Source organism: Hydra viridissima, unplaced genomic scaffold (assembly GCF_058129835.1).
Source record: "Hydra viridissima isolate aposymbiotic clone 2 unplaced genomic scaffold, HvirCarnegie_v1 scaffold_1, whole genome shotgun sequence".
NCBI lineage: Eukaryota > Metazoa > Cnidaria > Hydrozoa > Anthoathecata > Hydridae > Hydra > Hydra viridissima.
Genome location: NW_028324300.1, coordinates 4,603,491 through 4,675,579, shown reverse-complemented (window position 1 = coordinate 4,675,579; position 72,089 = coordinate 4,603,491). Strand labels below are relative to the sequence as shown.

The window sequence follows — 72,089 nt, the reverse complement described above, 5'->3', positions numbered from 1 at the left end:
AAAACATAAAATATTACATAAAAATAAGAAAAACATAAAATATTACATAAAATGTCTGAAGAAAGAAAAAGATCTTCAAAACATGGAAAATGTCAAATAGTAAAACATCATAAAAAAATATCATCTTATGGGATATTCTCTTGTCGATCTTAAACAAAACTTGAGATGAGACAATGAAAGGGGTTTCATTTTCTTATTAATGAGCTTAGGAAATTTTTTTTAGTTAAGGTTTTAGTAAAAAATATTTAATCAGCTCTATGAATTTAAAATTTAATGTTTTGTTAACGGTAGCTATCTACATTTAATTTTAACGGTAGCTCTCTACATTAGATTTTAACGGTAGCTATCTACATTTAATTTTACTGATAACTTTAGTACAACAAAGACTAACGAAGCAAAAGATGACTAAGTGAAATTGAGTTAAATCAGACCTAGCAAGAGGAAAAATTCTTGGCGATGAAGTTTTTTTTATTGCAGACGTTTTTTTTATTTCTTTTTTAAACTTGTAATGGAGTTTAAAAAATATTTAAACAAATCATGAGGTTAACTGGTTCAGATATATGATTGAAACCAAGTCTACGTCTTGAAGTAAATTTGAATATATTTGTGAAAGCTTGTTAGCAATTTCCGGTTTTTGTAACTCCCAAGTTCATTTCAATAAAAATTAGAAGATGCTAGTTCAAAAAAAGGATTGAGTAACACCCTTTTTGTTGTTTTTTTTTATTAATTCATTGTTAAAAAAAAAAAGTATTTCGCTAAAAAAATTTTATATACATGGTACCACTCAATTCCCCAGTTGTTCAACCTTTTTAGCTGGAAAAAACTTGATCTTAGATCATGATCTAAACCTTCGTTGATCTAAAGATCGAAATCGTTATCAGCCACAGCTCACTTCAGGCCTACTTTTTTGTGCAAAGCTCAGCACTTTCCAAAATTTTCCAAATCATGCTTGGTCTTTTGATACGAAATTAATGAGCGTTGGACGTATTTAACCAAGTGAAAACAACTCTACCCAAATAAACAATAAATCAACAAAACCTTAACCCGCCCATAACAAACCAGCTCAAGCGTTCATCGATTATTATTTACGCGCAAGAAATCAATGCGCATGCGTAAACTGAAACATTTTTAAGTACTGATTTTCAAGCATGCGCAGTTTTGTATTTTACTCTTAAATTAAAACGATCTTCTGATCTCATGCAACAAGAACGAACAGAGCTTCTAAACCCCCTGTCAATTCGTAACGGTATTTAAACCACGATCAAGATAAATATTTGGCAAAAAAAAAAAAAAACTTCGCGTAAAATTTTTTAAAAAAAGCAACACAAGCTACATTTCTCCATTTTAGACTATTTTTACAGTAGCAATCTTTTTGTGCTGACATTTTTCATCTAAATGTAAACGAATGGATTAGTATGCTCGAATGATACACGAGAGTGTATTTTAAGGAAAGGATCTTCTCCTTTCTTTAATCATTAGAAGAGAATAATGTACCATGGAGATGAAGATGAGATTCATAAACTTGGTAAGAATAAAGAAACCACTCAAAGTATACTACGCCTTCTTTTACTAATTGAATTTCGAATTTTTGTTACTTGAAGTGGTTTAAACTTTTAAAGCAAGAGTTTGTCTTCGGACGAAAGTCTTGTTTTCTTCTATTCGTTTGCAAAAATATTTTCTTGTTTTTATTTTGACTCACGCAATTTTTATTACTATAATGGCGACTAGAAGCAAATGCGACACTCCAAAGTTGTTTATTGCCTTGTTGAACCTAAACAAATTAGGAAAAAAAAGCAGTTTTAAATACGTGTAAACAAGTTTGCTTTTTTTTTTTTTTTTTTTTTTTTGTCCATTTGTCGATATTTCAAAGTACCAAATGTGATTGTAACGTGGTGCGTAATTCCTTTTGACGTCTTATTTTTTTACATTAAATGAAGAATTATTTTTCATATTGAATGAAGGTGAGAAGTTCTTTGCCGCGTTTGTTAGAATTTAAGACCGAGCCACCCATATATAAGCAAGTTTTTTCAAACCTGGTATATATAAGAATAAATATACATCTTTCGTAGCACTTTATTGAGACGTTCAGTGTACAAATCGATTAACTCTATTTTTGGGGAATCTAAGATTTAGATGTCATAATACTTGGTAAGGTCATGACTTTTTATTTTTATAGTAAATTTCCTGAATAATAAAGATTAACACCTTTAAAGGACAAATTTTTTTTACATGCACATTATTTCATCAAATTTCTCAACTTTTTGTTTTAAGGAGTTTATCGGTTTGTGCACTGAACGGCTTAATTGTCATGTACTTTTGATTATTGATATATAATTCACCATCAAAGTTATTATTAAAAACTAAAAAGACACAAGTAACAGTATAACAAAGTAATGTTAATATCAGGCTTGGTACCCAAAAACCCAAAGAGCAAAAAGCCACCAAAACTCAACTTATTGGATTTTTGCTCTCAAATTTCTTACAACTTTTTCATTTATAAATAAGTTTTCATTGATACTAAAGTTTAGATGCTGCTCAACAATTTTTTTCTAATGATGATAAAATAAGGAGTTAAGCGTTATATCTTTCATAATTGAGACATTTATTTTTACTTAAACCAGTAATAATCAAGCTTAAAAATTTAAAACAAAGTTATCAAACAATTTAGTCATTGTAGCAAGATCATTTTTCATCAAATTGATCTTTATCTACCTTAACCAAGAGTTCTAAGGACCCAAAAACAAAAACTAACAGCAAAATCCCAGTTAGGTTTTTGCAAACCCTGGTTAACACACATTGTTAATTGCTAATTAGCAAGTGCACTATTTACATTAAACTTTAAAGATATTTTTATCATACTAATGGTGGTTATTTAAACTTTAATATCAATAATGGTTAGCATAGTAATAGAAGTCAATCTTTGAGTTGTAATCTTTATGTTGGAAATTCTCTCCTTTTTCCTAGCAGTTCAGAAGGGACGGCTACCTAAGTCACCACTTGAAGGTTCAATGGTTGATCAATTTATTGCCATGAACAATAATGTCAACCATTACAATGGTGGATTGCATCATCAAATAACAAGCTATTCCAATCTTTTATCTGCAAGGTAAATTTTGTATCAATATTTATTTGTTGATATAGTTTTAAAATATTTGTTAACAGTTTTGAAGTTGCATTACTATTTTTACTTTTCACCATATGCCTAAGAAATCTTCTTTTTCCAATGCAAAGATTTATGAGAAGTCAAATTATTCATCCAAATTATCAATATCCATTTAGATTGCAGCAACAGCAGCAGCAAAATCAATATAGTTTAAATCAAAATAATGTTTTTGGAGGGGACAGTGTGTATGAAATGGCAACAAGGCTGCTCTTCAATGCTGTTGAATGGGCAAGAAATGTGCCTTTTTTTTCAGGTCTGTTCGTAGTTCTTCAGGTCCTTTTAAAAAATTTCCATCACTGTCTGGAGAATTGTTTTTTGGTACCTGTACTTTTTTTTAAATATTCTAGAATTTGAGATAAAAGTTTCTAACATTTTTAGCTCTTCCAACATCGGATCAAATTGCTCTACTGAAGTCATCATGGAGTGAACTTTATATTCTTAATACATCTCAACATTGCATTACATTCCAAATTAATGCCAGAGCTTTAACTACAGATCAAAATGTTAATGAGATAAAAAAACGAAGTGAGGCAGCAAATGAAACTTCAGTCAAAATGTTTGAAGAACTTGTAGAAAGATTTAAAAATCTGCAAACTGATGCTGCAGAATTTTCTTGCCTTAAAGCACTTGTATTGTTTAACCCAGGTAACTTTTAAATATGTTATTCTATAATTTTTCTATAATTTTAGAATTATTCTATAATAATTCTATATAATTAGAATTATTCTATAATAATTCTATAATTAAACATGTTATTCTATAATTTAAGCACTAGAAATATTTATTATTTTTATATATTCACAAAGCAATTATTAATTTTTTAACTAAGCAAATATTAGTTTTTAAACTAAATCTAAATGCATAGCTCACACTTCAGATAAATGTAATGGTTTTTCTCAACATTATAGTTTTTCTTGTTCCCACTCAAAGGCTAGAGTTTCTATCAAAATTGCTAATTTCTAATTATCTTTTTTAAAAAATTTTTAAAATTTAATTTTTGTTGCTTCTAATTTTTGTTGGGTTTTTAATGTAAAATATGCTCTTTTTTTGATTAAATATATTTTAAGTTTTATTTTTTATACTCTAGACTCTCCTGGGCTTGGTAATCCATCTCTCATAGAAAATCTTCAGGAAAAAGCTCAAGCAGCGCTTGAGGATTACTTACGTCAACAGAATGCTACACACAGTTATCATAACAGATTTGGAAAACTTTTATTGCGTTTACCAGCTTTAAGTTTAATTAGGCCCACAACAATTGAAGCATTATTTTTTCCTCGACTCCAAGGCAATCAAAATGTTGACAATTTAGTTGGCTCAATGTTATTATATGGTTTAGGCTCTAATAACAATGCATCTTTTGTTAACAGTGGAATCAATATTTCTGGGGTTGGTTTAAATGGAAGCTCAAATGGATCAATGCTAAATATGACAGGTTTAGCAGGACATATGGGAAATCCTTCTGCAATGGGGTTTATGAATAATGCCAATCTAACCTTTTCAAATAGTAATAATTTAGGTAATCTACAAATACCAATACAAGGTAGTTTACAAAATCTGTGTAATTCTAATCACTTATTTTCCACAACTGGTATTAATAGCATTAATGGTTTAAACGGGCCTAATGGGTTTAGTCAGCAGGGCATGAACAACCTTGTGATGAATCAACATTCTGTTGCAAATCGAAATCCACAAAATAGTTCTTCTTGTATGCAAAACATTCAACACCAAAATCTCCAAACCCACTCAAGCCCAACAAGAAACCACATCAAGATTGAACCTCCAGTTAGGTGATTGCCAAAAGAATCTGTAGTTTTTTTAAAAGATACTTTTCCAAAATATTTAATTTTATATATATATATATATATATATATATATATATATATATATATATATATATATATATATATATATATAAAAGATAACTAAATATATATTAAGTATTTAAGACTTTATGGATGTAGTTATGATTTGAATTGAATGTACTGTTTTTTAGATAAACAAAAGTTTGTAATGTTTCAAAGTTTGTACTGTAAGTTTTGTCTATATATATATATAATTAACAACTAATTTTTCTCTAAAAAGTTTTAACAAAAAAGCGTGCAAGATTTTTAAATATATTTTATTTAAATATATATTTTAGCTAAATATATTTTATTTAAATATATTTTAGGTACTATTTTAACTTTACTGCATAGATTCTATTTTTCTATTATAATTATATTTTGTTTATCAATTATTTATTATGTATTTTGTAAATCATGTTGTCTATGAGATCTTATAACTTTTTTTTTGATTTTCATTTAACTAAAAGAACGTGTTAGAATCTTTAAGTAGCATCACTGATTAAATTAATAAAAATCATTTGTTCAAACTTCTTTACCTATGTATAAAATGTTTTTTTGTTTTTTTTTAACAGCTCATATAAAGATTTGGGGGATATTGGTTAAAATACTATTTTACATGTTTGCTAAATATTTTAGCAAACATAAATTCGTTTGAAAAGATAAGTCGCTTTCTTTTGAGTGTTTATTATTATTAGTATCATTTTTCGTTGTAAGTCTCTCTGTAGTTTACAGCTACAACAGGTTTAGGATTAAATTAGTATGTAAGTCTGGGCGCAATTTGAAACCACACCGTATAGCATACAGCTAACTCTTCAGAAAATTCTTTATCGAAATCCTTCCCTTTTTTTAGAGAAAATGAACCTCTTTAAAATAATCGCATCAAGACTGATATCTAGTCGTCTTTAAAACGTAGTTAGCATCTGGTATAAATTTGTTTCACCAAAAACTATGTAACCTCCGGCGTACTTAGGTCCTAACAAGTACCTAATTCTTCTTCAATGATTAATGATCTTTCTTAAAAAATAAGATTAACTTATGATAGTTTTCAATTAGAATAAAAGCGAGTATGGCCATTATCATGGTAATGGTCAAACAACCAAACCAGGAGGTTATTTCGAAAGAAACAGCATAAACCTGTTTTGATTTCCAAATTCATCAGCAACATCTCTGGGTTCTTCAACACTTGTTGCCTTGAATCTTCAAAGAAGTATCGAGGTAGCATTCCAGAAGGACTACAGAGTTTTCCAGCTACACTTTTCAGTAACTTCTACTTGGGTTTAATGAGATTCGTTCATTTAATTTAAAATAAAAATAGTCAGTTACAGTGAGTATGCTAAAAACATAATCCTGGGTGCTAACAAAAATTTTCAAAGCTGGTAAAACATTTTCAGGCAGATAGTGACAAATCATCAGCTGCACTGAAGTATTGTCAAAGCAGTTTGTTGTTAAGTTTAAATATCAATTGTTTTTGCAACAAATGTTTAACAGAAAGAATAGATTTTCACAGGACCATCATGCCTTCCTACTTTTTTACTATCACGTCTCTATCGAAAGGATAGTCTAAAAAGTAACCAGGATTATCAGACTGATCATTTGAGTAGCCAAATACAAATTCACACCATGTGATTTTAGGCTGCGTATTTACTCCACGTAAGTAGTAGTTGTCATATTATTTGGGTTGTCCGTATACCTAGATTTAAATTTCTCAACGCAGAGTTCTTTAGAATATAGCTGCGTGCTGACAGTGCTTCCAGTGACAATGCTGCGTGCTGACAGTGCTTTTAGTGACAGTGCTGCGTGCTGCGTGCTGAGTGCTGCGTGCTTCCAGTTATTGCAATTTTTTGTTATTGTACTTTTCTGCTATCACGTCGATAGGATAGTATAAAAAAGAATTTTAATAAAATGGATTCTTAGTCCAAAAAATATTTAATGCTAAATCCCCAGGCAGAACGATAAATCAGACCAGTCATAGTGGTCAGTATTAGGTCAACCGGCCAGTCAAAACATCGTATCAATTTAATGCAGAAAATGGGTTTCTTGACCCAAAAAAACTTCTGCTTCGATATGTACTTTGTCTTATACGACTATGAGGACTTTATGCTAAGTTTTTAAAATGACATCCAGATTTGTTACTGAGAAAAACTGAAGCATTAATGGTTTTTGAGTTGAATGAAGCGTGAAAGGTTTTTCAAAAGTTTACATCAAACTTTACAGATCATCATTACAGTAAACTGCATGAAAATTTGATTGAGTCTAGGTTACCATTGTCCTAAAAAAGATAAAAATGATCTCTACTTCAGGCAAACCTATGATTTATCAATCAACAGGGGAGAAAAAAAGAGTAAGACCTAGTTCACGCATGTGCGATGCTGTTGGTCATTACATTCCACCTAAAATGATTTTTAAACAGAAGTCAATGTTATTCATATGTTAAGTAACATTTTGAATTTTTTTGTTATGCATTGAATTCTTAAGACATTTTATTCAATATGTAAAGTGTTTCTTGATGTATAAATTTTTAAGCTTCGGCGTCCCGGTTCAAAAAAAATAACGTTACGTGACGTTACGTAACAGCAACTTTAGTCCCGATTGAACGAAGACGTTACCACACTTTTAAAAAAAATCCCGATTGAAACGTTACGTTCTGGGAATAACCTGACGTCCCGATTGAATAACTGCACTCGAAAATTTAGTGCGGTTATGAACCAAGACGAACCAAGAATAACGTGACAAACTGAACAATAAATATATATATATATATACTATACAGACGGAATAATATCTATATATACTAAAGACGGAACAATATATATATATTGTTCCGTCTTTAGTTCTCCAAATGAAACAAAACCTTGTCCCGATTTAACCATGACGTTACCGCACTTTAAAAATTTTTGTCCCGATTCATTTTTATAGTTAGATTTCTACCGGGATAACTTAATTCCCGGTTCATTTCGGGAATAACGTTCCGGGATGCCGAAGCTTATAAATTTTTACCAATATTTGCTCATTATACTCATAAAAAAAACATAAACCTAATAGAAAATGCATTAGAAATATGACAAGTTTTAAAACCCTATCCCCATGTTATTTTACATGGAGTTTTTATGCAAAAATCAAAAAATACGAATTACAAGTGTCAACCCTTGATAAACCTTTATGTAAAAATAGGCTTTTTTAATAGAATATACTAGCATACAGGTGTTCATTTTTCAAAAGAAACTTATAGTTAATATTTTCCTGAATGGCTTTGAGACAATTTCTATTAAGCGACTTTGAGACAGCTTCTGTTAAGCTTTCTACACATGTCTCACCAACCTATGACTGTCTAATCTGTTGTATTTCCGAGCAAAAAAATTTACACAAAAGCATCCACTAATGATGCTTGAAACTTCAACACCAAAACTACAGCAACAGGCGTTTATGAATAATGCCAATCTAACCTTTTCAAATAGTAATAATTTAGGTAATTTAGTTTTCACATAGTTTAATTTAGGCGTTACATTTTACTGAAAAGTGCTGCTTAAAGTGGTTGTCAATTTTCGACGTCAAGGTCTTTCTCAACACTGCACTCCAAGAAATAGGCATGAAGGTTGTTGGCTGAAGCAGACATAGTTTGTGCTGAGGAATTATTTGCAATTTAATCAGTCACTAAAAATCAGTTTTAGCTTGCATCTTTTAGGACCTTTAGTTGCTCAAAAGCTTTTTAAAGAACCTCAATTTAAAGCACGGTTCAACGAAAAACTTTCCTGATATGAGAAAACAAAGATATGCTCTGAACCAAATCAGTCCTATTCGAGTGGTAGAACAAAACTTTCACCCAGACTATTCAAAGCAGCTTCTTCAAATAGTGTTGATTACAACAGCAAAAAATTTCTGTTTTTCAAGACAAAAATTTTTTTGTTTAATAAACTTTTTTTCAAAAAATCTTTTTTAAAAAAGCCAAAAAACAATATTTCTTAAGTGGTGAAAATAATGAAAAAAAATTAAAAAATACAGTTTAAGCCAGGATTTCAAAGTTACTTGCAATGAACTCCTATTGGAATGCAGTATGACCCCTAAAAGAGATTTTTTAAAAAGGTTTTGTTGATATTGGTTCGCATCCTTTCTAACTATGGACCACAACCATTTGACCATAAATTTTTTGCATGGAACGGATGCCAAATCATAACAGAAACATTTCATTAGAGCATATCTCAGAGCAGCCCTCATGAAAAACGCTACCTCAAGCTTTCAAACAATATGAGTTTTAAAGCAACAGGATTTTACCGCCTTTAGATCTGGATGTTCTAGAGAATGATGATCCATGTACACTTTTCAGTAATTTAATTGTACTGAGCAGAAGTAATCATGTAAAGCAGTAGAAAAAATTGGCATTACGTAGTTTTCTTATATAAATGGCTTTTAAGTAAAAGCCTTTTAAAATATAGTTTGAGGGTTTTTATTTACAAAGGTAATTAAGAGATTTATATATATATATTATGAGCGAGTATAAATTGAACTAAATTCTGTTAAAGGAGAGTTTTTATTGAAGAGAAGGTTTGTAATTGCAACTTTGTGTTTGCTGCGAGAAAGAAACAAGTAATGTCAGTTGTACTATCATAAAACTTCAAGCCACAAGAAGTTTAAAGTCTTTGAAGTCTTGGATAATAAAGGAAACAAAGTATTAAAGCACATGAATTTGGCTGCATCTAGTTCACAGCAACATGATGAATTAATACATAGTAAAATTTCATCTAACGCCACTGTTGCTGCATTAAATTCATATAAAAATGTATATATACTTCAAGTTGTAAATTACATAAATTATATTTATATAAATTGTATAAATATATTACAATTATATAAATATATTATAATTATATAAATATATTATAATTATACAAACTATATAAATTATATAAATTATATAAATATACTTCAAGTTGTAAATTTTAATCCTCCAAATAAGAAACATGATAAAAAATCATAAGTTGTTCTCAATAAGCAAGGATTATTTGAAAAAAATGAATAAGTAAAAAAGAAAAAAATAATCACAAAGAGAAGACATAAGATAAAAGTTTTAAGGTTTCAAAGAGAAGATTACAAATGATAACGAAGAGCATTTTTATCCTGTATGGTCAGTGAAATAGTACAATACGCAAACTGAATGGATAGTTTGTAGTGTTTTTAGTTTAAGGGTACATTAGGATTGCATGAATGGAATACTTTTGCATTTGTTACTTTAAATCTATTTCAGTCAACTTTGATTATAACATGATTTTATTTTAACCGTGCTAATATTTCTCCAAACGAAGTCTTCAATACTTTGTCTCAGATTCTCAGGAAAGTGAGACAGAATACTATTTGTTATTTTGAAAGACTTTCCAAAATACTGAAAAAAGCTGATGCCTCAAATCTTTGAGTCATTTTAGGTAATATAATGAGCCAGTTATGAGAAATATTTGGTTTTTGTATAAAAAACTTCCATCAAAGCCACTTTTTCCAAAAAGTAGATAGCAGAAGTAAGTAATTATAAGTACTTAATTCTACAATGATCTTTTTTTAAACAAAAACCTTTTTTGTTATCACAAACTTAGTGATAACATAAAAGTTGTAACACTGGTAGTTACACTAAGCTGCAACGTTTTAAATGCATTTTTAGGAACAAAAAATGCATTTAAAGCGTTGCAGCAATTAATTTACACAATTAAGTAGCAATTACACAATTAAGTATTAATAAAAAATTAACTTAATTTTGTAAGTACTTTCATCTTGGGAAACTTATGGTAAAAATCAATAAAAAAATCAAGTGTTTTAAAAGTTAAAAATTAAGGAGAGAAATTAAGGAGAGAATTTAGTTGCAAAAAATGTCAGTTGTCGGTTACTATCAGTTGAAAAGTAATCGTAGTTTTAGAGTCGAAAATTTGTATCAATTTTTTGTATCTTTTTGTATCAGTTTTTAATGCTTTATTTTCAAGTATTTGACATCTAATTATGTAATAATTATAATATAAGAGCAAGAAATTTCGGCACTATAAGTTTAAATGTAAATATTATTATTATACAACCCTTACGCATATAATATAAAAAGTTTACACCGGTCATTGCTATATATATTTGTCCGTAATATAATGAGCCTTATGCTTTAGAAGCTTTCGTTACTAGTAATTGTACAAACTACCTATAAAATTCAAAATTAGAACCTTACTTTTACTTAAGCATTGCTAGCTTAAAGCATTAAATTATTCTTATACAAGCTAAAAAATAAATATATCGTTATTCAGTTCTTTGAGCTGTTGAACGATTTTTCAAAAAAAAAAAAGAAAAAGAACTAAACGCTTAAAAAAATATCAGATTTACTATAAAAACAGATAAATAGCCGAAGTGAAAAAGAAGCACAGGTGTTTCAAGAATTTCACATATTTCATCAAATGTCAAAAATGATAATTATTCAATTAGTTTGGAGTAAAAACTGAATCCATCGAAGCTTTACTTGAGAGCTGTAGCGAGCTCCACTACTAGAAAATACGGGTTCTGGGACAAAATCATTTCCGCGGGCAGTGTTCTGGGACAAAATCATTTCCGCGGGCAGTGTTCTGGGACAAAATGATTTCCGCGGGCAGGGTTCTGGGACAAAATGATTTTTTCATGATAATCGCTGGGACAAAATGATTTTTTCATGACGTGATAACGCGTAATGAAAAAAGGTTTAATGGTTGCAAAGGTGTTTGAATCTTGTGCTAAGTTAGATCCTTTGGATCCGTGGAAAATTTCTTTTTAAGCGTAATAATAGGCTTGACCGAGGAGAAATTAAGATAAGATGGGTACATATTTTCTGTCTCTTTTGAAGTATAATCCATCTTTGAGTGAGCTTCCAGTGACCCAGGGTGTTAAAAACAGCCCATCTCCTTTGTATGTGGCAATTTTCATTCCTTTTCCATTGCTTTTGAGGTAGGCAATACCATTTCCAATAATTTTTTCAATCAAAGTGGGCGCAAGAGCTCCCAATAAAGGTAAAAGAAAAGGAAGAAACCCTCCTTCTGATTTTATTCCATTTCCTAAAATTTTGTCGATCATATTGGAACCAAGAGAAGAGGCGACACCGCCCAAAGCGGCCTTGCCAAAAGCTGGAATGGCTTTGGCTGCAACCCTTCCTAATAAAGGCAAAAGAGCACCGATGAATCCTCCTTCAACTTTTGCGTTGTGTTCCAATTGAGTTTTGCTCATTTTTATGGTGAATCCAACTCCTCGATGGAGTGCGTTTACAAATTTTCGGTGTTGGCTTTCTGTTAAAAGCAAAACGTCGTTTCCATGCAGATTTTCTTTTGAAATCCGGATGCTGACGGGTTTTCCTTCCATGATTGATTTTTCTATTTTATCGATCTGTCCCTGAGAGACATTTAATTTGACACGAATGTAATTGCTCATTTTTTAAATGCTGGAAAAAAATATTTATTTCACTTCTCGAATGTGATAACGGATCGTGATGTCCTCGCCGCGAAAGTCGATTAGATTTCCGTTTTGATCGACGATGCGTGTGATCATAGTGGAAATTTCTGGTACTTTGACAGGGAGGTAAACCAAATGGGCTGGTCTTTCGATGATTTTAAAGCCAGGACCGACCGAGGGATAAAAGGAGTAAATACAATTTACTTGTACTCCGTTGATGTATGATGACCCTGTGACGTTGTTGATGATTCTGATTGTGTTGACGTCCGTGATTCTGACAATGTCGTCGGACTCGTATTCGGAATTGGAGTCTAATTGTCTTTTTGTGAATCCTAAAATGGGGGCGATGCTGTTTTCCACGTTCAAATCCATCAAATAATTTATACCAAGTTTGATGGACGATTTTAAAGTGTTTAAATTTGATCCGATTTTGATGTTTTCGGGAGAGTAGCTAATTTTATTTGTGGTAACGTAGCTTGCGCTTTGGGACGCGTAATTTTTGATTGTGTTTGAGACGGTTTTTTGCAAATAATTGTTGATGTCTTTGATGTCGTAGCTTCCTTTTGGAATGGCGACGTTTTCCCAATTAGCACCGTTGTTCATGCTGTATCGGAAAGAATTGTTTTTTTCGGTGATGTTTGGAAAGCTGTTGTACGTCTCAAGATCGAAAAAAGCCATCTCATATTTTTTTTCTTTTTCAAAAACGATTTTGTCTAAAAATTCTGTTATTATTATGTTGGATGTTCCATCCACATCGATCATTATTCCTGACATTTTTTAATAGATGAAAAAAATTTTAGATCATCTCATGATCCGTGGAAAATTCTATGAATTTTTTAGATCCTTTTTGGATCAATGGAAATCACAAGTGATTTTTAGATCCTTCGGATCCATGGAAAATTCTCTGAATTTTTTAGATCCTTTGGATCAATGGAAATCATAAATGATTTTTAAATGGATTCTTTTGGAAAATAAAAATCGTCAAATCCGCTTCGATATTTTCCATTGTATTTTTTTGACGACAAATCGATAACAGCAAATCCGTGAGGTTCAGACCAGCAATGCCTGCAAAACTTTTTAAACTCTTCTTTTTTCATATCGCTCGAAACGTGGTCTCGATAGATGTGATCCATATTTTTTGAGTCTTGAGGAAACAGACAAATAAAATTGGTGTTTTCTCGGATGGTTTGTCTGGGAAGCATGAAATAATTTTGAGCGAGGTAAAAGCAGTCGACGTTGGAGTGTCTTCCTCGGATATAATATTTTTCGCACTTGTTTTGTTTGGTGAGTTGCAAATCGTCAAAGATCATTAAATTGTTTTTTGTTGAATCGAGATCTTCGGGTTCAGGCACATCGTCAGCCGTTTCAAAAAATTGACACTCCATGTCATCGGTTTCGGAAAAATTTTTTGAAAGGTCGTTGATAACGCATTCTGGGTTTAAATTCAATTTTTCCATTTCGTTTTGTACCTTGAACAAATCGAGAATGATCTTTTTTGGCAAATTTTTCTCGAACGAGCTTTTCAGTATTTTGTACTCGGGTTGAAAAAGGGATTTTCCAAAGACTTGCAAATGGTTATAATCCAACCATCCAGGCTTGAGCAGTAAATTGAGAAGCAAGGTTGTTTTTCCGCAGCCGGACTTTCCAACGATAATACCTCGAATGCTTCTTGGTAAAAGCTCGTTATTGTTCCTTTTGTTTTTTCCAATATTCCATGACAAATTGGTTACTTCCATTTTTTTAATTAAAAAAATATTTTAAATAAAAAAATGTACTGTGTTAAATGCAAAAGAGAAACCGAAACCATTAATTTGAGAAACGAGGTCTCAAAAAACAATAGAAACATGATCAAAGGGACTTGTGACTCTTGTGGAAGGACCAAATGCAAGTTTGTTTCTTCGCATGCGCTCGATGGATCTTCTTTTTCGCATGCGCTCGATGGATCTTCTTCGACAGCAAAAGGAGGTGATTTGGTAGAATCGATTAACAATTTTTCAAAAAAAATCAAGCTTCCGTGGGCAAGATTTCCAGGAGAAATGCACATTCCAGGAATGAATTTTGCAGGACCTGGCACAAACCTGGACAAAAGGCTCACATCCACCGACATGTATCAGGAGTGGAGCAAACCGGTGGACCGAGTGGACAATGCTGCATATCACCATGATCTGGCATATAAATATTTAAACGACGTTCAAAGCAGAAATTTGGCGGATCAAATGATGCTTGAAGAAATGAACTCCATTCCAAACCCCACTCAAAAAGAAATAAACGAAAGAAAACTTATCGCTCCCATCATCAAAGCCAAAGCCAAATTCGGATTAGGTGTCTCAAAAAATTTCAACAGATCTAAAGAAATCGTAGATTTCCAGGGATCCAAAGGATCTAAAGAAATCGTAGATTTCCAGGGATCCAAAGGATCTAAAAAAAAGCACCGGAGAACCTGAAATGGACAGACCAGCTTGCAGAGGAGCTTCACAAACCGGTGATTCACCAATATAAAAGAAGAAGGGTGATTGTGAACGACATGGATGAAATATGGGCTGCAGATTTGGTTGACATGCAATCGTTTTCAAAATTCAACAACGGTGTAAAATATTTGCTAATGGTGATCGACGTGTTTTCAAAGTATGGATGGATTGTACCGTTAAAGAGTAAAACGGGTATTGAAGTGGCTGAGGCGTTGAAAAAGATATTCCAAGAAAGAAAATGCATCAAAATGTGGGTAGATAAAGGAAAAGAGTTTTACAACAAGCACGTGAAAGCGTTGGGTGTTCAATTGTACTCCACTGAAAACGAGGAAAAAAGTTGCGTCGTTGAGCGATGGAACAGAACGATGAAAGAGAGAATGTTTAAATATTTTTCAGTTAACAACACCAATAAATACATTGACGTTTTAGACAAAATGGTTGATAACTACAACCACACCAAACACTCGTCCATTAAAATGACTCCAGTGGAAGCCAGCGAGGAAAAGAATAAAGGTAGGGTATGGTGGAATCTGTATGGAAAGGATCAAGAATTACCAGCAAAACCGAAATTTTCCATGGGAGATAAAGTGAGGATTACTAAAAAGAAATCACATTTTGAAAAGGGGTATACGCCGAGATGGACGGAGGAGGTTTTTACTGTATCAAAAATTCAGTATACAGACCCACCAACATACAAAATCGTTGACGCTAACAATGAAGAAATACAAGGTACATTTTATGAACAAGAAATGCAAAAAACCAATCAAGACATATTTAGAATTGAAAAAGTCATTCGTAAGCAAAACAGATCACTAGTCAAATGGCAAGGATATCTAGACTCTTTTAACTCTTGGGTGGACAATAGAGAAGTGATTTCTATGAAAAAATGATCTTTTAAATTAAAAGAATTTAATTATTCCGAAAAACGAGTTAAATAATTTTCTTTTCTATATAAAAGAAATGAGTTTTATTACAATTGAAAATTTTGATGAGAGCAAATTATCAGTTGGGGAAATTTACGCAGCAACCAAACCAGTCGTGTATCAAAAAGTACCAGTAAAATATTCTTATTCAACTGGAGATGGTTCTCTTGTATTACGATCACCTATATTATTTTCGTATGGTGTGTGTGAGAATAAAGATCCATCAACACAAAAATTGACTGGTTATTCCATGCCTTTTGTTTGCTTTGATGCTAAAAAGGGAAAGACAGAAGAAGAAGAAAAGTTTATTAGCATGATGGAAAAGATTACTTTGTTCATTAGAGGTGAAGTGGATAAATTGTCACCCAAACTAAAAAAGGGAGGGAGAAAAAAGCAAATTAATTCAAGTGAATTGAGTATTTTAAAATATAAAGAAGGTCATTCTGAATTAGCTCCTGTGTTTTATGCAAAGACGTTTACTAAAAATAATGAAGATGAAATACTCATTACTTCTGTATTTCATAGAAAGAAAACAAATCTTGATATACAAAATGGTATCAAAGGAGAACGTAGTAATAGAAATTTAGTCAAATCTTCTGGACATGATTTTATCAACCAAAGATGCTATGCTATTGGAGGACTTAGAATTGAGGGGGTGTATATTGGTCCTTCGATTGTGTCTATTCAAGTTAAACTGGTTGAGGCTGTCATTGTAAAAAATGCACCTTTGTCTCATAGCATCATGATGTGTGAAGACATGAATTTAGAGGTAAAAGAATCAGATGAGATAGAACAGGATGAAATCTAATTTTTGGATTGGAATTTTTTTAGATCATTTGGATCAATGGAATTTCACTTGTGAAATTTTTTAGATTCGCTTACGAATCCATGGAAATTCTTCGAATTTTTAAGTTTCTTTGAAACAATGGAAATCATAAATGATTTTTAAAATTTTTCTGAATTTTAAAAAATGATCAACGTTGAAGGAATTGTACTACCGAACAAACCTCTCACCAACTTTCAATTAATAGATGCTGCGAAAAAGCTCAAAATTAAAAACTTTAGAGGTGTTTTTGTGAGGGATGAATTGCCAGAAAAGACAAGAAAAAAAGAATGTGGTATTGTTAACACGGGAGATTCTAGCACAGATGGATTTCATTGGGTCTGTTGGTATAAAGACGGAGACGCAAAGTTCAGCTTTGACTCTTACGCTCAGCCACCTCTTGTAGAGCTAGTCCAATATTTGAAAAGTCCAGTCTTTTACAACAGCGAGAGAGTACAGTTTGGTAACACTTCTTATTGTGGACACTTGTGTCTTTATGTTTTAAAAAAATTGCAGGAAGGGGAAGACTTTCAAAGCGTTATTAACACACTTTGGTGATCACTTGTGAATTTTTTTTAAAAAAAAGTCGTGCTTATATAAAATGATTGACAAATTTGGAAGAACTGAATTGGGAAGGTACTTTTATGATCCTTCCTCATCAACAACCATAATAGGTGATCTGTATGTCAGAACAGATGGAAACAGCACCATCACTGCAGACATGGATTTCAATTCAAACAAAATCATCAACTTGGGTGAACCGACTAACGCACACGATGCTGCCACCAAAAATTACGTCGACACGCATTCGACAGGCGGAGGAGGAATAGGAACAGCAGACTTGGATTTGAATTTTCACAAAGCGATCAACTTGAACGAACCGACCAATCTTCACGACGCCGCCACAAAAAACTACGTCGATGTGAGTTCGAGTCAGTGTGTTAAAACAGATGGATCAAGCACCCTCACTGGATCCTTGGATTTAAACAACCACAAGTTGCTAAACGTCTCTGATCCAACTACTTCTCACGACGCAGCAACAAAAGGGTACGTCGACACCAAAGTAGCATACAACAATATTTTGTACACAGACGTCAACATGACTCAACACAAATTAACCAATCTGTCGGAACCAGTTTCTGCTTCGGATTCAGCCACCAAAAATTACGTGGACACACACGCCGGTGGAACATCAGTGGGAACCGCAGACTTGGATTTGAATTCTCACAAACTGATCAATGTGCTCGATCCTTCAAACACGCAAGACGCTGCGACAAAAAGTTATGTGGACTTGTTATTGCAAAAATCGAGCTTGACTAGTGTCGTTCCAGGATCCGGATTCACCAGTTTGGGTTTTAAGTCTCAGACGTTGGCAGCGTTAACCACTGCTCCTGTGTTTTCGTTTTCTGGAAAATCTGGAGTTCTGAGAAGATTGTGGCTGGCTTTATACAGCATCTCTGGAACCAATGTTCCTGGTCAAGTTTTTATTCGAATCTTCACAGACGGAGAAATAAATGTGGGAAATTATGCAGAAGTGACTGACGGAATTGGAGTGGATCAAACAGGACTTGCTACCGATTTGCTTTTTTCCCCTCTCGGAGGATCGTTTTACGTCAACTCTTTGCAAGGATGCAACGCTTTCAACACCACTTCCTTGGGAGGATACTTGACGTTGGACATGCCTTTCAGAAACGACGTCTCCATTCAACTGGTCAACAAAAATTCCACAGCCATCACGTATTGGATTCAACCGTTCATTTCCACTCTTGCTTCCATTCCTGCTTCCATCCCTCTTTACAAGCTGTACAGCAAGACGTTCCGATATTTAAACACGACTTACGGTAGCGAATACGTTTTGTTGAACACCAACGGGAAAGGAAATGGAGTCTTTCTGAAATACATCAGGATGCATGTCATTGGAGCTTCTGGAAACTGGTGGGAATCCAGAGTCAGAATGTATGATGGGAATTTGCCTCCTGGAAACGGAACCGTTCTCACTCCTTGGACTCCTTACAACACCAACAATTACACCTACTTTCCTGGCTACGACGCTGACAGCACATGCTTCTTTTCCTCGTCTGGATTGGAAGATTTTTACTTGTCTTCGTGGAACGGATCAAACATCACCTCCTTCAACAACACATCGACGGGACTTCTTTACCAATCCAATGCTTCCATCGTGTCCACTACCACCATTTCCTTTTACAGAAATTTCGGAGAAGCAGATTCCATGCCCAGCGTCGCATCCGGAAGAAGGCTTGTGGTCACTCTCAACTCTGGAGACGCTCAAGTCGGGCAATCCGGAAGCTTTTACCTTCTTCTAGGTCAAGCCTATTATTACGCTTAAAAATTATTTATGATTTTCATGGATCTAAAGGATCTAAAAATTTCACAAGTGAAATTCCACGGATCCAAAGGATTAAATGTACAGATGAAAAAAAATTTTTGATTTTGAGTTAAATAAATTTCTTATTATAATAAAAATGATGAGAATGAGTTATACTGAAGATATTGATAATGAAGATATTATAGTTACTGAACTTATTTATCCTGAAGATATAGATCCTGAAGATATAGATCCTGAAGATATAGATCCTGAAGATTATGATAATGAAGATATTTTTGATCCTGAAGATATTATAGTTACTGAACTTATTTATCCTGAAGATATAGATCCTGAAGATATAGATCCTGAAGATATAGATCCTGAAGATTATGATAATGAAGATATAGATCCTGAAGATATAGATCCTGAAGATATAGATCCTGAAGATATAGATCCTGAAGATATAGATCCTGAAGATTATGATAATGAAGATATAGATCCTGAAGATATAGATCCTGAAGATATAGATCCTGAAGATATAGATCCTGAAGATTATGATAATGAAGATATTTTTGATCCTGAAGATTATGATAATGAAGATATTTTTGATCCTGAAGATATTATAGTTACTGAACTTATTCATCTAGATCCTGAAGATATTGATAATGATGATATAGATCCTGAAGATATTGATAATGAATATGACTATGAATTAACGAGGTACGAGCGACGAGATTTATTAAATAGTTATTTACAAGTAGAATACATAGCACCCACTGTTAAAGAAATGTCGGAAAACGAGATCATTGCAGAAGAGTGGGAAAAATTCTCTTCGTCTTCTTGGAGAGCGGGAAGATTTTGTGCTCCTGCTGCTTAAACATTTTTAATTCTACAGAAAGAATTAAAAAAAATTGAAAATGAGTTAAATAAATTTCTTTTCTATATAAAAGAGATGAGTGATTCTGAATATGAAGAAGGATATGAAGAAGGATATGAAGATTTCCTAGATGACGAGCTGCAGTAATACTTAATGGACGTAGACAATAGTCATTTTATTCTTTACATGTGAGGAATAAAATGATGTATAAAAAATATTTTTTTTTTGTAATAAAAAATGGAAAATCATGTGAATAAAAAATTATTTCATAATAACCGAAATACTCGTAGTAAATCATATCTTTTTTTCGATAAGTATTTGGAGCATCCTCCCTCAAAAGTAGGAATTAAATATGAAATATTTGCTCAAGAAGACATAACACTAAATCTGAAATCCCATAAGAAAATAGATTTTGTGTTTGGAATAAAACTTAAAAGCGGATTAGCTTTAGTGAATTTAAGAGAAAGCCTTAAATCAAAACTGAATTATTACAGTCACAGCACCATACTAACAGAGTCTGTGAATAATGTGATCATGGAAATTTACAATAACAGCGAGTCAGATGTTATTATTAAAAAAGGAGAAAGTTTAGCATTTGTCAATTTCATTAATGAGTGAAAAAAATATTTTTTTTCGCTTAATATAAAAATGGAATACAATCACGATGCTAAATCTAAACTTTATCCAGTTCTTGCAACAGCTCCTTTTAGTCCTGTTAGTCCTTCAGATGATGGAGGGCATAATTACCGTCTCCAGAAAATAAGCGAAATCCAAAAAGAGATGGACAACGAGAGGAAAAAGAGAGTGCATCTAAGCAAAAAGTATCATCGCGCTTTCAGAATCATTTCTTTTGTAGACACTACGTTACAAGCAGGTGGTGTCGCTCTTGGAGTTGTTGGAATTGGAACTTTGAGCACCATCGCTGCAGCTCCTATTGCGATTGCGTGTGAAGGTGTGGCTATTGGAATGGGTTTTTTATCCATTGTAGGAGGACAAGTCAACAAAAAACTGGCATTAAAAGCGGAGAAGCATGAAAAGATTAAAGTGTTGGCAGAGTCGAAATTAAACACCATCAACAGCCACATTTCAAAAGCTTTAGTAGACAACATTGTGAGCGATTCAGAGTATGAATTGATTTTAGACGAGCTTCAAAAGTTTAAGAGCTTGATGAAAGAAATAAGAACTAAAACAAAAATCAACATTGACGAAATAACTAAAGAGTCGTTAATCCAAAAAGGAAGAGAAGACGCGATAAAAGCGTTCAACAATATGTTTCGTAAAAACTAATTTAAAAAACACAGATACGTTTACGTTTACGTTAAAGTTTTTTCTTGCGTTTTAAAAAATGTCCTTTTTTAAAATACTAGACCCGAACAAGAGAGATGAAATGGTGAGAGAATATGTTGAAAGAAGAAAAAGAATCTATCAAGATAGTTTGAATGAAAATATTTTTGATGCTAATCTTCAGACTGATTTGAGCAAGCTTTACAAGCCTTTGATTGAAAGCAATGAAAAGATGATCAAAAGCATCGAAGAAAGTCGCAATGAAAAAGAGCCTCCCAGTTTGGATGAGACAAATCATTTAGGAGACATTTCATCCTTCTATTTAAATAGGTATAATAAGCGTTTCGTAAACAATGTTAAAAGAAATTTCGAAATTAGTAAAATTAGTAATAAATTATACTTTGGAAAAATGGAGGTGGAGGTGGATGGAAATGATATCGTTGTTGGAGGAGAAAAGTATGAAGGAACAAAAGGTCTTTGGGAGCTTATGACAGAATCTAAAGCTCCAAACGAATTATTAAGCGAGGTTACCGATGAAGATTTGGAAAACTATTCAAAAATTATTTTCAACAGTGGTGCTATTTTTTTGGATTCAAATCCAAACAAGCCAAAAGCCTCCAGAAGCGAAAAATACCTAAAAGTTATAAAACCATTTTGGGATAAATTTAAAAGCGAATCTAAAGTCAAAAAAGGTCATGGTGTGATTATACTTCCGAGCGATCCGAATGCTCTTGTGGAAAAGCTAAACTTGAGTATCGCTGCATGGCATGCTGGAAATAAAGAGTCTAGAAATGTGGCTGTTTCCATTTGTGATGAGCTGTTGAGACAGAATAGGATTAATAAAGACGAGTACAAGGCTATGATGGCGTATATCGACATGAAATAAAAAAATCTTTGTAAATAAAAAAATGATCGTTTATAGAAATAGATATGTTAAGAAGCATATTGTGGGTGGGAGTGGGATCATGGACACGCTTAAGAATTTCTTGAGAAGAGCAGCAGCTTCAAACGCCTCAAGAGCGGCATCTACTTTAGCTAATAAAATTGCAAAAACTGAACTAGGAAGAGAAGCAATCATGGCTACTAAATCTGCAGGAAAAGAGCTAGCTTCTACAGCCATTTCCACTGCTAAAGATGTGGCTATTGACAAAGGTAAAAGAACCATTGAGAAATTGTATGCCAAGACTGGAACTCCAAAACCGCGTGAAGCTGCAAAGAATGATCTCAGTCTTAAAAGCAAAGAAATTATTTCAAGCATCGTTAACAAAGCAGCAGCAGCACCTGTTATAGATGAATATTCTATGCTTGGAGGAGCGATTAGAATACAAGACCTGGTAAAACTTTCAAAGTTCCATGATCCAAAGGATCTAAAAAAAGGAAATGGGCTTTTGATTGCATGAGGATCTTGAAAATTTCACTTGTGAAATTCCATTGATCTGAAGGATCTTTAAAAATTTTTTTTCTTAGATGTATAAAAATGGCAAATTCCGATGTTTTAAATTTTACAGAAGAGATTATTGTTGATGAAGAAATTGAGAGATTCGAGTTTCACGAATACGAGCCCGTGAATAAGAATCTAAACGTGGATGGAGAAATAAGAATCAATATTGAGCAACAAGATTTGTTCACGCTTCCATCTGAAGCATACCTTTTGGTTGAAGGAAGACTTTTAAAAACGGATGGAACTTCTTACGCTGATGCAGACCTCGTTTCTATTGCAAATAACGGTATCATGCACATGTTCAGCCAGATTTCTTATCAGTTATCGAATCAAGAGGTGGAAACCATTTACGAACCTGGACAAGCTACTACCATGATTGGTTACCTCAAATACCCAGTAGAGTTTCAATTATCCGAAGGAATGAATCAGCTGTGGCAAAGAGACATATCAGCTGTAGCAAATGATGCTAACACTGGATTTATCAACAGACGAGATTGCATCATCAAGCAAAGTGAAGAAAAAGGATCGTTTTCGTTTTGCATCCCTTTAAAACACATTTTTGGATTTTGCGACGATTACGATAAAGTGCTCTATGGGTTTAAGCATACACTTACTCTTGTGAGAAAGAGCGATAGTGATGCTATTTTTAGAGCAGAAACAGCAGCTGCAGGAAAAATAGATCTTAGCAAATTATCCTTGTTTATACCTCATGTCACACCATCTATCGCAACTAGTAACAATCTTTACAAAATCATTGAATCAAAAGTAGATGTTCCATTTTCGTTCAGATCTAGACAATGTGATACCATCGCTGTTCCTACAACCAATAACTTTAGTTGGAGGCTGAGCGCAAGATCTTCTAGTGAAAGGCCTAGGTATATCATTGTTGGATTCCAAACCAATAAATCTGGAAGCCAATTAGAGAATCCTTCAATCTTTAATCACTGCGACTTAAAAAACATGTATGTCACTTTAAACAGTGAAAGGTATCCTGCTGTTGATTACAATTTAGACTTTAATAACAACAGATACTCAAGAGCTTATAGAGATGCCTCTAAGTTTGACAATAGACTTTATGGAACAAACGAGCTTATAGCTCAACCCAATTTGTCTGCCCTAAATTATAGATTCATTTGTCCTCTGTTTGTTTTTGATGTAAGCAAGCAGGCTGAGAGGTTAAAAACTTCAGTAATAGATGTGCAAATAAAAGCTACATTTAATGCAAACGTTCCTGCAAACACGCAAGCTTTTGCTGTTCTCATTTCTGATAAATTGCTTAGGCTTAAATCAGACGGAAGCAGAATGAATGTTGTTTATTAAATTCGCTTACGAATCCATGGAAATCATAAATGATTTTTAAAAATAATATTTTTTTTATTTAAAAATGAGATACACGAAAAAGGATTTGAAAAAGTTGTTGAAAGAAAACGGAATTTCTAAAACGTCAAACAATAAAATGTCTTTACTATTGCTTGCGATTGAAAACAACTTGATTGATAAAAACATATTGATTAAAGACGTGAAGGAAGATCGACCAGTGGGTAGACCGAAAAAGGATTTAAATCATTTGCAATAAGAATAAAAAATAATGACATTTAAGTTTTTTCCGTTTTTTCTTGAATGCAGTATCAAAGAGACTGACGCTTCTCGCCGCAAACACTTAGAACTTATTGCTTTTGGCAAGGGAGGAGTTATTATTACCGATGGAAATGGAAACCCCGTGTATGTCACTGAACATGGACATTTTCAAATTCCAAAAGAGTACAGTGAGGAAGATAGAGACAAGCTTTACCAACTCGTATGGAACGATGACACTGACTTTGCTCGAATGGAAAAAGATATCAAAGAGCATCTCAGTACTTGGAAAGACTTGCCTAAAAAAGAAAAGCTAAGAATGATTGACAAGTATGTGCTCGGTTTGGATTGTGATTTCGAGGAGAAGAAAAAGATTTCTGGAAATCTAAAAAGCGCAATTTTAAATCATTCACTCGGTTTCAAAGACATTGTGTATGAAAACTTTAGAATACTTCGCATCCATGAAAAATTCTTCAGATGTTAGAAATGAAAAAATTGAAAAATGATTTAAATAAAATCTTTGCAAAATAAAAATGGTATATACAAGAAAACTTTTGAAAAATTTGTTAAAAGAAAACGGTGTTTCCAAAACGTCTGACAATAAAATGTCTTTACTATTTCTTGCGGTTGAAAACAATCTGATTGATAAAGATTCATTTTTGGAAAACTCGAAAGAGGTGAGACCTGTTGGAAGACCTAGAAAATATGAGAAAAAAGAAAAGAAACCTCTTGATCCTAAATATGCGAGACTTGGTTTAATTAGAAATAATCCTTTAGGTTTGAGAATAACTAATGTTGATACTGGCGAGGTGGTGGAATACAAGTCTGCTTATGAATCGCATAAAAAGACGGGGCATTGCTGGCAGTACTTTACTTACCGAAATGGAAAAGTAGTGGATGGATGCAGATATGAGATTTTTTAAGATCCAAAGGATTCACATGAAAATTCTTCGAATTTTTAAAGATCCTTCAGATCCATGGAAATCACAAGTGATTTTTAAATTCTTTTATATTGAATTTAAAAATTGAAAAATGATATAAATAAAAATCTTGCGTTATTAAAATGGAAAACAAAACGGTGAGAGAATTAAAAGAAATTGCTAAAGGGCAAAAAATAAAAGGGTACTCTAAAATGAGAAAGGGGGAACTTATAATAGCTTTGCGACCTTCTGTTCCCACTAGAGTTGACTCTGCTCCTGCTACTCTTCTTCGTAGACAAACGACTGAGGCAAGACCGTTGCCTGATAATGCTACCGTGGTGAGGTTTGTTCCTTCCGCAGTGATAAAACCAGTCATCGCCCCAAAACCAGCGGTCATCCCACCAAGACCTGTTGTAAAACCTCCTATTGCTCCGAAACCAATTCATTTACAAATTCAAAGAATTTCCATGGATTCGAAGAATCTACAAAAACAGATTCTTGATGAGCCTGTTTCAGATTCATCGCCTGTCATGACACCTATGCCGGTTCCTGCTCCGCGTCCTGCGATTGCACCCAAACCTGGATGGCTTTCAACCTTGAATGCAGTTTCAAAAAGTGTGACGTCATATGTTGCAACTAAGTTTAATGATATTAAAGAATGGATAGAACCCTACGTTCCAAAAGTAGTTAAGAATCAAGTAAACAAATCAGCGAAACAAATCGATAAAAAGATAAAGTCTATCAAATCACTTGTATTAAAAACAGTGTATAAGCAGCCTGTGCTAAAACCTTTTACAGTAAAGTTTAATATGACTGAACATTCAATGGGACGTGCTGTTAGACAATTTTCTTACTCTCCGGCTTCTCAATACCAAGACCTTGCAACTTTTTTTAATTTGGTAAGAGAGTCAGCCATTCAAACCATGGAAGGAGAAAGAAACACAAAGGTAAGAATTATTTTAACGTGTGAAATGAAATCTGTAAGCATCATGACTGGTGAAGAACTAACTCGGGAAGCAAGCTTTTCATCCAACTGGGAAATTATTCTAGCGGCTACGGATTTAAGAACGTTAATAAGGCAAATGGAAGAAAAAATCTTGGAAAATAGTGTCAAATACAACAAGTTGGGATCCAATAGCGTCTTGTCCAAGATTTTAAAAATGGATATCAACTTTATCGACTATAGACCTCTCAGCGGTTCTTCCTACATGGAGTTACCTCTCAAGTTGAAAAACAAAAAGGCCATCATCAACATGAAAAACAATGACAATGAATGCTTCAAGTGGTGCGTCACCAGAGCTCTGAATCTTAAAAATAAAGACAATGAAAGAATTGATGATGACTTGATTCTAAAATTAGAAGAGCTCGATTGGGATGGAATAAAATTTCCTGTTGATTACCATAAAATCGACAAGTTTGAGAAAAATAATCCTGAAATTAGCGTGAACGTTTATGAGTATGAAGAAAAAGCACCTCAACCTTTACGAGTATCTGATTTTATGAACCGAAAGCACTGTGTTGATTTGTTGTATATTTCAAACGAAGAAAACAGCCATTATTGTCTCATTAAAAATTTCAGTCGGTTTGCCGGTTCTTCAGCATCGAAAAAGCAACATAAAAGATATTTTTGCAGAAGGTGCATGCAAGATTTTGACCGAGAAGAAAAGCTCCAAATTCATCGAGAAGACTGTTATGATAACGCTCCAATGAGAATCGATCTTCCTAAAGAAGGGTCAACCCTTGAGTTTAAAAACTACAAAATGAGCATGAGACATCCGTTTGTGGTCTATGCTGACTTTGAAAGTTTTATCAAGACCATCAACACTTGTACCCCTGACTCAAAACAGTCATACACCAAACAATATCAAAAACACGTTCCAAGTTCCATCGTCTATTATATCAAATGCTACGACGAAACTATTTACAAGGGAAAACTTGAAACGTACACAGCTGAAAGCGATGGCGATGACGTGGCTAAAGAATTTATCACCAGGCTTGAAGCAGACCTTATAAAGATTTGGAACGACAGCGATTTACTACAACAACAATGGGAAAAAAATAGAATAGAAACTGATGAGGATAAGAAGAAGTTTGAAGATGCAACTCAATGTCACATTTGTAATAAAGATCTTAACGGTGATAAAGTATGGGATCACTGTCATTTGACTGGAAAATACCGTGGTGCTGCTCACAAACAATGCAACTTGGATTATAAAATTCCAAAATTTATTCCAGTTGCCTTTCATAACTTGTCTGGCTACGACTGTCATTTATTCATCAAGAAATTAGGTGGAAAGCTAACTTGCATACCAAACAATGAAGAAAATTACATCAGCTTCTCGAAAAAAATCAAAGTGAGAGACTTTATCAATAAAAAAGGTAAACTTAAAGAAGTTAAGAAAGAAATTAGGTTTATTGACACCACCAGATTCATGCCTGACAAATTAGAAAAACTAGCTAAAAATCTAACCGACGATCAATGCATAAACGTTAAAAAATATTTTTCTGAAGATAAACAGTTCAACTTGATAAGAAAAAAAGGCATTTACCCTTACGAATGGGTAAACACCATTGAAAAGTTTTCCGAAACGCAATTGCCGTCAAAAGAAGCCTTTGATTCCAAACTGGAAGATGAACCAGCAAAAGAGGAAGACTACGCGCATGCACAAAACGTTTGGAAAGAATTTGGATGCAAAACGTTTAAAGATTACCACGAGCTATACAACAAGTCTGACGTGCTGATTCTTGCAGATGCCTTTGAAAATTTTAGAGACGTATGCATAAAATGTTACGGACTTGATCCCGCCTGGTATTACACCTCTCCTGGATTAGCCTGGGACGCCATGTTAAAGAAAACTAAAATTAAATTGGAATTGTTAACCGATATTAACATGCTCAACATGATCCGAAAAGGAATACGCGGTGGAATCAGCATGATCTCCAACCGACTTGGAAATGCTAACAACAAATACATGCAAGACTATGATTCTTCAAAACCATCAAAATTCCTTCAGTATTTAGACGCCAACAATTTATACGGATGGGCTATGAGCAAACCTCTTCCAGTTGGAGGATTCAAATGGATGAATGATGAAGAGCTTGAAAATTGGCGCAGCATGCCATGCATTCTTGAAGTCGATTTGAGCTATACTGATGAGCTTCACGATTTACACAACGACTACCCTTTGGCTCCTGAAAGATTAACCATTGGAAAAGTAGACAAACTCGTTCCCAATTTAAACAACAAAGAAAAATACGTCGTTCATCACGAAAACCTAAAACTCTATGAACACTTGGTCTTGTCATCACCAAAATTCATCGTGGGATAACCTTTAGAGAAGAGCCCTTCATGAAAGAATACATTGACCTCAACACCAAGGAGAGAACAAAAGCTACCAACGAATCTGATAAGGAGTTTTTCAAACTCATGAACAACTCTGTCTTTGGAAAAACAATGGAAAATATTCTAAAGCGCGTTGATGTCAGACTCATCACCACTAAAAAAGAAGCCTTAAAATTATCCAAAGTCCCTCGTTATAAACGAAACACCATTTTTGATGAAAACTTAATCGCAGTTCACATGGAAAAAACAAAATGCTTTTACGATAAACCTGTTTACTTGGGAATGAGCATCCTCGATTTGAGCAAAACTTTGATGTTTGATTTCCACTACGGATACATCAAACCTAAATACGGTGATAAAGCTAAGTTACTCATGACTGACACTGACTCACTTTTTTACGAAATCGAAACGGATGATTTTTTCAAAGACATTTCAAACGATCTTAAAAACATGTTTGACACGAGCAACTTTTCTAATAACCATCCTGCCATTGAAAACGTTGGCTTTGAAGTAGGATTAAATAATAAGACCATCGGCATGTTCAAAGACGAAGCCGGAGGAAAAATAATTAAAGAGTTTGTTGGACTTAGACCTAAGCTCTACTCTTACAAGATCGCTAAAGATGAACACAAAAAATGCAAAGGGATGAAAAAGAACGTGGTCAAAAATAAGATTACTCACCAACATTTTAAAGACTGCTTATTGAATGGAAAAGAAAAGCATGCCACTATGAACGTTTTCAGATCTCATCTTCACGACATCTACACTGAAGAAATTAACAAAGTTGCACTCAGCGCAAAAGATGACAAAAGAATCCTATTGAATGATCACACCACATTGGCTATTGGACACTACAAAACAAGATCCACTCCTGAGACTTGCTTTAAATTCATGGACTACGATCAAGTCTTTAGTCCGGAAGATACACAAGAACAAACCCAAGAAGCAGAGCATGAGGCAGAGCAAACCTCAGAGTTCAAAAGGATAATCACAGAGTGCAGAAAAATTATCGCAGAGAACAAAGAAATCTCAAATAGGTCAAAAATGTTGATCGCAGAGTGCAGAGGGATAATCGAGGAGACCAAAGGATTTTAAAGAAAAGGAACAAAAGGTAAGTGACAAAAACACTCTTCTCTATACAAATAACATGATTATTTTTAGATCTTTCAGATCCATTAAAAATCTACGATTTTTTAGATCCTTTGGATCCGTGGTAGTCTATGACTTCTTTAGATCTTTCAGATCCCTGGAAATCTACGATTTTTAAATTCTAAAGAATCCTGGAAAAAAAACATTCACCCTATTACGCTTTCCAGGCGATAGAAAACATTTTGATTTAAAAAGACAACAATTTTTAATCACACCCTATCCAGGCGCCAGAACCCCGCTTATGTCTATAATTATGTCAATGCGCCAGAACCCCGCTTATGTCTATAATTATGCCAATGCGCCAGAACCCCGCTTATGTCTATAATTATGCCAATGCGCCAGAACCGGCCTTTTATAGTAGTAGCTCCTTGAACTGAAGTTGGATACATTTTGTTGTCGCATTGGTACGACCACCAATTATTGCATGAAAGAAACTTAGCTCCTTGCGCATCAAATCTATCGAATTCATAGGCTAAAAGGATAAAGAAGAAAATGAGGAAATATTCTAATTTGATTGTGTTTTGAATGCTTTGTTGCACAATATAAAACCCAACTTGTTTGATACAAGAAAAGACTTTTAAAATACTTTAAAAAAGTAACCATTTTATTTCCACGATGCTCCAGCAGTAGTTTACCATCATATATATATATATATATATATATATATATATATATATATATATATATATATATATATATATATATATATATATATATATATATATATATATATATATATATATATATATATATATGTATATATATATATATATGTATATATATATATATATATATATATATATATATATATATATATATATATATATAAATATATATATATATACTATCATTGTGAAGTATCAGAATTTTAAATGCTTGAAGGTTTATACTCATATTACATACAAAATTCTCGCAAATAAACAAAACGACCATTTGATACAGGACCAAAAATATTGCTATAATAGAATTGTTACAAAGAAAAAGTCATAAAAATTCTTGAAAAATCGAATCAAACATTTTATGAAAAATAGTCTGCCGAAAAAGACTGAGCTCTTATTTGAATCAAGATTAAAAAACGTGTAAAAAGAATTTTTTTTTTGTTGTACTGCGTCGCTGATGATTAGTTTTCAAATGAAGTACTTTTTTGAAATGTTAAAGCTAAAACTTTGACTTTAATATCAACAGAGAAGTTTCATTTAATATTTTTTGTTGCCCTGTGTTGATAATAGCAAGTTTTTAAATAAAGTACATTTTTGAAAACTAAAACTTCTTGATGATATCATCCGTGCAACTTGATTTTCTATTGTCAATACAAACATCGAATAAATTCAATATTACGAAGTCTTCAAAATTACTTTAAAAAATTAAGAGGTTATTCTCAATTCACAACCCACCAATTGAGTCTAAAGGTTGAAAGTTTTCAGTTGATTTATTGATTTAGAACAAAGTATCATAGAAGATAATGGTTAATAATATAGTTGACTTTGTAGTGATATAAGCAGACAGTGAGCTAGCTCACTCAGCTGTTCAGCTACTATTTTCAAAGCGAGAAGCTCTCCTTATTATAAATTGTTTCCACAAAATTTAAAGATGGTAGTAAAATGACTTCCAGCATTAAATTCAACTTGTTTATTTTATGTCCTAATAAAAAACATCAAGCAAATGAATCAAGTTAAAATGGAAAAAAAAAGTTTTAAAATGAAAGTTTATACAAAAATGTAGCAACAATCTTGGATGACATTATAATATCTGCAGTCACAAGTTTCAATGAACGGTTTACACAAGCAACAATAAATAGCCTTTAATTCGATTTCTTACAGATTTATTTCACATTCATCAAAATTCCATTCATATGACTACCCTCAGCCATCAAGAATATTCAACTTCTGTATTTTACTTATTTAAGAAATGCATTTATGAGAATCTCATGAGGCTTACAGCTTTAACATCATTGACAAATTATTCAGATTTATATTTGTTGTATTTATGGCTCAGTTTATAATCACAATACTCTCTAAATTCTTCCAGAAGCTCCAAGAGAACAGAATCTCATTTCCTCGATATACCAAGAGAGTTTCCGTTTCTTATTGAGTCAATCACTGATTTCGGTACGAAGAATTTCTTTTAGAATGAAACAGAACCAGAATTCTTCAGAAAGTATTTCACAAGCGACTCAAAATGTTATTCAACAATTGCTGCTTAATTTATGATGTATAAAATGTAAATATTCCAATTAAGCAAGTTACTTTTAACTCCTACAAAATTTAGAGTTTCAGTCGTTAATATATATTTTTCAATAATTCACCTTTTTACATTCACCTTTTAATTAATTTACCCTCTCTTTAAATCATTTTTGATGAATACTGCTATTTTCATCGGCGTTTTGATTTTCCGTTAATAATGAATAATAAAGAATAAAACGAAAACTTCGATATCAACCATTTTAAAAAAAAAGTATTTAAAACATTCAAAGTTATAAAATTTCAGAAAAAATTTTTCGATACCTCGCATATCTTAAAACTTTTTTTGTTTCGACCTTTCAAGATTTCGAGCAGAATTCAAGACGACTTTTCGCGCAGAACTTGACATTCGAATAAAAGTTCTTTGAAACTATTTTTTCTTTAAAATAACTATGAGTATAGACTTACCGCACCATAATAGTTTGCTGTTTTAAACGCAAATAAAAGTATTATTTTAACAAGCTTCACAAAGTTTGACTTATTATAAAAGAATTTTTATAGAAATTTGTACTTAATTCGTAATTATTCGTTATTAACAGAAAGACCAAGCGGCAAATGCTTCCATTAGACCAGGGATGTCCAACCTTTTTACAGCAAGGGCCATTAATTCGTTTAAAAATCAACTTGAGGGCCACAAACATAAAATACCCAAAATAAAAATTATTAAATTTGAAGTTTTTATTTAAATTTAAATAAATAGTTACACTCATAGTTAAGGTTCAAAGTGAAGTTATACAAAAGTTCGATCAATGTGAAACTTGACACTGTTTTTTTTTGCATAAATGATCTATGTCTGCTTTTATATTTGATGATGCAATTCGAAGGGTATTAGTAAGGTGCTCATCTGTCAATCTATTTCTCTGTTCTGTTTTTACATGCTTCATTTTTGAGAATAACTGTTTGCAGTTGTATGTGCTTCCAAAAAGTGAAAAATATTTAATAGCATGTCTGCACAAATGAGGAAAAACTTCAATGCTCATGTATTTTTTATAAAATTATTACAATTCTACTTCTTTGTAGGCTTCTTTAAGATCTTTATTGTTTTGCATTTCTTTTAATTCCATTTGAAATTCATTTCTAACTGTCTCAGCTTTGATGGAAAATGGATGCGCAAATAAGTCTAACTCATTTTTTTCCTTTTTAAAGTCACAGAATCTTGTGTCAAATTCATCAATTAATTTTAAAATAAGAGTACAATATCTTTCAGAGTCAATTGTATTAATATTTCTTTCTGATAATGCTTTGAAATGGACAAGTACTTTAGAACTTAATTGTTGTTTCAGAAGTTTTAATTTTAAAACAAATGTTTCTACATTTTCAAACAATTTACTAATAAGTTGATCTTTACCCTGCAACTTAAGATTTAATTCCATTAACATCTGAGTCATGTCAATCAAAAATGCCAAATCATTCAGACAGTCAATATTTTCAAGCAAGCTTGTGTCTTTCCCTTTAATTTTTAGAAACAGCACTATTTCAGGTAATAGTATCCAAAATCTTTTCAGAGTAGCAGCTCGACTAAGCCATCTAACCTGACTGAAATAAATTACATCTTCAGCCTCACTACCACAACCTTCAAGTAACTGTTTGAACTGTCTGTGATTAAGGCCACGACTTCTTATAAAGTTAACAGTATGAATAACAAGTTCCATAACATTCTTCATCTCCAATACTTTTGCACATAACTGCTCTTGGTGTATAATGCAGTGATATGAAATAATTTCATGATTAATGGATTTCTTAAGTAATGCAATAAATCCAATATTTTTTCCTGTTAGTGCACTTGCTCCATCTGTAGTGACACCACAGAGTTTCTTTTCTGGAAATTCAAATTTCACCAATGTTTTTTTCACTTCAGAGAGAATATCTTCTCCTCTTGTTGTGTCCTTCATATGATTAATATCTAACAGTTCTTCAATTACTTCAAAGTTACTAGCTATACCTCTAATAAAAATGGCTAGCTGAGCAGTATCACCTCTGTCTGTTGATTCATCCAGTGCCAGACTATAGGCTTCACATTTATTTAATTTTTCTTTTAATGATAATTCAATATTTTTTGATAGATCTTTAACTCTTCTAGCAATAGTCTGGTATGAGAGGCTAAGATCTTCAACAGTAGGTGTTTTTTCAGGACATATCTCTTTACAAAATATTTTTAAACAGTTTTTTAATAAATCTCCAGTACAAAAAGGTTTACCACTTTTTGCAATAGCTTCTGCCATTAAAAAACTTATTTTGGTAGCACTGTAAGAGCTAATCACTTTAGTTTTCATCACTGATTGTTGTGCAAGAAAAGTTTTCTTCAACAATTCAATCTTATAAATTCGAAATTGGCCTTTAAATTTGTCATAACTTACAGCATATTTTGTAGTGTAGTGCCTGTTCACATTTTAACTTTTACACACGGCAATTTTCTCCAAACAAATTAGACATATAATAGAATTACTTTGTTCATGTACAAAATAGTCAGTTGTCCAAGAAGGATTAAATACACGACCCCATGACCGCTTTCAGTATCACATCTACGTCTTTTAGCTGAAGCCATCTTTATTAAATATACAAAAATAATGTTTTATCTTTAGCGCGCGTTTTATTATTTCAAATGCGGATTTATATAGTGAAAGTATAATCGAAATCGAATGTATAATTCGAATTATAAATATATAAATAATATGCTGTTGCTGTAGAACTTATTTTATTATTGTTATTTGAAATTTTTATTAAAATAAAAATTCAAAATGAATGGACCGTGGTATGCGGGCCATTCCATAGGCTGACGAGGGCCACCTTCTGGCCCGCGGGCCACGCGTTGGACAACCCTGCATTAGACTAGTGTTACGTTAGTGTAGTGTTAGTTCACTAGTGTTAATATCCTTGTTAAACAGCAATTTTTGTGCTTTGACCAATACACCACCCAGGGCTGTGATGCAATTTCTCTTTTAAGTGTGCAACTGTTATGTTTGATAAAAATTGACATCTTTTTTAATTGCATGGGAAATCAGGCTGCGCATTATTTGGTCTTTGTTCAACTATTTGTTACCATATTTTCATATTTGGTATCATATTATTAACACGGATTTATAATTCCCTGAGTCATACTTTTTTTTCAAAGTTGTGAGTTTTCTGGAGTTGTAAGTTCTAAAGTTGTCATCAGCTGTTTTTGGAAATGAAATAAATTATTAATATATCAACTAATCTTTATAACTTATTTCATTTCCAAAAACACCGTTATAACTAATATTAGCTTAAATTACTGCCAAAGATGAATAATTGTTGCCTGATTTCTAAAAAAGGGCGTTATAATGCATATTTTTATTATAGGGGAACATGGGGCAAGATGACGAACGTTTTGAAAAGCACATATATCTTATTCAATAACTGTTTCAATAAGTAAAACTTTATCAAAAAGTGGAAAACAAATTATTGTGCGTCACGTATGTATAAAAAAAACCCATATAAAAATTAAAAATAGCCTGGAAAAAACTCATTAACCAAAGTGACCTCAAATTATCATCTTGCCCCGTATGCGGGGCAAGATGACGACTTTAGAAAAAGTAAATTCCATTATACCATTACCTTCTCAAATAACACGATATCATAAATTCTAGTTAGTAAGATATGTAATACCAACGGTTATGTGATTTTTTAAACAATTAAACTATATATTTATATAGGGCTATGCAAAAAAAAGTCTACTAATCAGTTCATAACAAATTCCAACACAACAAAATAAAGCAAATATCAAACAAAATATTTCAATGCATAATAAAGCAATCTAATAATGACTAAGCTACGCAAAAGTTATTAGAGTACAGGTTTATGGTAAAACATGTACTTTGGCGAAACGACAAACGAGTCATCTTCCCCCGTTCATCTTGCCCCTAGGCTACTTAATCTTCAAAATGACTCAGAACTCTACATAAATAAGTTATCATAGCTTAATACTACTTGCATGGCTTCCAAATTGAACAAACTGCATGAGAAATTCTTGCTTACCTTTGGCTGGTAATGTAATGATGAAATAAATCAAATAGAAGTGGATAATTTTTTTTTTCCTTAACATAGGAAAAACCTTTTTAATAATTATCTTTGATTCCGAAAATAGTATTTATATAGAAAGCATAAATAAATCTAGTAGATGTAATCTACTTCCCTCTTAGCTACAGTCAGATTTCATATTTAGTTAAGTTTTGAAGATAACAATATGTTTTCATCTTGCCCCATTCGTCATCTTACCCCATGTTCTCCTATTTATTCAAAGTTTTACACGCATAAAAAAAAGATAATAATAATAATCAAAGTTATGCATAATTACACCTTCTGGTACTTAATTATTTGAAGTTTTAATCACATACAACGGTTACCAAAACCTTTGTTATTTTTCAATTGCAGTGGAAAGAATGTTTGATAATTTATAGTCTTTCGATAAACTATATTTGTTTCAGAACGCTTCAACATGAGTTATTTTAAAAAGCTACTTTGAATCTTAACATTCTCATTTCGGTTAACTTTTTTACTTTGCTGCTGATGAAGAATGACGAGAAAAAATTTCTAAAGTAAAGTTTAAGATAAAACTTACATCCTCTTGCGTCATAATTCGCATAAGAGAATTGGTAGGAATTCTCTTTTGTGTCAACTTTAATATCATTATAGATTGTGCTTACAATGGTACCATCTTTAAACGAATAATCTACTCGCATGTTCGTTCTTAACACGCTGGTTATTTTATGAAGGTTTTCCAAACCGATCCACTGCTGATTAATAAGACCAAAACCAGTTTTGTAAGCTTCGTAGCTTTTGTTCCAAAAATCATCTTCCCAGCTGGAATTTCGAGTCATCATTGGAATCCAAACTAAAAACAAAAATTTCTTATAAATATAATACTCCCATTGGCTAAAAAGGTTAAACAGAAAAAAAAAAAAAGAAACTGTCACCAACAAAAAGATCCGTTTCTTAAGCGGCAAGTTAAGGTAATTGTTCAAATTAGGTCATTGTTCAAATTAGGGTTTAATTATAGCTATAATATACCTAAACTCCTGAACTTAGTTTGTAAAGAATCAGATGGTTGAAACATACACGAAAAGTAACCAGGATTATAAGACTGATCATTTGAGTAGCCAAATACACATTCACACCATGTGACTTGAGGCTGCGTATTTACTCCACGTAAGTAGTCGTTATCATATTTACTATTTGGGTTGTCCGTATACCTAGATTTACATTTCTCAACGCATAATTCTTTTGAATATAGCTGTGTGCTGACAGTGCTTCCAGTTATTGTAAAACTCTTTGTATCAGAAAGGCATTGATCCTGTTGAGTATTTGAACCTTTACAAAATGAAATGTGCTCATCGTTTAAAACAAGAGATTTAAATGTTGCTTTAATTCTGCGATAATCTATAAATAGATTTTTAAAAATGGTTGAGGATTCCGACCGTAAGATTATCTTATTAAAATTAAAACTATCGAAGTAGAATAAAGAATATTTGCAAGACTATGGAGTCGAAGCAAGAAGATGTTTACATTCCCTGAAATTATGGTTTTTGTGCTCAAAACTTTGTAAACTGAAAGCAAAAGTTTACTATAGAAAAGAAGTCCCTGTATCCCCTATATTCTGAAACTCACGAAAGTTGAAATTTTCAAATGCTTTTTATTCTCTTCTTTGGTTGAAAGTGTTTTTTTAAAGAATGTGATTTTTCAATAAAAATCTTTTTAATAAAATGAATATAAAGTTTGGCTGTCCATAATATTTAAAATTTTCACCCTTCGCTACAGCTGTCCTTTATATCTCATATATATTTTTCTCATTTAGACTTTTTTCCCTTAAAAATATTTTGATTCCAAAATACGCTCCTTTTTTCAGTTTCATGAAGAACATTCATTGAAGAACAACATTCGCACGTTTTGGTTTGTTAACCCTTTTTATGATTTTGTACCAAGTATCTCATTTTTTCCTATTAGTTTAAGACTTGTGCTTTGATTTGTCATAAAGATTGATTGCTTAAAAATTAAAAAATAAAAGTTAAAACATTCAGCGTTACTAATAAAATAAAAACATACCAAGTCTGCAGAACGTCATGTAAATTGAATCCATGTTGCTGATTGATCCATTAATGCATTCACAGTTGCCAGATGTCATTTTAGCTATGTTAATTTCACTTTTTCCGCGATAAATTTCATTCCGACAAAATGTGATGCAACTATCCATGTTATTTAGAAATTCAATTTTTTCATATAATTGACCATGTACCGCATGATCTTGGATAAATGGGCATGCTGAAGTTAAACATTTAGAGCGTAAATTCAGTTCCTTATAAGGGTCTGCGTTTCGAAAATTCGAACTTTTTCGAAATTTTCAATTTTCGTTTTGCATGATATTAGTTAGCTATATGTATATATTGTTAGTTTCAAAACATAAAACAAAGCTATAATAACACAAATATGTATGCTTTTTTTTAGTTGTTCTTATCAAATAAATGTTCAGTTTTTACTGATTTCGAAAGAATGAAATTTTTAAAGTTGGAAATTTCAAAAAAAATTGTCCAAACACAGACCCTTAACTCCTTACAACACTTATAGTTTAATTTTTTAACACAAAGTTATTTCCTTAACAACAGATATCTATACTTTATGTAATCATTTCGTACCTGCATTTTGTAACTGGCGTTTATTCATTTCGCACAATGTTGTTATTGGAGCATTGCCACTAGGATTAAGTCGGTAGATTCCTGTTCTATTAAATCCAACTTGATAATGGCTTTGACAACTCATTTTCTCTGCAGCAGCTTAAAAGAAATAAAAAATATTATATCTAAGAAAACATGACGCTTTAAAAACTGCTAATAACACAACAGTAAACAAATTTTTTTTATCGATTGTAACATATTTTCTTATCCTTTATGTTTCTTTAAAAACAAAAGCTCTATGCTTAATAAATACTCCTAATCCTCACAAAATTTTTTCAAGTTCAAGATTTAGAGCTAAAAAAAAACCTTCCGTGCAGTTACAAATATGCTGCCTTCTATTTCTTCCAGAACATGAGGGCTGGCATTTGCACTTTCCGCAAGCATCCTCTTTTATATTGCAGCTTTGTGAACAGCGAGCCTTAACATAAAAATCTTTTTGAACCGATAGAAATGAAAGCAAACTGTGTAAAAAAACTATTGAAGAGTTGAATATTCAAGCACTACCGGTTTTTTTGTGACGAAGAAGTATCCACTTTGCTTTTTTGTTGTAGGTGAGTCTTGAGAATATGTTTTCCAATCGATTGTTTTGTTGCCAATGATCTGAAGACCAATTGATTTGCAGAAAGAGTCCATATTTGGGCAACTTTGTAAGCAGTCCTCAAAAGAGTGCAGAGTTGTGTTAGATATGAAGCTAGTGTCTAGCACTCTGGTGTTTTCAAAAGCAGTGTTCGAGTTAGGGTATGATATCCAGTCAGGATAGATGTACTCAGAAAGTACTTTTGACAAATATAAGAGAAACACTTTCACACCAAAAACCATTTTCACTACTGTTGTTTTTGATTCATGTAAACCATTTTAAACGTTCACTCTTTTAAAAAATGAAACAAGTCATTAATCATTAGCTTTTTGATAAATTCAGGAATACATTTCAAGTAAATGGTGAATAAATTTTTTCAACAAATTGAAGTTTCATGACGTATTTAAGTTATCTTCATTTAAGCACTTCTATTTTCATGTGCGACTCTGTGAACATAGAAAGAGTTAATTTTGTAAAAGAGCTAAATATATTCAACTATTCATGTGATTTTTAATATGAATTGAGTTGCCTGTGTGATGTGTTATCAATATTTATGATTGTAATTAATATTTAGTTGCATTTACAATGTGGCATAAGCAATATAACAACGAGCTTGCCTGACCCTTATGCCATAAAATGCCCTTCAAATGTCTAAAGTATGTTTCTTTGTGAATGTTAGAAAAGAGAAAATAAAAAAGAGTATTCTTTATCAAGAAGCTTTAACATTAACTAATGGAGCACATTTTTGCTTGAGCATCGATCTTTCATATCTTCTTTTTTCAGTTTAAAACCACTTTTAATTTTTTTTTGAAACCTTATCATGTACTCATATCATGTACTCTTATCATGAATTCTTATCATGTACTCTTATCATGTAATCTTATCTAACTCTGGAAGATTACTTCCATTCATTATCAAGTCTTGTGGAGTTCCAGGGTGAAAGTTAGTTCTCTTCTCTGAAATGATTCCACTTGCTACAAAGAATGATCTTTCAGAAGGAGCAGATCTTGATGGATACAAAAGAACTCCCTAGTAATTTTGGCTAATGCACTATGGTTTCTGAGACGCAATTTTTTGGCATAAATTAATAACTTCAATTTAAAGACAAAATAGCTAATAATTTTTATTTCTCAAGGTTGGTAATATGTTCTAAATATTTCATAAACAAATTTTATATGAATATATATATATATATATATATATATATATATATATATATATATATATATATATATATATATATATATATATATATATATATATAAATATATGAATTCATTAGATGAATTCATATTAAAAAAATCAGTTAAATTTTAACTATATTTCATTATTCAATGTAATTAAATCTAAACAGTTTACAGAAATTAAGTCCTCGTCGGAAGTTGCATCGTCATTGTCGTCATCGCTTTCACTACCCTCTTCGCTTTCGCTATGTTGATGTTGCTATGGTGATGTTGCGAGGTATTAGATGGCAGTTCTGTAAGTAAACTTATTACCTTAGGAGGAAGAGGTAACTTAAGATGATTCTGAATTCTTCTGTGTAAGTTAAAACTGGATATGGTAGGATCTGAGATATCTGATGCTCTATGAAAAATATCTTCTAGATTTTTTTCTCTGCTGGTTTTACGAGCATGAAATTGTCTCTCATGGTTAAAAACTTTATGTCTGGCTTCAGACCCTTCTTCACCAAAATAACCTATTGGTAGTATTGTATCTTCTAGAATTGGTCTGCCATGTATTAAAACTTAATGTATAGTTGCAGGCATCGGATACCAAGGATATTTAGACATATAATGTTTTCCCGTATCAAAACAATACTTTTCAAATTTATCTAAATTAATTTGATACTGGGAAGAAATGCATATAAGAATAGTTTTAAATTTTTTTTATCAATTCTTCATCCACGTTAGTTATTTCGGAAAATTTTTCGTCGTTAGTACTTCCAAAACCTCCTACTTTTGGTTTATCCAAGTGAAGGTGTAAATTTTTAAAGAACCGTTGTTGTATTTCTTTTTTTCTACATAAAAGAATTTTCTTGTTACTAGTACCAGGAATTTGCAATTTACACAAATCATATCTGTATGATATGTGGACGATGCATTCAAAAATCGTATCCAAGTATGTAGTGGACTAATGCCATACTGTAAAGTATTAGGTTTAGGCTTAAATGATTCTGCAGTTTTGAATTCCTGCACTTTAACAAAATCATTGGGAGTAGCTCCACATCTTAGACAAGCTTGGTTTGATTTTTTCCAGTTAATATATTTAAAATTTTGCCATCAATTAGGGTCATAAAAAAAGTACAGCTGATTTGAATATTTTTACTATTAGAGAAATAAGTTGTTATTGGCTCTAACGTATTTATTTGCCCGTCAATATCTTGTTTTTCTTTTAAAATGTGTTCTGTGGATTCCTTTATGTATTGAACTTTTAACGGTCTAGAAAACCGCACAGATTGAGGAGTGCGATTGTTCCGTAAGATGTTATTATCTTCTGAGTTCAGACGGAGTGGTACAACAGTTGTCACAAATAAACTTTTTGACCATAAATGTGGCATTTCTTAGCGTATAGCTTCAAAAAAGTTCAAATGTTCTCAGTCACTTATTTCTAAGACATTGAAAACCAAAACATCAATAAAAAAAAAGAAAACATATGAAGATTCCAAGTCGAACTGAGAGCCAGAGAGCAAAAAACCGACGTTTGTGTAGTCAACTTTATAAAAATTATAAAGATTTTATTTGGGTTCTTGATGACGAGTCTTATTTTACTCTCTCTTACAGCCAAATTAATGATAATGATAATTTCTATTCAAGTTACATCGAATTAACACAAAACAATGTTAAATTCAAAGAAAAAAAGAAATTTGAAGAAAAATTATTGGTTTACGTGGTCATTTCGCCTTTTGGCCTATCAACTCCATACATTGTACAGTCTGGAACAGCTGTTAACCAGCATATTTATGTTGATGAATGTTTGACTAAAAAACTATTACCACACATCAAACAGCTTCCAAAAAATACCAAATACATATTCTGGCCTGATCTAGCAAGTGCCCATTACTCAAACAAAGCTGTTAAGTTTTTGAATGAAAATGGTATAAAGTTTGTAACAAAAGTGAAAACCCTCCAAATATGCCTGAATGTCGTTGTATTGAGGATTTTTGGTCTTGTATCAAAGGAGATGTTTACAAAAATAGTTGGCAGGCAGAGAATTTGGATCAATTACGCTCTAGAATAATTTACTGCTTTAAGAAATTCGACAAAGAGCTGGTACAACGCTTGGCAGAGTCTACTAGCAGAAGACTCGACACAATTAGAAGACAAGGTCTTCTTGAATTAAGATAAACGTTTTTATTAAAATTAGAATAAATTTGCTATTTTATTCTTTTTAAAACAATAAAATAGGTCTTCTAGATTAAAAGTTATTTAATTTTTAGTTTTGTCCAGATTTTTAGTAATCACCCGTTATATTCGCGAATATCAAAATTTTTTGGCCGTTTTCTTTTCTTTAAAAAAGGTTTTCATCGGCTGTTTAAATCATAAAGAACAAATTTTTATCAGTTTACAAACTGTTCAAAAATTTTTTGTGCATTAACAAGAACATTTATTGTAGTAAAGTTTGTTCTATAATTTTAAAAGTATTTCATCTTTAAATAATTTAAAATTATGCTATCAATAACCTTAAAATCCAAAGTTAAAATATTTTTATATAAATTAGAATTAAATAAACCAAAAATAGCAACATAAATGATAAAATAAATAGATAATGACAATAAAAACCAATAATAACAATTGTAAACGAAAACTTATTTTAAAAAATCAAGCAAATAACTACTTTGAAATTTATCTACTTTGGTTTTTGTAACTCTTTTAAGAACTTTTAGTCTCTACGAATCGGGCGAAAAAAAGCTATATAATTTTATTTTACGCCGCTGCAGGATTATCTACCGTATGTTATAGTATAATAAAACAAATAAGTTTTAGCAATAATTAAGGAAAAAATAATGCCTCAAGTAGATTTAGCTTTCAAGAAAATCTTCGGTGTTGAAATAAACAAGGAATTACTTATTACTCTACTTCTTCTATCCCGCATGTAAAGACTATCATAACGTTTTTCACATTACAGAAAAAAAGAAAGGATTTGCTTAGTTTAAGGATTTGGAATTGCATACCATAGAGCTGGATAAGTTTACCAGTTTCAAGAAAAGAATTACAGGATATTTTTACTAATGAAATGCCCTTGATATCTGGCCTGCCTTTTTAACCATACATTAAAGCTGATTGGTCGCTAAAAGAAATAGATAATGACAATCTAAAGAAAGCTTTGCATGTATTGGATATTCTGAACTTTAACGAAGAGGAAAGAGAGCTTTATGAATGGCAACTAAAATGGCTAAAGATGGAAGCTAATACGCTAAAAAAAAGCTACAGAGAACGGAATTGTCTCCATTGGTAAACTTGGGGGTTTCAAAGAAAGTATTAAAAAAACAGCTCATGATATGCTATAACAGGAACTACATGATAAACTAATTTCTTTTATTACAGGTTTAGAAGCTTAGAGGAATAATTGGAACTTTATCAAACAAGCTATTACCAAAGTATGAGCAATTTCATTTTCATTTTTAAAAGATTTTCTTCGTCGGTAAATGTGATAGTTTGATATTGTTACATCAAATACTTTGCAATATTTCTTTATTTCGAAATAGTTATACATATAGTTTAAAATATTTACGCTGGTCATTGCTATATATATATTTGTCCGTAATAAAACAAAACCTTATGCTAGAGAAGATAATTATTTATTACAATATTTATTACAATAATTGTTTTATATATAAAACAAATATAGTAAAAAATGCTATTGGTTCTTTTTCTTATCATGTTCTAAACGAATTTGAATCGTGTGCTTTATAGAAAGGAATTTTATCATTGAAAGGAACTGTATAAAGGAATAACGATAGAATGTTACACTGGTTAATGGGAGACGGTACTTAAACGCGTAAAAAATATCAGATTTACTATAAAAACAGATATATAGCGGGAGTAATAAAAAAGCACATGGTTTTTAAGAGTTTTACATATTTCATCAAATGTCAAAAATGATAATTATCAATTAGTTTGGAGTAAAAACTGAATCCATCGAAGCTTTACTTGAGAGCTGTAGCGAGCTCCTTGAACTGAAGTTGGATACATTTTGTTGTCGCATTGGTACGACCACCAATTATTGCATGAAAGAAACTTAGCTCCTTGCGCATCAAATCTATCGAATTCATAGGCTAAAAGGATAAAGAAGAAAATGAGGAAATATTCTAATTTGATTGTGTTTTGAATGCTTTATGTTGCACAATATAAAACCCAACTTGTTTGATACAAGGAAAGACTTTTAAAATACTTTAAAAAAGTAACCATTTTTATTTCCACGATGCTCCAGCAGTAGTTTACCATCATATATATATATATATATATATATATATATATATATATATATATATATATATATATATATATATATATATATATATATATATATATATATATATGAAATCGTCCCAAAAATCTTTGGTAACAATCTTCCATTCTTAAGATCTTTTTGGAACTGCTTTCTTTGCTCTTCACTCATACATCCAAGAGAGCTAGTAAACTGGTCAAGATAAATATTTATAAAACGTTTGAATTTTTATGCTTGTGTTGTTACTCTCAGTGCGTAGTTTGAACAGTTGCAAGGTTTGTCACTTTAGTTTTCTCTAATGACAAAACATACGGAGCTCATAAAAGTTCATTCAAAACATACGGAGCTCATAAAAGTTCATTCAAAACATACGGAGCTCATAAAAGTTCATTCAAAACATACGGAGCTCATAAAAGTTACGTTTTAAAAAATTTATGTTCTTTAAGTAAATAAATAAACAATTAACATTGTTATAATACCGGGGATTCGACTGTGAAATCCTTTTACCAATTTATTTTTTGATATATAATAGACTCATGCAAAAATTATGCCCCTCGAGTCCATTATATATTTCTAAACAGAGTCTATGATATATTTCAAAACAGAGTCAATTATATATTTCCAAACAGGGTCCATTTTATATTTCAAAATAAGGTCAAAGTGTTTGAATTATAGAAAATGTAAGAAAATTTGTAACGCAAATTATAATTGAACACCGATTAGTTGAATTATTTTAGTTAACACAACTCGAGACACTCATCTTCGTCCCGAAAATTTCGAAAATGTTTGAAAACTTCTTTTTGTTGCTTTTCAATATAAATATTCGATTTCTTTCACCAGATTCAATGGACTCCAATCTTTTTTCTAAATTAATTTCAGTTGTTATCTCTTCACAAAAGTTGTTGAGACTTCAAAATTTCTTTTTGCCTCTCGACAAAACACTTTATCGTCTGAATAATCTGTTAAATCTTATTTGTTGAATGGCCGCTCCATGAAAAAAATGTTCTCAGTCGGGTGTTTTTCTATAATTTCTGATACTATGACGTCACGAAGTCTTCAAAATTACTTTAGAGAACAAAGTGGCTATTTCAAATCCAAATCAGATTGAGTTTAAAGATTAAATGGTTTTACTTGATTTATAGATGTAGAACAAACTAATATAGCAGATAATGGTTGATAGTACAATTGATTTTGTAGTAATATAATCAGGAAGAAAACTCGCTCACTCAGCTGTTCATCAACCTTTTTTAATCCGAAAAGCTCCCTTAATCAAAAAGTGTCTCCGAAACATTTATAAATGGTTACTAAGTGAGCAGCAATAAATACAACTTGTTTATTATATGTCCTACTAAATAAATAAGTTTCACCATCAAGAAAAAATTGAACATAGCTTATTCTAAAATGTAATAACAAACGTCGATGATTGCATCTCCAGTCATAAAGTTCAATGAACGACAAGCAACAAAAAGTAACCTTCAGTGAAATTTCTTCACATTCATCAATATTCCATTCATATGATTTCTCTCAGCCCTTAAGAATGTTCACCTAAGAAATGCATTCATGAATCTGACGAGGTTTGCAGCTTCAACCTCATTGACGAATTATTCAAAGTGATACGGCTAAGGTTATTATCACAATATTTTCTGAACTCTGTTTGAAGCTCTGAGAGAACAGAATCTCGTTTCATCATTAGCTCAATATGCTAAGAAAGTTTCCTTTTCTCCTTGAGTCAATCACTTCTACTCATTCCGGAAGGAAATAGTTCATTCAGAAAGAAACATAACAATAACAATAACAAGTAGCTTTTCTTCAAAAATGATTATTAAACACCTGTTAAATGATTATTAAACACCTGTAAATGAAATTCATCGATTGCTGCTTATTCAAGATATTAAATTAAGCACTAAGACAAGAATAAGCATATGCTTATCAAGGAAGTGATATGTTTTTCTTGGGTTTAGAATTATCTGTAAATAATCTGGCATTTTCTTTTGTAGTTTTTTTCCTGGCATTTCTTTTCCTTTTTCTCGGGAACTTAGGGTTAGCGAAACCAAGCCGGGTTTTCTATTTCCTAGCGCGTTCTAAAAACATCTCATAAATTTCCCTGCTTCAAAATTTTGCTAGAATATTAACAACTTGAGGTTTTAAATTCTGCCCTTCCGCTGCCAAAATACCTTGACACTGAAGTGAATCTTTAAAATTATTTGTTTCTTTTAGGAGGTATTCCCCTAGATAGTAACAAAAGATAAAGCCAGTGTTGGCCGTTAAAGCCAAACTGTTTCGGCTCAAGACTCTTGATCTGTGGGAATAGAAACAGTGGGGATCACAAAGTTTTTTGAAAGCTGTTGACCAACTGCAACAAATTTTGCATGAAAGTTTTGCTCCGCAATAAGCTAATATAATCATGGTTTAAAATAGATCCAAGGCTCTTTATGCCTTTGTTTGGTGGACCAGTATTGATATGTATTCGAGCCATGTTTGAAGCACTGAGACAAGAATAAGCATATCAAGCTTAATTTAGATATTCTTGCCTTGATTTTTGCACACCAGTTAATCTCACAACTGACCCCTACTCCAGCTATAAACCTTGTCCTAAAGGTTTCTTGCTGCTTAATTTAGATATTCGAGTTGAGCAAAATTTTTTTCAACACAAACAAAATTTAGAGCTTCAACCAAAAATATTTGTTTTAAACTTTGAGATTTTTACAAACCTTTCCGTAAATTTACCCTCTTTTACTTCTATCATGATTGACGTCGATGAGTGGCTGGCCAACTTAAAAACAACTCCTATCCTACTGACTTCTCTTAGTTTTTTTTTTCGGTCTAAATTGGTTCTTCTCTTAATTTCCAACTTTCGAACTCTCATCAAAATTATTAATTATTAATAAATGCTATTATTTAATAAAAAAAGACTTCAGTGATTAATGAAATGAGTGATCGAGAATTTAAGAAAAAGGTCATTAACAACGAGAGCGCTTTTTTAAGAATGAAAAACTTTATACAATCAAAAGAGAGAGAGCCGCATTGAATCTTAACGTTCTCGTTTTGGTTAACATTTTTACTTCGTTGTTGATGACGAATGACGAGAAAAAGTTTCCGAGGTACAATTTAAAATAAGTAAAACTTACATCCTCTTGCGTCATAACTCGCATAAGAGAATTGGTAGGAATTCTCTTTTGTATCAACTTTAATATCATTATAGATTGTGCTTACAATGGTACCATCTTTAAACGAATAATCTACTCGCATGTTCGTTCTTAACACGCTGGTTATTTTATAAAGATTTTCCAAACCGATCCACAGCTGATTAATAAGACCAAAACCAGTTTTGTAAGCTTCGTAGCTTTTGTTCCAAAAATCATCTTCCCAGCTGGAATTTCGAGTCATCATTGGAATCCAAACTAAAAACGAAAACTTCTTATAAATGCAATACTCCCTTTGAAAAATGGTTAAAAATGAAAAAAAAAAAAAACAAAAAAAAAACTGTCACCAACAAAAAGATCCGTTCCTTAAGCGGGAAATTAAACAGCGGATTGCTTAGGCCATTATTCAAATTAGGTCATTGTTCAAGTTAGGTCATTATTTAAATTAGGGTTAAATTATAGCTATAATATACCTAAACTGCTGGAATTGGTTTGTGAAGAACTAGATGGTTGAAACAAGCAAGAGATGTATTTAGAGTCTTTAACTAGATTATATTGAATACCTAGATAGCCAAATACACATTCGCACCATGAGATTGTAGGTTGCATGTTTATTCCACGCAAGTAGCACTTGTCATATTTGTTATTTGGATTGTCCGTATACCTAGATTTACATTCCTGAGTGCATAGCTCCTTTGAATATAGCTGCCTGCTGACAGTACTTCCAGTTATTGTTACACTACCAAAATCGCATTGACCCTGTTCGTCATATGAAACTGTAAAAAATAAAGTGTTTGCAACCATTATAAGAAGAGATTTAAAGCTTGCTTTAATTCTACGATAATCTATAAATAGGTTTTAAAAAATAGTCGAGAATTCCTAGCGTAAAATTAAACTTAATGATTAACTCTAGTTGAACTTAAAATTATTGAAGTAGAACAAACAATATTTGCAAGACTTTGGGGTTGAAACAAGAAGATATTTGCATTCCCTTAAACTTTGGTGGTTTTGCTTGAAACTTTATAAAATTGAAAAAAACTAAAAGCAAAAATTTATATAAAAAAGAAATTCCTATACCCCCCTCTGTCATCCCCTAATTCATCTATCTTTAACCCCTACATTCTCAAATTAAGAAACTTGAAAATTTCAAATGCTCTTTATTCTTCGGTTAAAACATTCTTTTGCCATCGAAGAATGTGGATTTCAGTTCTTTCTTTATAAAAGTCTTGTAAACAAAATAAAGAAATTTCACTTTTCGCTAAAGCTGTTTCTTTAATCTCGTATATATTTATCTCCTTTAGAGTTTATTTCTTCAAAATTTTCGCTGCCATTTAGCGATAATATGCGCTCATTCAAACACTTTCATGAAGAACATTCTCAAAGTTAAAGTAATCTACAACTTTCAACGTAACTTCAAAGTAACAACATTGAATGACTTTTGAGCGTTACTTACATTAGAAAACTTAGCAAATGTTTCAGTCGCGAAGCTTTTCATTAATCAATTTTTGATCAAGATAAAAAAAAAAAACTTTTCGCAATTTTTGACCAACTTTCCGCAGTTTTTGATCAAACTGTGGAATTGTTACGTGTAGTAATATTTGTAAGTAGAGTAAAAGTTACAAAGTATTTTACTTTGTTTGCTTTTACGAGCTATGATTGCTAACTTTGACGGTTCTGATTGCTAACTTTGAGGCTAATTTGTTAAATTCGCTTTTCGGTTTTTCAACCCTTTTATGATATTGTACCAACTCTCTAATTTTTGTCTACTAATTTAAACTTGTGCTTTTGGTTTACCATGAATAACGATTGCTTACAATTTAAAAGATAAAAATTAAAACAATTAACTTTCTTAAAAATAATAAAATATACCAAGTTTGCAGAATTTTATGGAATTTGTACCCCCGTAGCTGATTGATCCATTAATGCATTCACATCCTCCTGGTATTTTTTTAGCTATGTTAATTCCAATTTTCCCACGATAAATTTCATTCCTACAAAACGCGTTGCAGCTATCCATGTCATTTAGGTATTCAAAACTTTCATAGAAACCACCATTAACCGCCTGGTAATCGATAAATGGGCATACTGAAGTTAAACATTTAAACTTTAAGAATTTCCTTGTAATGCTTATGTTTTGACTTTTATAGTTAAACCAAAAGCGTTACAAGGAATTGCACATACTAAGTTATTTCCTTATGAACAGTCAGTTAAATAATCTTTTAGTACCTTCATTTTGTAACTGGTGATTATTCATTTCACAAAAAGTTGTAATTGGAGCATTGCCGGTAGGATTTATTTGGTAGATTCCTGTTCGGTTAAATCCACCTTGATAGTGGCTTTGACAGCTCATTTTCTCTCCAGCAGCTTAAAAGTAATTACAAGAAATTTTATGTAATATGAGATGAAGTAAGAAAAGCTGCAAATAGTAACAATAGCAACAGTAAACAAGTTTTTTTTTATTGATTGTAACTTTTCCCTAATGTTTTTTCAAACATAAAAGCTCTATGCTTAATAAAACCTCAGCATCCTCACGAAATAATTTCAAGTTCCAGATCTAGAGATTAAATAAAAAGACCTTCGGTGCAGTTACAAATATGCTGCCTGCTATTTCTTCCTGCACATGATGGATGGCATTTGCACTTTCCGCAAACACCCTCTTTTAAATAGCAGCTTTGAGAACAGCGAGCCTAAACATGCAAATCTTTTTAAACCATTAGAAATCAAAGCAAACTGTGTAAAAAAGCTATTTAGGAATTGGATATTCAAACACTACCGCTTTTTTAGTGACGAAGAAGTATCCACTTTGCTTTTTTGTTGTAGGTGAGTCTTCAAAATATCTTTTACAATCGAATGTTTTGTTGTCGATGATCTGAAGACCAACTGACTTGCAGGAAGTGTTCGTTTTTGGGCAACTTTGTATGCAGTCCTTAAAAGAGTGCAGAGTTGTGGTAGACAAATAGAAAGAGTCTAGCACTCTGGTGTTTTCAAAAACTGTGTACGAGTTAGGGGACGATTTCCAGCCAGGATAGATGTACTCAGAAAACACTTTTACTGAATAAAAGAGCAGCATTTTCACACTGTTAACCATATTCACTGGTGTCGTTTTTAATAAAAATAAACTATTTTAAACGTTGCAAACTTTTAAAAAATGAAAAACATTATCGACCACTAACTTTTTGATACGACCCAGAAATAAATATTAAATAAATGGTGAATAACCTTTCTCAGATAATTGATTATTCATGAGTCTTATTAATAAATGATGCTTCTTGACAAAGATTACAATTTATCATATTCTCTTTTCTATTACAGCATTTCCAGAGAAGCATACTTTAGAAGTTTAAAGAGCGTTTTTTGGCTTAAAGGTCCTACAGGCTCGTTGTTATACCGCTTAGGTTACATTACAAATGCAACTAAATGTTAATTACAAACCGAAATATTGATAACATATCACACAGACAACTATTTGAGTATTCATGAGTTTTCTTCGTTTAAGCAAATTAACTTTTCATATTCGAATACATTTGAACCAGTGAATGCACAAAGGATTGGTATTGGTAAAGAGCTGAATATATTCACCAATTCAAGTGATTTGTAATATGAATCAAGTATGCTTCTCTGGAAATGCTTTAATAGAAAAGAGAATATGATAAATGGTAATCTTTGTCAAGAAGCATCATCATTAATTAATGATGCACATTTCTGCTTCTGCTTCGGCGTTTCATATTCTCTTTTTTCAGTTTTAAATATTCGTTATATTTTTAAAAATCTTTTGTTTAACTAATTTTTTTTCTTTCTCTGAATTAATGTTGTAAAAAAAATTAAGATTAAAAACAATTTGCACTTTTAGTTTTTTTCGGTCAAAAAAATTGGTTCTTCTCTTAATTTTCCAGTTTTGAGATTCGAGAGTATTATTTAAGAAAAAAAGATTTTTTTTTCAGTGATCAACGAAATGAGTGATCGAGAATTTAAGAAAAAAAGATTTTTTTTTCAGTGATCAACGAAATGAGTGATCGAGAATTTAAGAAAAAAAGATTTTTTTTTCAGTGATCAACGAAATGAGTGATCGAGAATTTAAGAAAAAAAGATTTTTTTTTCAGTGATCAACGAAATGAGTGATCGAGAATTTAAGAAAAAAAGATTTTTTTTTCAGTGATCAACGAAATGAGTGATCGAGAATTTAAGAAAAAAAGATTTTTTTTTCAGTGATCAACGAAATGAGTGATCGAGAATTTAAGAAAAAAAGATTTTTTTTTCAGTGATCAACGAAATGAGTGATCGAGAATTTAAGAAAAAAAGATTTTTTTTTCAGTGATCAACGAAATGAGTGATCGAGAATTTAAGAAAAAAAGATTTTTTTTTCAGTGATCAACGAAATGAGTGATCGAGAATTTAAGAAAAAAAGATTTTTTTTTCAGTGATCAACGAAATGAGTGATCGAGAATTTAAGAAAAAAAGATTTTTTTTTCAGTGATCAACGAAATGAGTGATCGAGAATTTAAGAAAAAAAGATTTTTTTTTCAGTGATCAACGAAATGAGTGATCGAGAATTTAAGAAAAAAAGATTTTTTTTTCAGTGATCAACGAAATGAGTGATCGAGAATTTAAGAAAAAAAGATTTTTTTTTCAGTGATCAACGAAATGAGTGATCGAGAATTTAAGAAAAAAAGATTTTTTTTTCAGTGATCAACGAAATGAGTGATCGAGAATTTAAGAAAAAAAGATTTTTTTTTCAGTGATCAACGAAATGAGTGATCGAGAATTTAAGAAAAAAAGATTTTTTTTTCAGTGATCAACGAAATGAGTGATCGAGAATTTAAGAAAAAAAGATTTTTTTTTCAGTGATCAACGAAATGAGTGATCGAGAATTTAAGAAAAAAAGATTTTTTTTTCAGTGATCAACGAAATGAGTGATCGAGAATTTAAGAAAAAAAGATTTTTTTTTCAGTGATCAACGAAATGAGTGATCGAGAATTTAAGAAAAAAAGATTTTTTTTTCAGTGATCAACGAAATGAGTGATCGAGAATTTAAGAAAAAAAGATTTTTTTTTCAGTGATCAACGAAATGAGTGATCGAGAATTTAAGAAAAAAAGATTTTTTTTTCAGTGATCAACGAAATGAGTGATCGAGAATTTAAGAAAAAAAGATTTTTTTTTCAGTGATCAACGAAATGAGTGATCGAGAATTTAAGAAAAAAAGATTTTTTTTTCAGTGATCAACGAAATGAGTGATCGAGAATTTAAGAAAAAAAGATTTTTTTTTCAGTGATCAACGAAATGAGTGATCGAGAATTTAAGAAAAAAAGATTTTTTTTTCAGTGATCAACGAAATGAGTGATCGAGAATTTAAGAAAAAAAGATTTTTTTTTCAGTGATCAACGAAATGAGTGATCGAGAATTTAAGAAAAAAAGATTTTTTTTTCAGTGATCAACGAAATGAGTGATCGAGAATTTAAGAAAAAAAGATTTTTTTTTCAGTGATCAACGAAATGAGTGATCGAGAATTTAAGAAAAAAAGATTTTTTTTTCAGTGATCAACGAAATGAGTGATCGAGAATTTAAGAAAAAAAGATTTTTTTTTCAGTGATCAACGAAATGAGTGATCGAGAATTTAAGAAAAAAAGATTTTTTTTTCAGTGATCAACGAAATGAGTGATCGAGAATTTAAGAAAAAAAGATTTTTTTTTCAGTGATCAACGAAATGAGTGATCGAGAATTTAAGAAAAAAAGATTTTTTTTTCAGTGATCAACGAAATGAGTGATCGAGAATTTAAGAAAAAAAGATTTTTTTTTCAGTGATCAACGAAATGAGTGATCGAGAATTTAAGAAAAAAAGATTTTTTTTTCAGTGATCAACGAAATGAGTGATCGAGAATTTAAGAAAAAAAGATTTTTTTTTCAGTGATCAACGAAATGAGTGATCGAGAATTTAAGAAAAAAAGATTTTTTTTTCAGTGATCAACGAAATGAGTGATCGAGAATTTAAGAAAAAAAGATTTTTTTTTCAGTGATCAACGAAATGAGTGATCGAGAATTTAAGAAAAAAAGATTTTTTTTTCAGTGATCAACGAAATGAGTGATCGAGAATTTAAGAAAAAAAGATTTTTTTTTCAGTGATCAACGAAATGAGTGATCGAGAATTTAAGAAAAAAAGATTTTTTTTTCAGTGATCAACGAAATGAGTGATCGAGAATTTAAGAAAAAAAGATTTTTTTTTCAGTGATCAACGAAATGAGTGATCGAGAATTTAAGAAAAAAAGATTTTTTTTTCAGTGATCAACGAAATGAGTGATCGAGAATTTAAGAAAAAAAGATTTTTTTTTCAGTGATCAACGAAATGAGTGATCGAGAATTTAAGAAAAAAAGATTTTTTTTTCAGTGATCAACGAAATGAGTGATCGAGAATTTAAGAAAAAAAGATTTTTTTTTCAGTGATCAACGAAATGAGTGATCGAGAATTTAAGAAAAAAAGATTTTTTTTTCAGTGATCAACGAAATGAGTGATCGAGAATTTAAGAAAAAAAGATTTTTTTTTCAGTGATCAACGAAATGAGTGATCGAGAATTTAAGAAAAAAAGATTTTTTTTTCAGTGATCAACGAAATGAGTGATCGAGAATTTAAGAAAAAAAGATTTTTTTTTCAGTGATCAACGAAATGAGTGATCGAGAATTTAAGAAAAAAAGATTTTTTTTTCAGTGATCAACGAAATGAGTGATCGAGAATTTAAGAAAAAAAGATTTTTTTTTCAGTGATCAACGAAATGAGTGATCGAGAATTTAAGAAAAAAAGATTTTTTTTTCAGTGATCAACGAAATGAGTGATCGAGAATTTAAGAAAAAGGTCATTAACAACGAGAGCGCTTTTTTAAGAATGAAAAACTTTATACAATGAAAAGAGAGAGCCGCATTGAATCTTAACGTTCTCGTTTTGGTTAACATTTTAATTTCGTTGTTGATGACGAATGGCGAGAAAAAGTTTCCGAGGTACAATTTAAAATGAATTAAACTTAAATTATAACTTTCGGCTTCGCAGGCTCTCGATACTTTGTATTATTCGACATCTCAACACTATTTCTTTAAGAAAATAGGGTATACCACATTTGATATTGCGAGTAAAAGTTTTTATTACGTTAGCAATAAATATGACCTGTAATATTATTACTTTTTTTATGACCATCTACTGGCTACTGATTGATCATAGTTGCTACTTAATTCTATTGGTTGTTGTAACTTTTAAATATAATTCTATTGGTTGTTGTAACTTTTAAATATAATTTGCTGTGTAATATTATTACTTGAAATTATTGTGTCACTCTTTCTCCTTGTGGCATTCTTATTTTTCATTGTGAAATTGATTAAAACGAAGTTTGACGATAACTGTTAAGGTTAGTTTTCATAAAACACGATACTCCCATACACCCATAATACACGATGTTCGAAACTTACTATAGTAATGACCCATAAAACACGATATTCGAACGTTACAATATTAATGAACATTTGTTAAATTTAAGTTTTTCTAGGAGGTAATTGTTGAAACTGATATTAAAAGTTGATTTTAAAGGGTTGAATAAATATAGTTTGTTTTTTCTCTTCGACCAATTTCCAAAGGAGTTTAAATTATGATTCATAAAAAAGAATTGTGTTGTTTATGGGATAAAATTGTTTAAGAGACGAAGATAAAATGAAATAGCATACTGGTTAAAGTTGATTGTAATATTTGGACGGTATCGATTTTATCTCCATGCCGAGTTTACCCGCCCTTAAGTAATATAATAGTTTATTAGTTAAATTTTTTCATCATGCAGTAAATTAAAATGATCATGTCTGTTTCATTGAACTATTACACAATTTTTCAAAAAAATGAAATTAAACGCCTAAAGAATGTTCATTTCAGTATAAAAACGTAGATACATTCCAGCTAATAAAAAAACACAAGGTGCAAAAAAAAAAAAAACACACATGGTTTTTAAAAGCTTCACAATTTTCATCAAAAATACAGCGTTTAATTAGTTTGGAGTAAAAATTGAATCCATCGAAGGTTCACTTGAGAACTGTAGCGAGCTCCTTGAACTGAAGTTGGATATAATTTATCGTCACATTTATATGACCACCAATTGTTGAATGAAAAAAACTTAGCTCCTTGTGCATCGAATCTATCGAACTCAGAGGCTAAAGGAGAAAAAGAAGAAAGTATATTTTGAACTTATTTTGCATAATATATAAATGTTCTATGTTTGATATCAGGATAGGCTTTTAAAATTGAGTATCTCAAGAAACTAGCGTTCTTAACTCAACTGCAGTTCAATCTTCACAATGCCATAAGGAGTAAAATCAGGACTAATTTAACATAGTGCAGAACTGAACATAACGGAGGTAGAACTGAACTTATCAGGGGATTGTACTGAACTTTTAAATCTTCTTCTCACGAAATTAGTTTTTGAAAAACAATTTTTGAAATTGGACCCCCTCCAAAAATCATATAATAACATTTAAGTTATTTCAATTGAGAAAGGGTTGTAAACGTCATAGATAAACACGTTTAAATAAATAAATAGTTTTAAAACTTGGTGCATTTTAGATAATAACTATAAGATCTTCAGAAAATTTGCAACGCAATACACCTTTTGAAAGAGATAAACTTGATAACCAACTTGGTTACCTCTTTTGTCGTTCATCTTTTAATCCATATTTGGAAATGTTTGAAAAAAGTGTTGCTAGTTGCTCTTTAAAAGAAACAAAAACAATTTGAAGTTTTTAATTCTTCTGATTCAATTAGTTCCAAACGGATTCTCTTTATTTGTGCTTTTTTTTTGAGAACAACTTCATATACATTAAATAGAAATATAAAAATAAAATGAAGCACTTTCAAAAAAAAATAAATTTGCCGTTATCTTGTCAGAGATACTACTTCAAATCTTTAAGCACCCATAAGTCGCATTGGTTTAGATCAGGTCTACAATCAATTGGCCGATTGACTAATTAATGATAAAGTTCTGTTGATTGACAATATGGTTTTAAGTGTGCAGTAGATATTAAAGAGTCCATGCTGTAGAAATTCAGGTCACTTCCAGCGATTCAATTTGAAATGGAACTAAAACGTTTGTATAACTATTGTAAAGTTGTCATAAGATGGGATGGAGACTATGTTACATGGGACGCACCCTATTGCTATTATTATGTGATGAAAAATATTGGTCTTAAGACTTTTTGAAAATAACAACTATATATATATATATATATAAGAACACCATGAATTAACATTTGGATTAAAACTTGAACCGTTTCTATCCCTTCTCCCCCTCTCCCTCATCCCTTTGCCTTTGCAATAGTCCCAGGACATCAGCTCCCACTAGAATACATTAAACCGTGCTTCACTAATTTTTTCGACGCAATACATGTAAAACCATAAAAAATATTACAACAATGTGGTTTCAAGCGGGCATAAACTGTGTTTTTACTTAAATTTTGACATTGTGAGTAGAGATTTTATTTTTGATTATCAAAATGTTGGCTTTGGATTTTTACTGATATTTTTTACTTTTTTAAGTGAAGAAACTTACTTGAAAAAAAATTACTTCATTTTTTTTTTATTTACTTAAACTATATTTCATTTACAGCAAATATTTTCAATAAAAACCTATTTCGTTATTTAAAGAAAAAAAATCTTTTCGTAATTGAACAAAGTTAAAATAAGGTAAATGCGTATAAAAAGTTAAAACTTAAGCAAAAAAAAGTGCTAAAAAAAACCTAAAGCTACTTTAGTTATAAGGTTTTTTCGAGCGTCATTTTTAACTCTGCGCACACCAGAAGCGACTTTATAAACTTAAGCACCAGGATTTAATCGAAACAGTGAAGGAATGTTTTTTGAACTGCCAGAAATAACACAAAGAAAACATTATTTCGAAGCAGAAACCAACTACAACGTGGATGAGATCGGCATACAGCTATAGCCAGAGTCATAAAAAAAAAAAAAAAAGCCACGAAAGGCAAAAATCTTTGTTAGACTGATTTCAGTTAAAAAACAACACCTTGTCACACTTGCAATATACAGTACAGTAGAATAGGTTTTTCCGCTTCTTTTTGTTTCATCAAGAGTTTGAATGAAGGCTATGAATTTTTCCCCAATACATAAAATAGATGCAGATACATTTTTGCTAACCATCTTCAACATCTCTCAATCCATCAACACTTGATTGATACTTTCTATTAAAGAAGTTTAAAATGAAAATCTAAATTGAAGACGCTATCATGTTTTTAACTACAAATCTTAACATAAATAGTAACCATATTCTAGCTCCTGAATTGAAATATAAATGATAATAACACTTACTATTGATCTTTCTCGTTTAAATTGATAAATCCTTTTTTGTCCGAAGATGTTTTTGAAGTCAGTTGTTGTTCTAGACAATGAGTTTGATCATCAAGTTTGTTTAGTGTGTTTGTTTCGACCTCTGAGTCATGGTTCTCTAAAACAGGTTGCGGCAATTATCTCTTGATTCATTTTTGCTTTTGGTCTCACATGTTAGCCGCAAAACTGATAACCATTACGCTTATATATACTTTTACCCCAACGTATGTAATCGAGAAAAAAATTACGCCAGCTATTCCCAAATGTATTAGTCCAGAACAAAGTATAATTGTAGAAAAAAGCGTTCACATAATTATGTTTATGAAAATTCAGTGAATAAATATTACAAAACGTAAAACTCAATGTCCGAACCCATAGTAAATTAAGTTCTTTTACAAGGTAATTTCTGAAGTTGATAACTAAAAACTGATAGATGGTCAATAAATATAGCTTGTTTTTCTCTTCAACCAAGCTTTAAATGAATTTAAATTATAATTGGATAAGAATTGTGTCGCTTATGGCATATAAGTGTATAAGACACGAAGATAAAATAAAATAGCATATTTTTGTAATTTATAAATTTATCGATTTTATCTCCATGACGGTTTTTCCCGCCCTTACCTTTAGCATTGGTTTATTAGTCGAATACTTCTCATTATGCATTAGATTAAATCTTTTATTCGTTGCTATAAGCTTAGTCATCTTAAAACATTATGTAATCTAATTACCTAAAATATCGATATGACGCAATTCTATAACTTAAAGCATTAAACGTTTTTTCAAAAAAATTACTTTAAAGTACTTTAGAATGTTTATTTCACTATAAAAACGTAGCTACAGTCAAGCTAATAAAAGACCACATGGTTTTCAAATGTCTCACAAGTTTCATCAAAAACTTAACATGTTTAATTAGTTTGGAGTAAAAATTGAATCCATCGAAGGTTCACTTGAGAACTGTAGCGAGCTCCTTCAACTGAAGTTGGATACATCTTGTCGTCGCATTTGTATGACCACCATTTGTTGCATGAAAGAAACTTTGCTCCTCGCGCATAAAATCTATCGAACTCATAGGCTGAAGGGAAAAAAAAAAATAAAAATATTTTAAACTTTTATTGCATAAAATAAAAATGCACAATACTCGATTTATGGTGAGGCTTCTAAAATAGGAAATCTCAAAAAGTTTGCTGTCTCAATTCAACTGCAGTTCAATCTTTAACAATGTCATAAAGAGTGATATTTGTGAAATGGAAGATTTTTGTAATTGGATTGTTTTTTTTAACTTAGAAAATTTATTCTTACCTAAATAGCTTTTGAAAAACGTTTTTGTAATTGGACCTTCCAAAAACCTGATTTTAACATTCTAAGTTATTTCCAATGAGAAAGGGTTGTAAAGATTTAAAATCGATAAAATGTTTTAAAAATAAGTGCATTTTGGATAATAAATATAAGATGGTCAGAAAGTTTGCAACGCAGCACACCGTTCGAGAGAGATAAACGTAATAACAGATTCTGTTACTTCTTCAGTCGCTCAGCTTTGAACTCCGATTTCAGAAAAGTTTGAAAAATGTGAAGCTGGTTTCTGGCCAAAATAAACAAAAACTGTTTGAAGTTTCCAACTCTTGATTTAATAAGTTCCAAAATCTGATTTAATAAGTTCCAAAAGGTATTCTAAAACAGTTTTAGCAGTTTTATCTTGACAGGCTTTCATGAGACTTCCAGATTTATAAAGACACTTTTTCATTTACAGATGTTTTTTGGTTTTTAGATCTTTTACAAAATTGAGACATGCAAAAAGGGGAAAAAAATGTTTTTTTATTTTTTTCTCTCAATGAAGTAAGGTTTTTGAACCCTCAAGTTCAAAAACCTTACTTCATAGGTTTTTGAACTTGAGGGTTCCACTTAAAAAGTGTTTTCATGGGACGTTTTCCTGCAGTTATTAATTCTAAGACAACCATGCTGCGAAATCTTCAAAATCTCAATTTACAACCCGTCATTGAGTTTAAAGGTTAAAATATTTTAGTTAATTTATTGATGTAGAACAAAGTATCATACCAGATAATGGTTGATAGTATGAACGACTTTGTAAAGATACGAGCGGACAGAGCTGTTCAGGTACCATTTTGAATTCAAAAATCTCTCCTTATTAAAAATTGTTTTCATAAAACTTATGATAATTATGAAATTACTTTCAGGACGAAATCTTTTCTTACTTTGTAACTAAAAAAGAAAAAAGAAAAATAAAGCTACATATTAAGCAGAGTGTAACGAAAAAAAGAATATAATTCATAGGCCGAAAAATGTTATAACAATCTTGGATGTCATTCTAACATTTGCAGTCACAAGGCTCAACAAACAGTTAACACAAGAGTCATATAACGTTTTTAGTATAGTTCCTCACAGATTTATTTGCACATCCGTCACATTTCCTTACAATTGACTTCAATCAACCCTTAAGAACGTTCAACTTTAAGTGTTCATTTTTGTAAGAAATCCAATCTCAAAACGTTTGCAGGTTCGGTCTTTCTGACTAATAACTCATTTGTTTTCAACAAGTTATTTCCAACTTGTTCATACTTAATCTTTTTAGCCTATTACGAACATATTTCAATGATTCATCTTTTTATGCTCATTATTTCGTAAAATACCCACCTAACATAAGACGACTTTAAGACGTATGTAACTTATCTTTAACTCGTATAGACGTCTGCAACTAATTAAAGACTTGTTTAAGATGGCTTTTCCACAACAAATTAAGACGTCTTCCGACAACCAGTTTAAGACCTCCTTAAAACATCTTTACAATACCTCTTTTGGAATAACCAGTTTAAGATGTTTGTCAGAATAACCAATTTAAAATGTCTTTAATCATGGAAGTATAAAAGATGGAAGTGCAATGTTAATTGTCTTTTTGAACTACAATACTTATTGCATTGTTTTTATAAAATAGAAGCATATAAACATTATTTATTACTATTATTTATATGTCTTTTTGTGTGTTTTACTTGTTCATTTTTTTTATAGTTGGGCCCAGGACCTTTATGTCTGGCTGGGGCCAGGGGGGATACCCCAGACCCCCAACCTGTAACTTGAACTCCTTTCAGAAAAATATATATATCGATATTTTTTCAGATAAATATTATTATATGTTAATACATATTACTATTATTGAATTTTGTAGTATATAATCATGGATAAAAAATTACATAAGAAATATATGAAATTTTTAATTAACACCATTCCTGGGTGATGACAAGAAAGTTAAAGGTTCGAAACTACCAACACAGAGACAAGTATTGTTATGCCTTTTATCAAACCTGAAAGATTTCCACTGGGATCAAGCTTTATCTGCAACTATAGAAAATGTGCTCTTACACTATCAGAAAGCCAATATCCCAACTCTAAAAGGCAGAAACAATATTGGTAGAGTAATCAAAGATTACTATGAAAAAGGAATTGATTAGTTTGATGAAATTTAAAGATTATAGAAAACGAAAGGATGAACCTAGAATAATAAAATTTAAATCAGAATTGAATTTGACAATGAAATTTTGTAAGAACACAGTTCTAAAGGACATGGCTGCTAAGAAAAAGGGGATAACTGAAGTTGAACAAGATGTCATTGATGTTGATATTGAATTTATGAAAAGCATTTTGAATGACAGAGTAGCAACATATTCTGGGTTGGATAAAGTAGTCACAGAAAAGACAAAAAAGCGAATAGAAAGACAAAAACATCATCTGGAGCGAGAAGAAATAAACCCGTGTAAACGTACTTTTGAAATGATAAATCTTGAACCAGACAGTAGCTCTTGTGAGGATGAGAATATTGAAGAAGTTACCACTATAGCACAAAGTAGGAAACACAGAAGATTAGTTAAATGTGGCATAGATATCTTTGTTCCTCATGATATATATTGAAAAACCCTGATCTTGTTTCATGCAGTATCCGTAACAACATCTCATCAACCAAACTTAGTGCAGTTGTGTATTCCATTATAGCAGCATGTGGGAGTGACCTTTACTTGCTATGTCTAAATGCAAGGACAGCCCACTGGTATAGAACCGCCATTGTACCTGAAATAAGTTTTAAGATCAAAGAAAATTGGATGCCATTGTCGAATATATGAATAAAGATCTTACATCTACACTCTAGACGTATGCATTTTCAGGAAAGAGAATTGGTGCATGTTTGTCTTTACAGAAGGAATTAGATCGTGACCTATTCTGGTTTCCTTGTCGAAGGCATGTGGGTGAATTACTTTTGAGTCATTGCTGGGAAATCTAAATATTTTGATCTTTCAAAGGTGAGTCTAATAGAATATACCATTAGTGTTACCTTCAATCAATGAAGAGACACATATAATAGTAAAAATCTTCTTTTAAAAGTTGGGATGAGTGAACTTTCTCTTTATATTTTTAACTTACAAGCTAACATTTGTTTACTATCTTTTTCAGTTTTCTTGGTTCAAAAAACATTTCCCTCAACCGTCATCAGATGAACAAGCGAAGTATCATTACCCTTATACGATGTTTATAAAAGAAGAACGCCAGCAAGAGATGGCTAATTTTTTTTGTGAATCTTTAATACTATCTTTCACACGAGGTGACTAGAAAGACTGGTTCAGCTTTTTTTTCTTATAATAACTAAGGGATCTGTACCAATGAACTTCAATATGCGCTATCCTGGTGCCCTTCACAAAGCTAGGTGAATGAGTAAACTCCTTTATACTCTAAAGATTGTGTTTCTATCTGGAAAGATCAAAGAACATTTTCAAAAAGCTGAAATTATTACTAGCAACCAAATAAGAAAATTGGAATGATTTGTTGTGCCCGCACTTTCAGTATATATGCAGTGGTGGGTTGTTTGTCCTGTACCAGCTAGTGCACCAGTTAATGACTTAATTTTAGTGGAAAACCTGGTAAAATTTGCTGAGTATGACTCAACTCTTGTTGAAAATGCTTGTATGGCATTCAGTCAACACACTTGATAATTAGCTGAGGAGTTGATTTCATTGGCTCTGTTCTCATCTACGGTAGCAGTAGAAACTAAAAAGGAAATTAGGAAATCCATTCTTTTCTTTGAAAATACTTCTGTTACAATGAGAGTTGGACTTAACTTTGGGGGATATGGCAAGCCCTATCTTCCTCCTACAATAGAATATGGTACTTCTTTAATTGACCTAATTGGGCCAAATTCATTTAGATTTTTTAGCATTTTTGGTATGCCCTATAAACTCCTCTATGCTCCAGCACATGATTGGATTAATAGGGAGATTAACTTAAGGAGGTAAATGAGGCAGCAGAGCGTGGTGTAAAGGTGTGCCATGACTTTCTAGGTTAACTAGGGATGAGAAGCACTTTTAAGATGTTCTCCAAGTAGTAGAATCTGATAGACAACGGATTCCAAATTAGCGAAAGCGATTTTGTGCACAAAATAAGAAATCATGGTTTATAGTCAAGAAAAACGAGTAATTTCATTTAGACAATTTTACCTTATTACGCCATGTAAAAAAACTTTTTCATATCATCTTGTACTTTGCATAGCGGTATTTAATATAAGAAAACTGTTTTTATTTTCTAAGCTCCACCATGGTATTAGAGCATAGTAAAAATAGTTATCTTTAGGCTAAATTCTGTATTTTAAATTTAACGGTGCTCATTCAATTGTGGATTAATCTTAAAAAAAACATATATCTTATTTTTATGTATATTATATATATATATATATATATATATATATATATATATATATATATATATATATATATATATATATATATATATATATATATATACATATATTTGTATGTTTAACAACAGAAATTAATACAATTAAGGAGAAATAACTTATACATAAAATCAGAATAAATACAAAAAAGAAAAAAAAATTTCTCTTAGTTTAAAAGAATTTAGCAAAGCCAATTTATGACAAAGCACAAGAATAACTTAGTATTTAATATTGACATAATATGGTTTACCAGCTGTATGTAAACAAAATCTTATTTGACAAAAACTGATGGGTTATTATGTGCTTTTTATGTAAAATGAAACAATATATGAAATATGAAAAACGAAAACATGAAATATCTGTCCGCATTTTGCAATATAAATTTGAATAACTTTTTAAAAGGTTTTGCTTTATCAAATGAATTATAATAAAGCCCATTTGAAAATACACCTGCTAAAAACAATGCACAGTGGAATAAATATTATGGAGCTTATAGAGTGGTTGAGGCAAAAAATGGCCGCAAATCGGAAAAAATACTAAAAAAATACATAAATTTAAGGCTAGTGAATGAAGGACCAAGGAATTAAATGAATCCAGATTTTGACAAAAAATTTATTTATGCTTTTTTATGTTACGCTATACTTTTTTAGTCATTTAAATTTATACTTTCAGGTTTATTTTATTATTGAAAAACTTTGTTAATACGAAAAAAGTTCCCAAATTTACAAAAAATTATCTTGCAAAAATGATAAAAGCTGTTCGTGCCGACATCTAATTTCCTTTACCTTGGTGTAATTTGTTTAGTTGTTTGTAAATATGCGAAGTATTTACTTTATGAATATTCTTATTAAACAAATGCTATAAAAGCTTCGTTATTATAGTTTCAACTCTAAGCTAACGCTAAGAGTTGAAACTATAATAACAAGTTGCACGTCCATCTCTTATATGTCCATGCTTTTACTCCTTCTTTAATTGGGTCTTTAATTCTAATTGTGGAAGAATTACAAGAGTTGTGTGGTTTAGAGCTATCCGGTCTGACAATAAAATCAGTTGTACAAATTGTTGAAGTTAGAGCTTTTCCCAGCAAGGATATACTGGATGTTATTCTTGTGTAAGGTGCATTATCAAAGGTTCTTGGAAGGAAGGGTAGTGTTCAATGAAAGATTACAATTTTAGCTGCCAGTCGTATAAGCAAGATTAGAAATATAAGTCTCCTTTTATAGTTGCAGTTATTAAATGTGTTTCCGGATTCTGCTTTGACAAGGTTATTACAAGCACATATTAAACAGATTTCTGAAAAACTAATCGAATTTAGAAATTGCATTGTTCGCTAATGATAAATTTCAACTTGGATGGATAGAGAGGCGGAAAGAGAAGTTTTAATGAAACCCACATTTATAAATGTGTAATTGGTAAATGTCTTTTAACGTTGCTTTCCAAAAAATAATGATTTTCTTAACCAATATTGTGACCAATATCTTCAATATTGTTTTATTAATTTTCTCTTTTTAGCGGGTATCCAAGAGACATATTCAAAGGAATCGTAGATGACAGTCCATAAATTTATTCAGGGTATGTTAAAAAACGCACCAGCATCACGATAATCATAGTAAAATTTTATAATCATGTACTCTTTTTTGTGGTTGCTGTGAACTACATTTCTATAGTAAATTATGTCTCTTTTTTTTAGTTATCAGATTATGATAGTTCATATTTTCACACCTTTCTATTTTATATCACCACCTTTTAGTCTCCTTTCAATACAACATAAATATATATATATTAATATTGTATTGGCAAGAGATTTAAAGGTATTTGGTCTAGGAATTAATTCGTGCGGTTTGACAAGGGATTACGAAACTAGCTTATTGTCTCAGCGTTTCGTTTAGCCACGCATGCGTGCGAAGATTACTGTTATTGCGCATCATTTTCATTATAAATCATTTGATTTAAGCGTAAACAACACTATTTTTATTTTAACTGATAATGTCGATTTTTGTTCCTGATAAAGTGTTTTTGCGGGGGATTCTTCTTCATTACTTTAACATGAAGAAAAGTGCTACCGAAAGTCATCGTATTTTGGTTGAAGTTTATGGTGACCATGCTCTAGCTGAGCGAACGTGTCAGAAGTGGTTTGCACGGTTTAAAAGTGGTGATTTTTGTTTGGAAGACCAAGAGCGACCAGGACAGCCGAAAAAATTTGAAGATGCAGAATTGGCAGCATTGCTCGATCAGGATTCTTGTCAAACGCAAGAGGACCTTGCAAAATCGTTAGGAGTTGAGCAATCAACAGTTTCCAGACGCCTCAAAGCCATGGGTATGATTCAAAAAATGTCTCATTGGGTTCCACATGAATTGAAAGACAGAGACGTGGAAAGAAGAAAGACCATTTGTGAATTGCTGCTTGAAAGACAGAAAAGAAAGGGATTTTTGCATCGAATCGTTACTGGTGATGAGAAATGGATTAATTACGAGAATCCTAAACGAAAAAAGGCCTGGGTAAAGCCAGGTGAACCAGGTCCATCACAACCCAAACGGAATATTCACTGTGCAAAGTTTATGCTGTGTATATGGTGGGATATGAAAGGTGTGGTGTACCATGAGCTTCTGACACCTGGTGAAACTATTAATGGAGAACATTATCGACGACAATTAATGCATTTGAAGCAAGCTCTGGTCATAAAACGACCAGATTGGGGTAACCGACATGATAAACTCACTTTTCAGCATGATAACGCTCGACCACATGTCGCAAAACCTATCAAAAACTATTTGGAAAATGTCGGATGGGAAGTGTTACCCCACCCGCCGTATTCTCCGGACATTGCTCCTTCTGACTACTACTTGTTCGATTGCATGAATAACAATTTAATTTGACAGCGCTTCACTTCTTCAGAAAATATCGAAAAATGGGTCTCTGATTGGATCAATTCTAAGGATGAAGCGTTTTTTCGACACGGAATTCGTAAATTGCCGGAAAGATGGGCAAAAGTAGTGACTAGCGATGGACACTATTTTCATTAATGTATTCATCCATTTAGTTTTTGAAATAAACCTTCAATTTTCAATTAAAAACCGCACGAATTAATTCCTAGACCAAATAATTATATTATATTATATTATATTATATATATATATATATAAACATATATATACACCCACACACATGCGTCTTTTTAACCCGTCTTTAATACGAATTAAATAAGGCAACTTAAAGACGTTTTAAATAACACGACTTATACCCCATTTACATCAAAAATAAAACTTGTTTTAATCGTGGTTGTTTAAATTAGTGACGCATTTTTCCGTTCACACATCTTTTTAAAACCTCATTTTAAATAATTGAGTTTAAAAAACGGTCGCTAAATAAGACAACATCGCGAGATAATTTTATAAAAAAACTTTTGTTTGGAAGCCGTGAGGTTTTCTAAATGTCCATGAAAAAATAGATGTAATGAATACTACTACTACTACTACTACTACTACTACTACTACTACTACTACTACTACTACTACTACTACTACTACTACTACTACTACTACTACTACTACTACTACTACTACTACTACTACTACTACTACTACTACTACTACTACTACTACTACTACTACTACTACTACTACTACTACTACTACTACTACTACTACTACTACTACTACTACTACTACTACTACTACTACTACTACTACTACTACTACTACTACTAATAATAATAATAATAATAATAATGATAATAATAATAATAATAATAATAATAAAAGTACTAATAATAATAATAATAATAATAATAATAATAATAATAATAATAATAATAATAATAATAATAATAATAATAATAATAATAATAATAATAATAATAATAATAATAATAATAATAATAATAATAATAATAAAAATAATAATAATAATAATAATTATAATGATAATAGTAATAATAATATTAAAAACTATAATAATAATAATAGTAAAAATAATAATAATAACAATAATTATAATGATAATAGTAATAATAATAAAAACTATAATAATAATAATAATAATAATAATAATAATGATAATAATAATAATAATAATAATAATAATAATAATAATAATAATAATAATAATAATAATAATAGTAATAATAATAATAATAATAATAATAATAATAATAATGATAGCAATAATAGTAATATATATATATATATATATATATATATATATATATATATATATATATATATATATATATATATGTATATATTAGGGTAGGCCACAGTCCTTTTCAAAGTATCAATTTTTCTAGTAGCTGCATAAAATATTGTTCCTTTTACTATAAAAATCATTTTTTGTTATGAAAGTGTTTATGTAGCTCATCTCTAAGTTCTGCCGAATTTCATTTTAAGTTTCAGTTATGAATAAATCCAAAACACAAAACTTCCATTACTTCTGTTCCGTTTTTTAATTTGTTCGGCATAATATTTACTAATGACGGCATATTTCTATTGTATTTCATGTAAACAAACAATACACGCGACGCATTCTTGTTTATTTAAAAATAATGTAAGCAACATAATCTACTGCAGCATGCAGCAGTGTTTTATCTATTTTAACTAATTTGTTGTATTTTGATTCGAATTATTTTTTTTTTCTAAATATTTTGCATAAGTAACAGCCGCTAAATCATAAAGTTTACGTACAAAAAGAAATGTAATTAAAATTCTTTTTTATATAATTAAATACCATTAAATTTTACGATACTTAAAGATTTTTGATTTAAAATAAAATAACTTGTTATTTTCAAACAACATAGTTAGCTTAGATGTGTTTAAAGATAATTTAAAAAACAAGGTTAATAAAAAAAACGAAGAAGCACGTATCATAACACTAATATATTTTTTAAGAAAGCAACTAAATTTATTAATTCTATAATTATATTCATCTTTCCATTCGTTTTTAAGAAATGAAGATGTTTTACGTTTTATTATTTTTCTAGCAGTCATAAAATTCAATTCATTTTAACATTTTAACATGGCATCGCATACACAAAAAAGAAAAGAGAATTTGTCTGTAAAAAATAATTTGACTGAGTCAATTAAAAAGAAATACTCAAAAGTATTGAAATCGACAAATGAAATATGGTTGGTTGGATATCCGCTGTCAGATATTGATACCAGTTCTCTGCCTACTACTAGAGATGTCTACAGATTTTTTAGGCTTATACTATTTAAAGATTTTTATAACTTAAATTTTTTATTTCCACAAATAACTTTATTTTTCAATTTGAAAATAAACTTAAATTCATCTTCTGTTTTGCTTGTTAAGGTATCAATTAAAAATGATGAACAATTCGATTCAAGTGTTTTCTAAATGTACAAAAGAATTAGGTACTAAAAGCAACATTTCAAAATTAAAATTAGCTGCAAAATTAACAATGAAAACCGTTAAAGTTTTTTGGGATAAAGCTGATATTCCTTGCAAGCAGGAAAAGTATATTATTGAAAGTATTATTAAGTTACATGATAAATGGAGAAGTCTTGCAAAGTCTAAACATAAATGTTTTTCAAAAAAAGATTTACTTATTCAAGGCTTTAGAAAAATAATGGATAATTTTTTTGATACTAGTTCTCCGAATTGGAAAGAATATGTTAAAAAAACCAGATCAAATTTAAATGCAGGAGAAGATATTCTCTGGTTTTCAACACTCAAATGTGGAGTAAAAACCGGAGGACTAGGTGGAAAAGATAATTTGTTAAAATTGAGTTTCAAAAGAAAAATAGAAAAGGAGGAAAAAGAAAAATTAAGAATCGATAAAGAAAAGAAAAGAAAATTAAATGATAAAGAAATTGATTTCAGCGTTTATAAAAGTGATAGTGACTCAACTGAAGAATCATTTTTTGCTGCGTCTAGAGGTTCTATGTACTCAGATTCTCAGAGCTCTTCTAAAATTGATTATGAAGCAAATAATTTTGAATATTCTGCAGGTGTAATGGAAAATGTTGTATCAGATAATATCAATTTAATTTTGCCAAAAAACTTTGTTTGTCATCCAATGATAACAGCAACTGCTGATAGATCTAAACTATCAAACGCATAGCTTATGATGAATGTTTCAGCAATCCTGGTTCTAGGTTACTTTTTGATTGATATTTAAATCACTAATCAGTTTCATGAGTTTTTTATTAGTGTGATTAGTTGATAAGAAAAATTATATTCTGTATTTTTTAGGTGGGGTTAAAGCTAATGATGTAGATATTTCACTAAACACAATTAGAAGAGCACGTAAGACAAATTATGGCAAGAAATATAATGGCAGAATTTAAAAAAAAGTTAGATTAGATTATTTAACTCTTCATTGGGATGGGAAACCTATGAAGCAAATATCTGGTAAAAAGTTTGACTATTTAACTGTTTTAGTAAGTGGTTTTCCAAACTGCGAGGAAGGTAAAATTTTATCTGTTAAACCTATTCAGTCAGGCACAGGTCATTCTATATGTAAAGGAATCATAGAAGATTTAGAAAAATGGGATCTTAAAGATAATATTGTTGCCCAAGTTTTCGATACAACGGCTTGTAATACTGGAGTAAGAAACGGAGCGGCAACTCTTCTTGAAGAATGCAAATCTATAAAAACGTTTCTCTGGCTTGCATGTCGTCATCATGTTTTAGAATTAATCCTAGGGTCGTTTTGGAAAGCTTTATTTCAAAAAGAGACATCATCTGATGATAATATAGAGTTTAATAATTTTCAAAATGAATGGCTTCACTTTAAAAAAATTCCTCTCAAACTTTTAAATAGATCCCTTGATCTTGAAAATTCATTCTTAAAACAAAAAGCAAATGAAACTCGCAATTTCTTAGAGAAAGTATTGCACTCTAAGCATCACCCAAGAGACGATTACAAAGAGGCTGCAGAACTAGCAATTTTTCTATTAGGTGGAGAAGAGCCCAAGAAATGGAAAACATGTGGTGCTCACCATCATGCAAGATGGATGGCGCATTTGCTGTATGCACCAAAGATGTTAATATTTAAAAAAGATTTACCCGAATCTGATTTAAAAAACCTTAAAATCTTTTTGACTTTTAGCTCAGCCATTTACATTAAAGCTTGGTTAGAAGCGTCAAAGGCTTGCGATGCACCAATTAATGATATAGAATTATTTAATGATCTAGAAGCACTTAAAGGTATACCAAACTTTGGTGTACCTGCTGAAAAAGCCCAATATGTTTTAAGCAGACACTCTTGGTATCTAACCGAGCAGGTGTCTGTATTAAGTTTATTTTCAAATAAACTTTCTCTAAATAATAAAGATAAAATTGCAAAAAAAATGCTAGAATACGGAAAACCACTTGGTATCAATTGCGGTAAACCAACTCTTCCAGTGATTAGAAAAAATTCCGATATTTTATCTTATATTGGGAACAAGTCTTGGTTGATTTTTCATAATTTAAAAGATGATGGAAAATGGCTTAAAATTCCTTCTTCAGAATGGGACGACAATGCCTATTATTTGAAAATGAAGCTGTTTATCAAAACTCTAAAAGTCACAAATGACGCAGCCGAGAGAGGAATTAAGTTGTGTTCTGATTATCTCCAAATACTTACAAAGGTAAACCGTAAAATTAGTTGAGAAGAAATTATGAATAAAAATCTAAATAATCATACAAATCTACTTTTAGAATAAATTATAGATAAATAATATTTCTTATCTTTAGGATGAGGCTGTACGAAACGAAGTTTTTAACGTGGTTGAAAATCACAGAAAAGTTGTAGGCAACTTTAATAAGAAGCAATTATTCGTTGATTTAGCTGAGTATAAATAATAACCACTTTTTCATTAGCTTTTCTGTTTTTAATTAGACCCCAAAAAATTCCAAATAAAATAACTCTTCTGTAATCCAGGCAATATATGATTTAAAAAGGGGTTATAAAAGCAGCTATTACTTGTATTGTGGTAAACCCCTCCCCATATGGGGGAGGGGTATTGAAAGTGTCACCAAATATCACTTGGAAAAGGTGGTTAGCTACAATGTGACGTGAAAAAAACCTTTTAATTACAATTCTTATTATAGCGGAAGCAGTAAATTTTTAGCAAAAAATTACTTAGAGATATATCTTTTTTAACAATAATAGCACTGCGCATAAAAGAGGGGGCGGGGGAGGAGCTGATAAACAAGTAACAGAAAATTTACATGGGGGAAGTCCAAAAAGGTTCAAAAACGTGTTGCCTATTAAATGAACAGCCTCAAATAACAAATATTTCCTATAGATATAAAAATTTTAATCTTTTTTCACTTTCCTACAAAATCCTTATTTTGACATACTTTAGACTAAAAATGAAAATAATCAAATCAAATTTGGCAGCACT

At 31.2% G+C, this 72,089-nt stretch overlaps 4 protein-coding genes and 1 pseudogene across 19 annotated transcripts in view; 2 read left to right on the top strand and 3 right to left on the bottom strand.

The window, feature by feature from the left end:
- Positions 1-5,005, top strand: part of LOC145187409 (nuclear receptor subfamily 2 group F member 1-B-like) — a 9,581-nt gene extending 4,576 nt beyond the window's left edge. The window contains exons 1-5 of one of the 8 annotated variants that reach the window (XM_080063793.2): positions 1,263-1,525; positions 2,968-3,106; positions 3,280-3,416; positions 3,542-3,808; positions 4,251-5,003. In XM_080063793.2, the coding sequence (XP_079919919.2) occupies positions 1,489-1,525; positions 2,968-3,106; positions 3,280-3,416; positions 3,542-3,808; positions 4,251-4,954 (1,284 nt within the window). In that variant the 5' untranslated portion in view covers positions 1,263-1,488 and the 3' untranslated portion in view covers positions 4,955-5,003. Of the gene's footprint in view, positions 1-1,262; positions 1,526-1,858; positions 1,962-2,036; positions 2,149-2,964; positions 3,107-3,279; positions 3,417-3,541; positions 3,809-4,250 lie in introns of those variants that run through there. The other 7 variants (XM_080063792.2, XM_090070258.1, XM_090070250.1 and 4 more) reach the window with 7 other exon arrangements.
- A 19,043-nt stretch (positions 5,006-24,048) lies between these two features.
- LOC149892992 (uncharacterized) lies at positions 24,049-39,531 on the bottom strand. Its single transcript, XM_090069472.1, has 7 exons — positions 38,998-39,531; positions 38,800-38,911; positions 38,455-38,592; positions 37,868-38,083; positions 36,836-37,135; positions 36,387-36,659; positions 24,049-30,039 (listed from the first exon to the last, which is right to left on the bottom strand). Exons 1-7 carry the CDS (start codon positions 39,310-39,312, stop codon positions 29,819-29,821), a joined length of 1,575 nt encoding a protein of 524 aa, XP_089925598.1. The 5' UTR covers positions 39,313-39,531; the 3' UTR covers positions 24,049-29,818.
- A 4,168-nt stretch (positions 39,532-43,699) lies between these two features.
- On the bottom strand, positions 43,700-51,186 carry LOC149892991 (uncharacterized). 9 transcript variants are annotated; one of them, XM_090069640.1, is made up of 7 exons: positions 50,435-50,863; positions 50,237-50,348; positions 49,888-50,025; positions 49,531-49,746; positions 48,135-48,437; positions 47,647-47,919; positions 43,700-44,345 (listed from the first exon to the last, which is right to left on the bottom strand). In XM_090069640.1, the coding sequence occupies exons 1-7, from the start codon at positions 50,747-50,749 to the stop codon at positions 44,179-44,181; spliced, it is 1,524 nt and encodes a 507-aa protein (XP_089925766.1). In that variant the 5' UTR covers positions 50,750-50,863; the 3' UTR covers positions 43,700-44,178. The 9 variants fall into 9 exon arrangements, with proteins under 9 accessions (XP_089925766.1, XP_089925771.1, XP_089925778.1 ...); XM_090069645.1 differs by having other exon boundaries at positions 48,225-48,437; XM_090069652.1 differs by lacking the exons at positions 50,237-50,348; positions 50,435-50,863 and adding an exon at positions 51,094-51,186.
- Positions 51,187-58,811: 7,625 nt separating this feature from the next.
- LOC149892989 (uncharacterized) overlaps positions 58,812-72,089 on the bottom strand; it is a 17,153-nt gene continuing 3,875 nt past the window's right edge. The window contains exon 7 of the mRNA XM_090069624.1: positions 58,812-59,084. Coding sequence (XP_089925750.1) covers positions 58,918-59,084 — 167 coding nt within the window. The 3' untranslated portion in view covers positions 58,812-58,917. The remainder of the gene's footprint in view (positions 59,085-72,089) is intronic.
- Positions 68,996-71,544, top strand: LOC149892990 (uncharacterized; annotated as a pseudogene).

Coding starts and splice junctions, on each gene's coding strand:
- LOC149892991 (XM_090069640.1), bottom strand. CDS start 50,749: ATGGTTAACAGTGTGAAAATGCTGCTCTTTTATTCAGTAAAAGTGTTT. Junction 50,349..50,434: donor TCTTCGTCACTAAAAAAGCG/GTAGTGTTTGAA, acceptor TTGCATGTTTAG/GCTCGCTGTTCTCAAAGCTG. Junction 50,026..50,236: donor TATTTGTAACTGCACCGAAG/GTCTTTTTATTT, acceptor ATTACTTTTAAG/CTGCTGGAGAGAAAATGAGC.
- LOC149892992 (XM_090069472.1), bottom strand. CDS start 39,312: ATGGTTTTTGGTGTGAAAGTGTTTCTCTTATATTTGTCAAAAGTACTT. Junction 38,912..38,997: donor TCTTCGTCACAAAAAAACCG/GTAGTGCTTGAA, acceptor TTTTATGTTAAG/GCTCGCTGTTCACAAAGCTG. Junction 38,084..38,454: donor ACGCCAGTTACAAAATGCAG/GTACGAAATGAT, acceptor GTTTAACTTCAG/CATGCCCATTTATCCAAGAT.